A 72,089-nucleotide genomic window follows, 5' to 3' on the forward strand; every position below is an offset into this window, starting at 1 on the left:
GTTGTTGTTGTTGAGTTGCTAAGTTGTGTCCAACTCTTTGTGACCCCATGGACTGCAGCATGCCAGGCTTCCCTGTCATTCACCATCTCCCTGAGTTTGTTCAAGCTCTTGTCCATTGAATCAGTGATGCCATCCAAACATCCCATCCTCTGTTGTAGCCTTCTCCTCCAGCCCTCAATCTTTGCCAGCATCAAGGTCTTTTTCAATGAGTCAGCTCTTTGAATCAGGTGATCAAAAATTGGAGCTTCAGCATCAGTCCTTCCAATGAATATTCAGGGTTGATTTCCTTTAGGATAAACTGGTTGGATCTCCCTGTAGTCCAAGGGACTCTCAGGAGTCTTCTCCAGCACCACAATTTGAAAGTGTCAATTCATCACTGCTCAACTTTTTTTATGATCCAACTCTCACATCTGTACATGACTACTGGAAAAATCATCATTTTGACTATATGCATCTTTGTCAGCAAAGTGATGTCTCTGCTTTTTAGTACACTGTCTAGATTTGTCATAGCTTTCCTTCCAAGGAGCAAGCATCTTTTAATTTCATGGCTGTAGTCACAATTCACAGTGATTTTGGAGCTTAAGAAATTAAAATCTGTCACTGTTTCCACTTTTTCCCCATCTGTTTATTTAAAGTCAAGGAGAAAAGGTCAGAGTCAAATCATTGTTAAGTTACTGGCATACTATCTTTTTGTTGAACACATTTGCTGGTATTTGGTTTTCCTATATTGTTAAGAGTAGGGCCACTGGGAAACACATCTACAGTGGGCAATTTTCTCATTGAACACTTTGCTGCTCCCTGGAGTGGTGCTATGTGGTGGCAACCCTGGGTGAGAGAACTGTATAGATTTCAACTCAGGAGCCTAAGTTTCTCCCTCAAGAGACTAGAAACAGGAGAAGAAAATAAACTCATTACCAACAGAGGGAAGGAAATAATAAACATAAGAGTATAAATCAATGGAAATTAAAATAGGAAAACAGTGGAGACATATTTTTTAAAGCAGATTATTCAATTTAAAAAATTGATACATTTGGCAAAGTTCTAGCAATACTGACCAACAAACAAACAAATAAAAAAAGAAAACCTTCTGCAAATCATCAGTATTAAGACTAAACAGAAGACTTAACTATAGACCTTGCAGACACTAAAAGGATAAGTGAATGCTGCAAACAACTCTACACACATAAATTTGATAGCATAAAAGAAATGGATGAATCATGTGAAAAATAAAAACTATCATAATTCATTAAATATGAAATATATAATATGGACAGCCCTATAACTGTTAAAAAAATTGATTTAGTAAATTGAAAACTGCCAAAATGATATCTCTAGTCCAAGATGGTTTGACTGGAGAATTCTATCAAATATTTAAAGAGGAGTTAACACCAATAGTGTATAATCTCTTCCAAAAAATAGAAAATGAAAGACCAGTTTCCAACTCATATTATGAGGCCTATATTAGCATGATAGCAACCTGGAAAAAAGTGGAAAAAAGGAAACTACAAACCAAAATCTTTCATGAATATAGACACAAAATTCCTTAATGTATTATTCATAAATGAGCAACACATACAGAAAATTTTATAGCATAACCAAGTATTGCTTATCCCAGGGAAGAAAAGCTATATCATTGTTTAAAAATTATTTAATGGGCACTCCCTGATTGTCCAGTAGATAAGAATCCACTTATCAATGCAGTGGACACAGGTTCCATCCCTGTGGTCTAGGAAGATCCTACATGCCACGGAGCAACTAAGCCCGTAAACCACAACTACTGAGCACACATGCCTAGAGCCCATGTTCGGCAACAAGAGAAACCATTGCAATGGGAAGCTCATGCACTGCAACTAAAGAGCAGCTACTGTTCACTGCCTGCACACAGGCAGAGAAAGCCTGCACACAGCAGTGAAGACCCAGTGCAGCCCCTCAAAAGATTTATTCAATGTAATAAATTATATTAATAAGTCACATAATCATATCAATCAGGAAAAAGCATTGAAAAAAATCCAAAATCTTTTCATGATAAAAATGTTCAGAAAAATTGGAATACACGGGAACTTCCTAAACTTTGAAAAAGAGCATGTAAAAAACCTATAACTAACTTTGCACTTAATTGTGAAAAACAGATGCTTTCCCTTGATGGGACACAAGGCAAGGTTGTTCGTTCTCACAGGCCTTATTCAGAATACTGTTGGAAGACTAGTACACTATTGGTGGGAATGTAAATTGGTACAGACATTATAAAAAACAGTATGGAGGTACCTCAAAAAACTAAAAATATAAATACCATATGATCTAGTCATTCTACTCTGGGTACACATCTGAAAAAGATGAAACATTAATTCAACAAGATTCCTACATCCCAATGTTCATAGAAGCACTATTTACAATAGCCAAGACGTGGAAGCAACCCAATCATCTTACAATACCCAAATGGATAAAGAATGGTATATGTATGCAATGGAATATTACTCTGCCATAAAAAATGATGACATTCTGCTATTTGCAACAATGTGAATTGTCTTCCTTGGCAGCTTAGCAGTAAAGAACTCCCCTTCCAATGCAGGAGACGTGGGTTCAATCCCTGGGTTAGGAAGATCCCCTGGAGAAGAAAATGACAACCCACTCCAGTTTTCTTGCCTGGGAAATCCCATGGACAGAGGAGCCTGGTGGGCTACAGTCCATGGTGTCATGAAGAGCTTGGCATGACTTAGCTACTCAGTAAACACACATGCATGAATGGATCTTAAGAGTATTTCATACATCGGTGTGTTCAGTAATCTCCAACTCTTTGTGACTCCATGGACTGTAGCCCGCCAGGCTCCTCTGTCCACGGGATTCTGCAGGCAAGAATGCTGGAATGGGTTGTCATTCCCTTCTCCAGGGAATCTTCCCAAACCAGGGATCAAACCCAGGTCTCCCACACTGCAGGCAAATTCTTTATTATCTGAGGCTTTTATAGAATGTCATATAAATGTATCATAATTACACAATGTGTAGCCTTTTCAGATTGGCTTCTTTCATTTAACAATATGCATTTAAGATTCACCAATATTTTTTTTGCATTACTTGATATACAGATCTCACATGTCCTTTACATAGTTTCTTTCAATGATAACATATTGTAAAATTATAGTACAATATCACAACCACAATCTGACATTGATACATTCAAGATACAAAATATTTCCATCACCAGAAGGATTCCTCATTTTGCCATTTATAACCACAGCCACTTCTCTCTCTTGCCCCGTCCTAAACCTCTGGAAACTTCTAATCTTTTGTCTTCTAGAATTTATTATTTCAAGAATATTGCCTAAATAAAATCATAAAATATATAACCTTTGGGGATCAGCTTTTTTCACTCAGCATGTCTCTGAAGATTAATCCAGTCTCTTGCATGGATCAACAGTTTTTTTTCTTTTTAGTGTTAGGTGGTAGTATTCCAGGATATGGATGTACCACAGATTTTTCTTTCTTTTGTTTGTATTTAATTAAAACTATTGGTTTATTTATGGTTTGTAAATTTAATATTGAGGTTATGATTACACAATTAAAACATAAACAAATTGATTAGAAAACAAACACTTTTTATTTGAATTCTTATTCTGGGAAAAACTACATAACCAGTTTTTTTTAACCATTCACCTGTTAAAGGACATGTGGGTTACTTTAGTTGTTGTTTTTTTTAATTGAAAAATAGTAGATTTGCAATATTATATTACCTTTAGGTATACAGCATAGTGATTCAGTATTTTTATAGATTATACTCCATGTAAAGTTATTGCAAAATAATGGTTATAATTCCCTGTGTTATCTACTTTATACATAGTAGTTTGTACCTCTTAATTCTGTACATCTATCATGCCCCATTCTGCTTTCCTCTCCCCACTGATATCTACTAATTCACTTTCTATACCTTAATTTGTTTTCTATATTTTTGAGTCTGTTTCTATTTTGCTATACACATTTATTTGTTTTATTTTTTAGATTATACATATAAGTGATAACATACAGTTGTCTCTTATTTTACTAAACATAATACCCGGTGTAGGGAAGATCCCTTGGAGTAGGAAATGGCAACCCACTCCAGTATTTTTGCCTGGAGAATCCCATGGACAGAGTGATTAACACTTGCCTGGAAAAGCAAAACTATCAGTAACTCAGTCGTGTCCGACTCTTTGCAACCCCATGAATCGCAGCACGCCAGGCCTCCCTGTCCATCACCATCTCCCGGAGTTCACTCAGACTCACGTCCATCGAGTCCGTGATGCCATCCAGCCATCTCATCCTCTGTTGTCCCCTGATCCTCCTGCCCCGAATCCCTCCCTGCATCAGAGTCTTTTCCAATGAGTCAACTCTTCGCATGAGGTGGCCAAAGTGCTGGAGTTTCAGCTTTAGCATCATTCCTTCCAAAAAAATCCCAGGGCTGATCTCCTTCAGAATGGACTGGTTGGATCTCCTTGCAGTCCAAGGGACTCTCAAGAGTCTTCTCCAACACCACAGTTCAAAAGCATCTTCTTCGGCGCTCAGCCTTCTTCACAGTCCAACTCTCATATCCATACATGACCACTGGGAAAACCATAGCCTTGACTATGTCGGCAAAGTAATGCCTCTGCTTTTGAATATGCTATCTAGGTTGGTCATAACTTTTCTTCCAAGGAGTAAACGTCTTTTAATTTCATGGTTGCAGTCACCATCTGCAGTGATTTTGGAGCCCAGAAAAATAAAGTCTGACACTGTTTCCACTGTTTCTCCATCTATTTCCCATGTGGTGATGTTGAGTTTTAAGCCAACTTTTTCACTCTCCTCTTTCACTTTCATCAAGACGCTTTTTAGCTCCTCTTCACTTTCTGCCTTAAGGGTGGCGTCATCTGCATATCTGAGGTTATTGATATTTCTCCCAGCAATCTTGATTCCAGCTTGTGTTTCTTCCAGTCCAGCATTTCTCATGATGTACACTGCATAGAAGTTAAATAAGCAGGGTGACAATATACAGCCTTGACGTACTCCTTTTCCTATTTGAAACCAGTCTGTTGTTCCATGTCCAGTTCTAACTGTTGCTTCCTGACCTGCATACAGATTTCTCAAGAGGCAGGTCAGGTGGTCTGTTATTCCTATCTCTTTCAGAATTTTCCACAGTTTATTGTGATCCACACAGTCAAAGGCTTTGGCATAGTCAATAAAGCACAAATAGATGTTTTTCTGAAACTCTCTTGCTTTTTCCGTGATCCAGCGGATGTTGGCAATTTGATATCTGGTGCCTCTGCCTTTTCTAAAACCAGCTTGAACATCAGGGAGTTCACAGTTCACGTATTGCTGAAGCCTGGCTTGGAGAATTTTAAGCATTACTTTACTAGCATGTGAGATGAGTGCAATTGTGTGGTAGTTTGAGCATTCTTTGGCATTGCCTTCTTTGGAATTGGAATGAAAACTGACCTTTTCCAGTCCTGTGGCCACTCACTGCTGAGTTTTCCAAATTTGCTGGCATTTTGAGTGCAGCACTTTCACAGCGTCACCTGTCAGGATTTGAAACAGCTCAACTGGAATTCCATCACCTCCACTAGCTTTGTTTGTACTGATGCTTTCCAAGGCCCACTTGACTTCACATTCCAGGATGTCTGGCTCTAGATGAGTGATCACACCATTGTGATTATCTGGGTCATGAAGATCTTTTTTGTACAGTTCTTCTGTGTATTCTTGCCACCTCTTCTTAATATGTTCTGCTTCTCTTAGGTCCAGACCATTTCTGTCCTTTATTGAGCCCATCTTTGCATGAAATGTTCCCTTGGTATCTCTAATTTTCTTGAAGAGATCTCTAGTCTTTCCCATTCTGTTCTTTTCCTCTATTTCTTTGCATTGATCGCTGGAGAAGGCTTTCTTATCTCTTCTTGCTATTGGAACTCTGCATTCAGATACTTATATCTTTCCTTTTCTCCTTTGCTTTTTCCTTCTCTTCTTTTCACAGCTATTTCTAATGCCTCCCCAGGCAACCATTTTGCTTTTTTGCATTTCTTTTCCATGGGGATGGTCTTGATCCCTGTCACCTGTACAATTTCACAAACCTCATCCATAGTTCACCAGGCCCTCTATCTATCAGATCTAGGCCCTTAAATTTATTTCTCACTTCCACTCTATAATCATAAGGGATTTGATTTAGGTCATACCTGAATGGTCTAGCAGTTTTCCCTACTTTCTTCAATTGGAGTCTGAATTTGGTAATAAGAACTTCATGATCTGAGCCACAGTCAGCTCCTGGTCTTGTTTTTGTTGACTGTATAGAGCTTCTCCATCTTTGGCTGCAAAGAATATAATCAATCTGATTTCGGTGTTGACCATCTGGTGAGGTCCATGTGTAGAGTCTTCTCTTGTGTTGTTGGAAGAGGGTGTTTGCTATGACCAGTGCATTTTCTTGGCAAAACTCTATTAGTCTTTGCCCTGCTTCATTCCGCATTCCAAAGAAAATACTCCAGGTGTTTCTTGACTGCCTACTTTTGCATTCCAGTCCCCTATAATAAAAAGGACATCTGTTTTGGGTGTTAGTTCTAAAAGGTCTTGTAGGTCTTCATAGTACCGTTCAACTTCAGCTTCTTCAGCATTACTGGTTGGGACATAGACTGGATTACCGTGATATTGAATGGTTTCCCTTGGAAATGAACAGAGATCATTCTGTTGTTTTTGAGATTGCATCCAAGTACTGCATTTTGGACTCTTTTGTTGACCATGATGGCTACTCCATTTCTTCTGAGGGATTCCTGCCCACAGTAATAGATATAATGGTCATCTGAGTTAAATTCACCCATTCCAGTCCATTTTAGTTCACTGATTCCTAGAATGTCAACGTTCACTCTTGCCATCTCCTGTTTGATCACTTCCAATTTGCCTTGATTCATGGACCTGACATTCCAGGTTCCTATGCAATATTGTTGTTTACAGCATCGGACCTTGCTTCTACCACCAGTCACATCCTCAGCTGGGTATTGTTTTTGCTTTGGCTCCATCCCTTCATTCTTTCTGGAGTTATTTCTCCACTGATCTCCAGTAGCATATTTGGCACCTACTGACCTGGGGAGTTCCTCTTTCAGTGTCCTATCATTTTTCCTTTTCATACTGTTCATGGGGTTCTCAAGGCAAGAATACTGAAGTGGTTTGCCATTCCCTTAATGGATAAGTGGTTGCCAGGAGTTTTGGAAGTAGAAGAGGAGATTGAATAATTAAAACATAGGTGGTATTTTAGGGCAATGTAACTACTTTGTATGGTATTATAATTGTGGATACATGACACTATGCATATGTCATAACTCACAGAACTTCACAGCACAAAGAGTAACCATTAATGTGTGCAAATTTTTAAAAAATCACTTAGAAGTTTCTGTTCCCAGGATGGAAGATAGATTGTGATGAAACAATCTTACTTTATTCCAGATGTATGAATAATCTCAGTTGTGGGTGTGAGTGAAAAATAAGTGCTAACCTAAGTAATTTCATAAATGAGTAGAAACTGTAAAACTAAAAGCAAAAGAACTGTACATACGAACTGTGCTCTAGTTGATAGTGCTGTTGCATTAGGTGTTTGTTGCTGCTCAAGGGATTTTCTCTAGTTGTGGTGAATGGGCTACTGTTTGTCATGGTGCATGGACTTCTCAGTGGGGTGACTTCTCTTGTTGCAAAGCATAGGCTCTAGAGAGTGTGGGCTTGAGTACTTGTGGCACATGAGCTCAGTAGTTATGGTACATGTGGTTAGTTGCCCTGTGGCATGTGGAATCTTCCAGACCCAGGATTGAATCTGTGTCCCCTGCATTGGTAGGTGGATTCTTATCCACTGTGCCACCAGGGAAGTTCTGTATTAACCATTTTGAAACCATTTTATGAATATAAAAGGATTGGACAGTTATGTAAATGAATGGCATACAGCAGGAACTAGGTTTCTCATGGTTGGAGTAAGAATTACAGATAATCGACCAAAAGGAGAAAGCCAGAATGATTCATCTTGTATGAAATTAAAGCCCCCACTTACACAACTAAGTTATTTAAGTAATAAATAAATTGAGGAAAAGAGACAAATCCCCATAAAGAATTCCAACTAATTTTTGTAGATATTCTGCTTACAAGAATGTAGAGTAATTTTCCACTTCTTAAGTGTGCCTACGCATAGTGACTTCCTACCAGTATGGAAAGGGAGAGAAAACAGAGTAACTTAATAGTGGAGAAACCTAACATTACCTAAAGCTGAGTGATTCAAGTTGTTATGAACTGTGATAAATTATGTTGATACTATGCACCCTTGACATGGTATGATGAAAATGGTACATTACTTTAGTGGTCTTCCTCCTCAAAACCCATAGTCCCTGAGAAAAATATCATGCAAATCACAATGAAGGGACATTCTACCCAATATCTGACCATTTATTTTCAAAACTGTCAAGGTCTTTAAAAAGAGAATCTGAGAAAGCCTAATAGCTAAGGAGATATGATGACCAAAGAGAGTATTCTGAATGAGATTCTGGAACAGAAAAAAAAAAATTAAGTAAAAATGAAGGAAATCTGAAGTATAGGCTTTAGTTTGTAATAAGGTATTGGTATTGGTTCATTAATTATGGCAAACGTACCAAACTTATGTAAGAGGTTAATACTAGGGGAAACTGAATAGGAAATACATTAGAATTCTCTGTACGATCTTCACAACTTTCTTGTAAATGCATAACTTTTCTAAAATTTAAACTTATTTTAAAAATGTGAAAGGATAAGTTGAGAGTTAAATTCTAAGCTTTGTTACTATGTTTAGGGCCTAATTACATGGTTTGTGGAAAAAGAAGTTTCTAAATAAGAGCTTTTTTGTTTAGAAATGTACTCACTAATGTTTCAATTAAAGAATGGCAGTTTCTTCCCAACATATGACTGTTCAAAGCCACAGAGACTAAAATAGACAAAAAGAGTTGTGGATATTATGATAGCAGGGAAGCTTAAAGACTCCTTTGATGTAGTTTAGACACTTAAAATGCCCAAGAAGCAGTGTAGAATGTTCTTTTCTCTGTTTATCTTAGAAAATTGTAGAGTGGAGCTGTTTCCTCGAAAGGCACTACAGATATTATATCAAAAATATAATTCTGGGTATTGTTTCAGTACATGTAGTCAACAACTCTTGGGGCTCTAAATGATGAGATAGGAGGAGAAAAATTGCCTCAGATGGAGGTATATTGGGAGAAAGTACCCTGGGACTCATGAGATAGCAGTAATTGGAAATCATTTTGGCTTCTGAAGGTGTATGGTGACTATTTGAAAAGGTTCAAATTCCATTTGGAAAGATAGCTCTCTCAAATTTCAGGCATGGGTGCTTCAGGCATGATGTATTGTTTTCTGTCAAAAGAGATGATTTCTCAAGGGAAGTGATACAAACATTCTGTGTCATTTGATCAGAGTAGACATTTAACTTCAACCTCATTCAATTTAGATGGCTTAGGTAGTCTGTGGTAGCACAGAGAGCAGAGAAGATGGGTGGATTTCCCTCCCTGGCTGCTTAAAAGTGCCTCAACAAGGATTTCTTTGACAAGGGCCTAATTGAAATTTAGAGTAACAATGATTTAGAGCAGTTTCAGCATTGGAAGAGAGATACTAAACAGATTGAAGAAAAGAAAGCTAAGGGTCCAGAGATCTCCTGAACCTGCTCAGTGTTCAGATAGTCCGGGAATAATCACAATTTTAGCACAAGATCCTATTTATCATGTAGATTTGCTTCCATGTGTCTGGCTTGAGGCTGGGGTACTTACTAGATATTTAATAGGGATTCCGTCAGCTACATAGTGATCAAAACGCAGTATCTGTTGGCTGCTTTTTTCATATAATAGTGGTGATGAGAATATGTTAGAAGAGAAGAGAAACTGCAAAGTTAAATTTTCTGGAGTGATCATTTTAACACCTCCTGGTTTTCCTGGAGCAATCAGGTCTGCTACTAAGAAGTGGTAGTTGCTCAGTCATGTCCAACTCTTGTGACCCCATGGACTGTAGTCCACCAGGCTCCTCTGTCCATGGGATTCCCCAGGCAAGAATATTGGAGTACATAGCCATTCCCTTCTCCAGGGTATCGTCCCAACCCAGGGATCAAACCTAGGTCTCCTGCTTGGCAGGTGGATTCTTTACCATCTGAGTCTAGTGTTCATATCCAAGAATGTTTTTTAAAAGATTGCTATAATACTCCATGCAAATTATAGGGATAGTTCATACTGGATATTAAAGAGTTCTGGTGAAATTTACAGATCTGTAAAAACTATGAGTTGTTTTGGATTTTTAAAAAAATTTCTGTAAATTCTGTAGATGTGTTGGTAAATTCCTGTTTGTTTCTTTCTAGATATGGATGGGAGTGGGCAAAGAGAAAATATCTTATCTCCAACTGTTCCCAAGTCCCTAACAAGTAGTTTAATTTTTTCCACTGTTCTGCTTGCAATGTTTTCATCCTCCACCCATTCTACATAATTAAAATTACTTCTTACAAATATATCTAATGAGTAATGACTTTACCATCAAATCCCCAGTCTCCCACAGAGTTAAATTATAGAGAAACAGTTAAATTTGCTTGAAAAGCAATGGATATAACTTTTGTATCAGAGAAGTGAGATCTAGTCCAGCACTGTCTCTTAGGCTCCTAGAATTTACATGCGCGTGTCCACAAGCACACACATAAGATGTAAGACAGGGCCCTTGGCTGTCTGTACTAACTAAGAGATATGTTAGATTGTGTTATTATTCATTAGATAATGGTTCTCTTTACCCTGAAAGTCCTAATTCTCCTAACCAGATGATATATAAGTATCTCAAACATTTCTAAAAGCATTTGTAAACACTTTTTAAAAATGATAATACCGCCATTACATATCACACCACCAATTGGTGGTATGTCATACCACCAAATTCCTTTCTGAAAAAAATTAGCAGAGAGACTTTTTTTTTTAATTGAGATATAATTTACATATAACTGTATAAGTTTAAAGTGCACATGTTGATTTGATACATTTATATATTGTAATATGATGACACTGCAACTTTAGGTAACACCTCTGTCATGTTGCATAACTATAATTTATTTTTATGGTTAGAACATTTCAAATCTAGTCTCTCAGCAATTTTGATATATATTTTAAATAGTATTGATACTATACTCTGCATTATATCTCCAGAACTTTTGTTGTTATTCAGTCACTCAGTCATGTCCAACTCTTTGGAACCCCATGGACTAGAGCACATGAGGCTTCCCTGTCCTTCACTACCTCCCAGAGTTTGCTGAAACTCACATCCACTGAGTCAGTGATGCCATCCAACCACCTCATCCTCTGCCGCCTTCTTCTCTTTTGGCCCTCAGTCTTCCCTAGCATCAAGGTCTTTTCCAATGAGTCAGCTCTTCACATCAGGTAGCCAAAGTTTTGAAACTTATTACTTTCTAATTGTAAGTTTTCCTCCTGTACCACATCTCTTAATTCCCACACCCATTAGCCACTAGGAACCACCATTCACTTCCTGTTTCTATGAGTTTGGTATTTTAGATTCCACGTACAAGTGGTATCATACAGTATTTGTCTTTCTCTGTCTGCTTCATCTCACTAGGCATAATACCCTCAAGATTCATTCAGTTCAGGTCAGATCAGTCACTCAGTTGTGTCCGACTCTTTGTGACCCCCATGGACTGCAGCACGCCAGGCTTCCCTGTCCATCACCAATTCCTGGTGTTTACTCAAACTCTTACTGTTCATACTGTGGAAAATTCTGAAAGAGATGGGAATACCAGACCACCTAACCTGCCTCTTGAGAAATCTGTATGCAGGTCAGGAAGCAACAGTTAGAACTGGACATGGAACAACAGACTGGTTCCAAATAGGAAAAGGAGTACGTCAAGGCTGTATATTGTCACCCTGCTTATTTACCTTATATGCAGAGTACATCATGAGAAACGCTGGGCTGGAAGAAACACAAGCTGGAATCAAAATTGCCAGGAGAAATATCAATAACCTCAGATATGCAAATGACACCCCTCTTATGGCAGAAAGTGAAGAGGAACTAAAAAGCCTCTTGATGAAAGTGAAAGAGGAGAGCAAAAAAGTTGGCCTAAAGCTCAACGTTCAGAAAACAAAGATCATGGCATCTGGTCCAATCACTTTATGGGAAATAGATGGGGAAACAGTGGAAACAGTGTCAGACTTTATTTTGGGGGGCTCCAAAATCACTGCAGATGGTGACTGCAGCCATGAAATTAAAAGACGCTTACTCCTTGGAAGAAAAGTTATGACCAACCTAGATAGTATATTCAAAAGCAGAGACATTACTTTGCCAACTAAGGTCCGTCTAGTCAAGGCTATGGTTTTTCCAGTGGTCATGTATGGATGTGAGAGTTGGACTGTGAAGAAAGCTGAGCGCCGAAGAATTGATGCTTTTGAACTGTGGTGTTGGAGAAGACTCTTGAGAGTCCCTTGGACTGAAAGGAGATCCAACCAGTCCATTCTGAAGGAGATCAACCCTGGGATTTCTTTGGAAGGAATGATGCTAAAGCTGAAACTCCAGTACATTGGCCACCTCATGCGAAGAGTTGACTCATTGGAAAAGACTCTGATGCTGGGAGGGATTGGGGGCAGGAGGAGAAGGGGGCGACAGAGGATGAGATGGCTGGATGGCATCACGGACTCGATGGACGTGAGTCTGAGTGAACTCCAGGAGATGGTGATGGACAGGGATGCCTGGCGTGCTGCGATTCATGGGGTCGCAAAGAGTTGGATACGACTGAGCGACTGAACTGAATTGAACTGAACTCAAACTCATGTCCATTGAGTCCGTGATGCCATCCAACCATCTCATCCTCTGTCGTCCCCTTCTCCTCCTGCCTTCAGTCTTTCCCAGCATCAGGGTGTTTTCAAATGAGTCAGCTCTTCTCATCAGGTAGCCAAAGTATTGGAGCTACAGCTTCAGCATCAGTCCTTCCAATGATTATTCAAGATTGATTTTCTTTAGGATAGACTGGTTGGATCTTCTTGCAGTCCAAGGGACTCTCAAGAGTCTTCTCCAACACCACAGTTCAAAAGCATCAATTCTTCAGCACTCAGCTTTCTTTATAGTCCAACTCTCACATCCATACATGTCTAACGTCTCTGGTTTTTAATATGCTGTCTAGGTTGGTCATAATTTTTCTCCCAAAGAGTAAGCATCTTTTAATTTCATGGCTGCAGGAACCGTCTGCAGTGATTTTGGAGCCCCCCAAAATAAAGTCTGCCACTGTTTCCACTGTTTCCCCATCTATTTTCCATGAAGTGATGGGACCAGATGCCATGTTCTTTGTTTTCTGAATGTTGAGCTTTAAGCCAGCCTTTTCACTCTCCTTTTTCACTTTTATTAAGAGGCTTTTTAGTTCTTTGTCGCTTTCTGCCATAAGGGTGGTGTCACCTGCATATCTGAGGTTATTGATATTTCTCCCTGCAATCTTGATCCCAGCTTGTGCTTCATCCAGCCCAGCATTTCTCATGATGTACTTTGCATAGAAGTTAAATAATCACAGTGACGATATACAGATATATAATGCCAAAGATTCATTCATGTTGTCACAAATGGCAGAATTTCCTTCTTGGCTGAATAATATTCATATATGTGTGTATCATATTTCTTTATCCTTTCATCCATTGATAAACACTAAGGTTGTTCCCACATCTTGGTTATTGTGAATAATGCTGCAGTGAACAAGGGCATGCAGATATCTTTTTGATACCCTGTTTTCCTTTCATCTCACTTCAATATATACCCAGAAGTGAGATTCCTGGATCATATAGTAATATTTACATTCCCACCAACAATGTACAAGAGCTTCCTTTTTCCACAGCCTCACCAGCGCATGTTACCTTTGTTATTCTGGATGATAGTCATTCTAACATGTGGAGGTAATATCTCATTGTGGTTTTGAGTTGCACTTCCCTGATGATTAGTGATATTGACCATCTTTTTTATGCCTGTTAGTCATTTGAACGTCTTCTTAGGAAAAAAGTCTGTTCAGTTCTTCTGCCCATTTTCTAATAGGATTGTTTGGGGATTTGCTATTGTTGTTATTGAGTTCTATGACTTCTTTATATATGTTGGATATTAACACTGTATCTTAATATACGGTTTTAAAAAATTTCTTCTTCTGTTCTATAGGTTACCTTTTCATTTTGTTGATTGTTTCTTTTCCTGTGCAGAAACTTTTAGTTTAATTGAATCTCATTTGTTTTTGTTTTTGTTGCTTCTCGTTTTAGTGTCATATCCAAAAAGTCATTACCAATACCAATGTCAAGAAGATTCTCCCCTATGTTTTCTTTTAGGAGTTTTACTTATGTTTCAGATTTTATGTTTAAGTCTTTAATCTATTTTGAATTAATTTTTGTGAGTGATATAAGACAGATTCAATTTCATTTTTTCTGCAGGTTTTTATTCAGTTTTTCAATCACCATTTGCTGAAGAGACTATCCTTTCCTCATTAAGCATTCTTAGCTTACTTGTCAAATGTTAGGAATCTGATTGCTAGTCTGTAGGGTAGTTGCATTTTTAGTTTGGCACTGAACCAAGTTCATTTGCCCAACACACAGCGAGCCAAGCACTGAGATGCCAAGGTTTGCAGCAGAGAAAAGTTTTATTTACAAAGCAGCCAAGTTATGAAATTGGAGAAAAAATCTCAAGTACACCTCCACAAAGATAGAGTTAAGGATATGTATGGAATAAAGAGGCAGGGTAGTGTGAGGCATGGAGAAAGATGATTGGAGGTAACAAAAGTTAGGTAATTGGTGGTCTGCACAAGCATGGTCAAACTTTATCGCATTTCATAGGACATGTTAAGAAAATGGCAGCATTAGCATGTTCTGAGAGCAGAGTTTTTGGCCCTCTCACCAAAAGTTGTCTATTGGGCACTCATGCAAGCCAGTTGAATGGAGAGTGGTCTTGACTGACTTGAGCTGAGCAAGAACAAACTTAAGTTCCTGAAAAACAACTTAGGCAACTGTTCGTATAGTGACATGCACACAGACAAGTGTGTGTGTGTGTGTGTGTGTGTGTGTATGTGTGTATGACCCATAATGCTATCAGAGTTATTATCTATAGGGAAGGTTGAAGGAATCTTGTGATATATTGTTTAATCTATGTGAAGCTGCTGCTGCTGCTGCTGTTGCTAAGTCGATTCAGTCGTGTCTGGCTCTTTGTGACCCCATGGACTGCAGCGCACCAGGCTCCTCCATCCATGGGATTTTCCAGGCAAGAGTACTGGAGTGGGGTGCCATTGCCTTCTCCTATGTGAAGCTTAGAGGGTATGAAATTTGCAAGAATAATTAAAATGATCTTGATGAGTGAAGAATGATTACAATTGACTATTAGACAAGCAAGTTACAGTTTAATGAATCTAATCCTCAGTTTCAGTTTTTAAAGAAAAAGACAAGATTATTTTCACAATAGCCATTTTTTTCCTGCCAGCATTGTATGATTAACAGTTTTATTACATCCTCACCAGTATTTGGTATTTTTATTATTTTTTTTATTTTTGCCATTCTAATGTGTGTGGTGATATTTCATTGTGGTTTTAATTTGCATTTCTCTGATAGTATTGATGTTGAATATCTTTTTCTGTGCTTTTATGCCATCTATATATGCTCTTTGGTGAAATATATGTTCATGTGCTTTCTCCATTTTCTAAGTATATTTTTCTTACTGTTAAGTATTGAGTTCCTTATGTATTCTTAATACTTAGCTAGTTATATATTTTGCAGATATTTTCTGCCAGTTGATAGCTTGTCTTTTCATCCTCTTTACAAAGATTTTTGCCAAGCACAAGTTTTCAATTTTGATGAAATTCAATTATCAACTTTTCTTTTATGAATTGTACTTTTGGTGTCAAGTCTGAGAACTTGCTGCCTCTAGCCCTATATGCTAAGTGTTTTGTCTTATTTCTTTTTCTACAGTGTTGTAATTTTGTATTTGACGTTTAAGTCATAGATCCATTTTGAGTTAAATTTTTTTTTATAACATGCAAGATTTAGGTCAAGGTCAAGTAGTGACACTTAGGTAAAGTTTGGTTTATTTTCATTGGTTATACTTTTCTGTTTAGGTTCCATATCTTTTCATTTATTATAGGTGTCTGTTTCATTAACTCACTGAACATATTTTGAAGAGTGTTAATGTTTTTGTTTTAGCAAGAAATTGCCTTCTTTTGGTTCAAACTGCACTATTTATCTTGCTTGTGGTGGACATAAATTTGAATCCCAGATCAGTTATTTTAGTGTTAGTTGCATCCTGCTTTTAGACTGTCTCACACATGCTTGGTTCACCCATCAGATAGAAACCTAGGCAGAGAAGATACATAGAATTTAAGATTTTACTTTTATTTTTCCTTTTATTTTTCTCCTATGATTCCTTCCTCACTTCCCAGTGCTTGTTGTTCAGTGACCATGATCTCTGGTTTCCTCAGGAGAGAAAATAGGTACTTTTTTAAAAACCACAAGTTTCATGACCTCATATTGCACCCCTACTGTAACCTATACCTTGGCGCTTCCCTGGTGTCTCAGACGGTAAAGAATCTGCCTGCAGTGCAGAAAACCTGGGTTTGATCCTTGGGTCGGGAAGATCTCCTGGAGAAGGAAATGGCAACCCACTCCAGTATTCTTGCCTGTAAAATCCCATGGATGGAGGAGCCTGGCAGGCTATAGTCCATGTGGTTGCAAAGAGTTGCCACGACTGAGCAACTTGACGCTTGACAAAAACAGTAAACTCACCCACACTGGCCTTTCAAATATCAATTCTTGTCCAAAATATGCTTGTTTTTTTTTTAATTTTCCAAAGCCTTCAAGTCATTGAATTTTGTATGTTATCTAGAGTTTGTATAATAGCTGTAATGCTATATCAATTTGGCAAGTCTACAGTACCCTGAAAGTGGAAGTTAGTCACACATTCATGTCTATGGTACCCTATTATTCAATAAAAGCCTCACCTAGGTGTTGAAGTGAGGGTATCTTGAAAAAATTAAAGTCATACAGATTAAATTTTAAATTTATGTCATGGAGATTATCTAGGACGATTATGGAGGACCTTATGAACTCTTTTGGAAGGGCTTAAAAGCGGGGCTGGGCTTCCCAGGTGGCTCAGTGGTAAACAATCTGCCCACCAATGCAGAAAACACAGGTTCAGTCTCTGGGTTGAGAAGATCCTCTGGAGAAGGAAATGGCAACCCACTCCAGTATTCTTGCCTAGGAAATCCCATGGACAGAGGAGCCTGGTGGGCTACAGACTATGGGGTCTAAAAGAGTCAGACACAGCTTAGCAACTAAACAACAACAACAAAAGCAGGACTAAAGTTTCCCTTAACATAAAGAGAAGAAATGCTATCTGGGAATTACAGCTTCAACCCATGACTGTGGAGTTTGAATTAGCCAATGAACTTCACTCCCTGATTCCTAACCTGTGGATTTTGGACTTGCAACCATGGGGGCTAAGAAAGTCTAAAATCTATAGAGCAGTCACTCAGGAAGGACAGGGGAGGGCGGTGTAGAGAGTGAGAGCAAATAACCAGAGCAACAGCAAGAGCGAGAGATAGAATATACATATCCTACTGGTTGTGCTTCTCTGGTTCAACACTGACTCAAACACTCCTTCATTCTAACAATCCATTGGTGTTTTATATTTTGAACATAATAAGTCCAGGATGTAAATTCTTTAAAAGAGGGATGTCTAAAGTTGATATTTGTTCTCTCACCTGACACATTTCTTTTATCTATTGGTTATTTTTTGTGTGTGTGCACTAATTTAATTGGTACTAATCTATGAAAATACTAAGATTCTTAACCTGAAGGTTCTCTCTTTTATAGGGAATTTCAATTATTTTCTACAAGGAGTCTCAGGAGCACTACTGACTTGGGACCAAGAATTTCTGTCCTCTTCCATTCAGGTTAATCTCCTAGTCACTCAGCCTAACAACTACTTTATATATAGGCCAAACTCTGAATTCCATATCATCGTGCTGAAATGTATTTTCTCTCAGGGCAATCTACCCTTCTTACATACTTACTCCTATAACTACCATTTTAGCACTCATTACAAGGAAATTTTCCTTCAAAATTTACTTCTTTTTCTTTGAAATAACTTTGCACATTTCCTGTAATCTGAGGAACATAGCAGAACTTTTTTTTTTTTTTAAGAAATATTTTATATTGTAATAGTGGACTTGTAGTATACCATACAACCAGAAGTAGAATAACTAAATATTATAGCATGATGCTAAGTTTTGTGTTCTGTAGCACAAATCCTCCTTGCGCATCTGCTAAGTCACTTTAGTTGTGTCCGCTTCTTTGTGACCCCATGGACTATAGCTCACCAGGCTCCTCTGTCCCTGGGATCCTCCAGGCAAGAATACTGGAGTGGGTTGCCATTTTCTTCTCCAGGGATTCTTCCTGACCTAGAGATTGAACCTGTGCCTCTTATGTCTCCTGCATTGGCAGGTGTGTTCTTTACCACTAGTGCCACCTGGGAAGCCCCAAATCCTCCTTACTTGTTTTTTTATCCCAAAGAATTGTCTCTGAAACATGTATAACATCATATAAGAAACAAATCGCCAGTCCAGGTTTGATACAGGATACAGGCTGCTTGGGGCTGGTGCCCTGGGATGAACCAGAGGGATGGTATGGGGAAGGAGGTGGGAGGGGGGTTCAGGATGGGGAACACATGTACACCTGTGGCAGATTCATGTTGATGTATGGCAAAACCAATACAATATTGTAAAATAATTAGCCTCCAATTAAAATAAATAAATTTAAATTAAAAAACAACAAAGAATTGTCTTTGCTCTTCTTTGTTCTGCCATGTGGGTTTTCTCATCACATTGTACTAAAATCCCATTGGGAATGAAAGTACATTGGATTGCTTAATTTGTGGTTTCGTCACATTTTACTGAATTGAATAATCCTGTTCCTGACTACTGGGTTTCTTTATTAAGTCTTCTGTCTTCTTCTGTGCTGTTTCATAATGTTCTTCTTGAAGACTGTCTATAGCTTTTGCTTTTTTTAGCCCAAGGTAGCAACATGAATTAACATATCTATTAGAATAGATATTCTGAATAAGACTGTTTCTTCATTTATACTTTATCATTTGTTTTAACTGTTATTTATTCTCATATATATTGTACTTAAAAAAACTAGCTAAATTTATCAAGAATTTGTTTTTTAATCTTCATGTCCTATATATTTGGTTTTATTTCATCATATTGCTTAAGCCTTCTAGCACAGTGCTGAATAATTTTAGTGGTAGCAAGAATACATGTCCTGTATTTTCCTTTTTTACTGTAATCAACATGCTTCCTTAGCTTCATTCTTAAGTATGAATCTTAACTAATCAAAATTAGGAAGTTCTGTTCTTAGTTTGTTAATAATAACATGTACACACATTTTTAAATTAAATTGATCCAAATTTTTTTCTTCATACTTTGAGATATCTTTTCTTGTTTAACTTAACATTTTAGTCACTATCCCCAATAGAATTTATTTCTTTTTTTTTATAATGCCATTCTGCTTTTATTTCCTTTATTTTTTTGTAATAATTTTTTTCCTTTATTTTAATTTACAATACTGTATTGGTTTTGCCATACATTGACATGAATCAACCACGGGTGTACATGCGTTCCCAAACATGAACCCCCCACCCACCTCCCTCCCCAAAGAAAAACACCAATACAGTATACTAACACATATATATGGAATTTAGAAAGATGGCAATGACGACCCTGCATGCAAGACAGCAAAAAAGACACAGATGTGTATAACGGACTTTTGGACTCAGAGGGAGAGGGAGAGGGTGGGATGATTTGGGAGAATGGCATTGTAACATGTATACTATCATGTAAGAATTGAATCGCCAGTCTATGTCCGACGCAGGATGCAGCATGCTTAGAGCTGGTGCACGGTGATGACCTAGAATTTATTTCTGATGCTGGACAATTCTTGAATATTTGAGACAAATTCTAGTTGGCCATGATATATTGTATTACTAGTTTTAAAGTGTTGCTAGATTCAGTTTATCAAACATTTATTAAGCTATTTTGAAGCTATATGACATATATATTCATTAGTAAGATTAATCTATAATTGTATTTTCTCTTTTTTTCTTGTACATTTTAATATCATTGTTATAAAAAGTAGCTTTTAAAATCATGCTAGCATAAATAAACAATTCATGAATGGATGAAAGACAAAGCTAAGGAGCATGTACATAAGACTAAACTGGATAAAAGTGATAGAAAGATAGAAAATATAAGAAAGTTAGAGGATCATCCTAGGAAGTGAAGTGTTTGAATAATAGAAATTCCATGAGAAGAGAAAAAATGAGTTGAGAAGAATTAATTCAAAGAAGTGATTCAAATAATGTTCATTTCTCAAAATTAAAAGACATGAGTTTCTGGACTGAATGGACCCACTGAGAACAATATTTGGAAAATGACCCAAAAAAAGTCACATCACAGTGAACTTTCAGAAAAACAGAGACAAAGATACAGTTGTAAATGCTTCTGGGTAGGAAAAAGTAGGTTACCTTTGCTCAGTTCAGTTCAGTTCAGTCACTCAATCATCTCCGACTCTTTGTGACCCCATGGACTGCAGCATAACAGGCTTCCTGTCCATCATCAACTCCCGGAGCTTACTCAAACTCATGTCCATCAAGTCGGTGATGCCATCCAACCATCTCATCCTCTGTCATCCCCTTCTCTTCCTGCCTTCAATCTTTCCCAGCATAAGGGTCTTCTCCAACAAGTCAGTTCTTCACATCAGGTGGCCAAAGTATTGGAGCTTCAGCTTCAGCATCAGTCCTTCCAATGAATATTCAGGACTGATTTCCTTTAGGATGGACTGGTTTGATCTCCTTGCAGTCCAAGGGACTCTCAAGAATCTTCTCCAACATCACAGTTCAAAAACATCAATTCTTTGGTGCTCAGCTTTCTTTATAGTCCAAATCTCACATCCATACATGACTACTGGCAAAACCACAGCTTTGACTAGATGGACCTTTGTTGGCAAAGTAATGTCTCTGCTTTGTAATATGCTGTCTAGGTGGTCAGACCTTTTCTTCCAAGGAGTAAGCGTTTTTTTAATTTTATGGCTGCAGTCACCATCTGCAGTGATTTTGAAGCCCCCCAAAATGAAGTCTGACACTGTTTCTATTGTTTCCCCATCTATTTCCCATGAAGTGATGGGACTGGATGCCACGATCTTAGTTTTCTGAATGTTGAGTTTTAAGCCAACTTTTTCACTCTCCTCTTTCACTTTCATCAAGAGGCTCTTTAGTTCTTCACTTTCTGCCAAAGGGTGGTGTCATCTACATATCTGAGGTTATTGATATTTCTCCTGGCAATATTTATTCCAGCTTGTGCTTCATCCGGCCCAGCATTTTACATGATGCACCCTGCATATAAGTTAAATAAGCAGGGTGACAATATACAAACTTGACAAACTCCTTTCCTGATTTGGAACCAGTCTGTTGTTTCATGTCTAGGTGTAACTGTTTCTTCTTGACCTGCATGCAGATTTCTCAGGAGGCAGCTCAGGTTACCTTTGTAGGGAAACAAAATTTGCCACCCTAAAGTATCTCCTTGGCATACAGACTATTTTGAGCTGAAAATAATCAAGGTCCAAAAGACTCAGGAAAAAATTTTGACCTTCCCCCTAACTGCCTAAAAGAGCTGAATCTTTTAGAATTTTGAATTTAGAATTCTTAGAAATGAGAGTCCACTTCATGTCCTATTGTCTCTGTGTGGCCTAGCAAACATTTGTTTACCAATATTTTTTTTCCATCTCTTTGTGAATTACCTTCCTCCCCTTTGAAAGCCCAAACCACGATCCCCAACATCCTGTTTTGTCTTTGGCTAAAGATGGCATTTCCTGTTGGCTCAGTGGTAAAGAATCCACCTGCAATGCAGGAGATGCAGGAGACACAGGTTCAATACATGGGTCAGGAAGGTCTTGCCTGAGGAAGAATAGAGAATAGAGGAGGGCAGACAGAGGAGCCTGGCAGGCTACAGTCCATAGGGTCGCAAAGAGTCAGACAGGACTGAAGTGACTAAGCACGCACCCAAAGATGACATTTAAGGTGACAGCTTCAGTCATTTTGGTGAGTTTCCCAGTTTTTCTGGTTCTCTCCCATGTATATGTGTTGTTAAGCTTCTGTGTGATTTTCTCCTGTTAATCTGTCTCATGTCAATTTAATTCTTAGAGCAGCCTGAAGAACCTAAAATGGTAGAAGAAAATTTCTTCCTCTTTCTTTCTTCCTTACAAAGGATCAGGAGTCAAAATGACATCTACCTTCTCAACAGCAACACTGACAGCTACAAAACTATGTAGCAATTTCCTTGAAATTCTGAGAGAAAATCACTTTCCACCGAGAATTCTATACCCAGTCAAAAAATATTGATCAAGCAAGAGAGTAGAATAAACATGTGTTTAGATATGTCAAGTCAAAATTTTAACTTCTCTATAACTTTTTGTCAGAGCCTATTGAAAAACATATCCTACCAAAACAAGCAATACCAGTAAAAAGAAGGCAAAATCTGATTTTAAAAATGGGGTGCGGGTATGATGTCTAATGGAGTTTGACATCAGCAAGATGGCAGTGTATGAATTCCTAGACTCTCCTTCCCCCAACCAACACACTGATTCAGCAACAATTCATAGGCACATTCCATTTGTGAGGAATCAGAAATCAATTGAAAACCTCTTGCACCCAAGCTAAGCCTAAAACTAGACTCACTAAAGCTGGTAGGAGATTCAGGACACTTTATACTCAAGACCCTGTCCATACGTGCAGCATCATAAGATCAGGAAGAGGCTCCCTAGCTCCTAACCTCACCTAATGGCCCAACTATTCCAATGGGGTTTCCTGAGGACTAGCTTCTGTCTTGCTAGCCTTGGAGCTCTAACAGGTACAGCGCAGACTAGCTGCACAGGGAAAATGGAGGTGGTAGCTTAGACTGGTTCATGCCATAGATTCGTGTTTATCACACAGAGTGAGCAAATGAAAAATCTAATCTCTCAGCTTCCCCTTATGGAGGGAAAAAGTTGAACTATGTGCAGAGTGTCCCAGTTTATCTGGGGCTGCCCAAAGAACTAAGATTTATCTTGCCAATCTTGAAGCTGTGATGAGTCCAGCACAATTTAGCCACCAAGAGAGAACAGAGGCAGTGACTTGAGCTAGTAGATGCCATAGCCACCCCCCACCCATGTTCCCTTCCTAGAATCTTAAGTTTCTTAGACATTATTATTATTTACTATTTAATACTGTCCCGGCTAAAGTTTATTGCCTTTCATGGACAACATATCATGGGTTACACTGAGAAAATTATCAGTGTTCATGCGGTTTATTGAAAGTCTATCTTCTCCAGTGTTAGAGGACCCTCATTATATTTAAGAATCTTTATATTCTTATAGAGGACTTCTCTGGTGGCTCAGACGGTAAAGCATCTGTCTACAATGCGGGAGACATGGGTTCGATCCCTGGGTCGGGAAGATCCCCTGGAGAAGGAAATGGCAATCCACTCCAGTACTATTGCCCAGAAAATTACATGGACAGAGGAGCCTGGTAGGCTACAGTCCATGGGGTCGCAGAGTCAGACATGCTAGACTCTGTATTCCAAGACCCAATTTCCACTGCAAACTTTTTAAATTGTGGCTTTTTACTTGATTTATGTATTTTATGCTCCCTCTAGAGGCATACCTGCATGCTAAGTAGCTTCAGGGTGTCTGACTCTTTGTGACCCTATGGACTGTAGACTGCCAAGCTCCTCTGTCCATGGGATTTTCCAGGCAAGAATACTGGAGTGGGTTGCCATACTCTCCTCCAGGGGATCTTCCCAGCCCAGGGATCAAAGCTGCATCTCTTATGTCTCCTGCATTGGCAGGCAGATTCTTTACCACTAGTGTCATCTAGGATGCCCTGTTCCCTCAAGATACAGATCTCCATTTCAAAATCACTCTCTCTCCTTTTTTTGCTTGGCTTCTCTCCTTCTTCTAGATGAGAGAAAGAAGTTTCCATTTCATTTCCTAGACAAATATCTCATGTCTTTGCCTTACTCTTCTTATGGGACTATATTCTATAAACTATAACCTTCTTCAAATATTTTAAGCCCTTTTTTCCTGTTTTTTTTTTCTTCTGCTTATGTTTATAAGAACAGACTCTAGACTTGAACCCCAGTTCTACTACTTAAGTGCTGTGTGAGTTTGAATAATTTGCCTAGCCTTTCTGAGCTTAATTTTCCTTTCTGTGAACAAACAGGTTTGTGTCAAAGTATTAATATTAAGTGAGATATCTAAAGTATTAATATTAAGTGAGATATCTATATAGAGTGTTTAGCAGTATGTTGGTGTATGGTAAGAACTGAATTGTTGGGGATTATGCTAAAAATAATGATGTTGACCCCAATAATGAAGCTCAGTTTTCTGCTATCTTAGACCAACTTTCCCTCATCCCTGAAACCTCCACAAGTTACTTTAATCAAAACCCTTGTTGAAAGATGGCTACCTGTTCCCCACCAACTCATCCTTGCTTAAAACCACAGACTTCTGTCTTCACTGCTTGACTAAAACTGCTCTCAGGATGAGGCTGAATCTTTCTTGTCCTAATCCAGAGCTCAATCACCTAAACCATAATGCCTCCTGTCAGATTTGTTGGCTGAGCCCACTGGCATGTTTCTTCAATTATACATGATCTATCTGGATCTCAAAAATGGGTCTGAACAGTTGTCATTATATAAGTTATCAGAAAAGAAAAGGTAGGCCTTCAATAGAAAAAGTGACATTTAATTTCTCAAGTGTCGTTCCTTGAAGTACTACAGTCAAATGCTTCTGACCTGATTTCAGATCATTTTCATTCACTCCTCCACTCTTGTCAATCTTATTGCCCTCCATCTACATTGTGTTCTCCTAAGAAATTTTTAAATAAAAATGTTTCATAATCACTACTGAAAAAAATCTAGGATTCTTGAATTAATAATCATTATAATATGGCTTTTTTTGTGCACTAGGTCTGCATTTGAAACCACTGAATTGTATTAAACTTGGGTATATGGTCCCTTTCTTTGAAAATTGAGCTGTGGTTCTATATTAGCTTTCTGGAGAAAATGCTGAAGCCATTCATTCCACCATGGCAGCAAAGGAGAGGGCCTTGCTTCAGGCAGCAGAGAAATCTAATTCTAAAGTCTAATAAGGAAATCTGGGCAGATGAATACCAAGGAGAAGGTGATGTTGATCTAGTTGAGTGCACTGCAGAATTAAAACTTGATGGGAAATCATTGCGCTTGAGGGAATAGGACCAGCAAAGGCTTAGAGCACGATATGAGGATCAATATTGGAAGAATAAAATAATTGAATTAGCAAATCCCCAGGACAAATAGTCTGAAGGGAACTTCGGCAGCGCATCTCTGACTGACTTATGAAAATTAACAGGAATTAGGAAAAGGAATGGGTCCCAATGTTTTGGAGTCTGGCCTCCCAACTCTCTGCTGGACCCAGGATGTACCTCACTCTACAAATGAAACCACCACTGCTGTAATCCACCACCCAGTAATCTGAAGCTGGTTATCTCACATCTAAGAGGGACTGGCAATCCGATTCAGGCTTTTGTATGAAAAGACCAAAGTGTTTGTTTCCATTTATCTCAGCCACTTACTAGCTGTGTGACTTGGGCAAAGTATAAGCTCAGTTTTCCATCTATAAACTGAGGTTAAGAAGAATTCTGAATTCTCTGCTTTGAGGGCTATTGTACTGCTAAAATGGGATGATATATGTAAATGCCTAACAGGGCCTGGCACATAGCTGGAGCTCAATAAATGTTAATTTCCTTTCTTTTTCCCTATTGCCTCCCAATATTTTTATTTAGTTTCACCACCCTCTGATTGTGGGGGGTGGGGGGGTAAAAATGTTAGATACCGATAACAATTTCTTTTGTTTGTTTCCTTGTTGCAAGAATCTAGACACTTGTTGAAGAAGTTGAAAGCACTGGCTAAAACAAATTTAAGAATTATCAGTGATTCTGCTATGTATAGTTATATCATTTTATTAGAAACATTAGGTGATTATACATTGCACTGTTATAAACTATGGTGGTTAAATGTTGGCTGGTTACCTTCAGTTTGTAGGAACAGTTCTCATTAAAGGGACACCAAAAAGTGTGTTAAGAATAAAACTACCTATCGACTCAGTTAACTTAGAGACCAAAAGGTAAATACAGTTTATAATAGTAAGGACTTTATTCATGGAGCATCTACTATTGGCCCTAAATAGTGCATCAGATATTGCTAAAATTCACCAAAATTCCTGAATGGCAGCTTTTATTATTCATATTTTACAGATGATAAATCTGAGAATTAGAGACATTGTGCAAGCCAGAAGCCAAGAGTTCAACTGAGATCTCTGTGGCCCCAGATCATATACCTTTTTCACAGAGCTAGCTTGCTAGGCTAACCAAACAGCAGTTAATTGACTGTTAACCACTCTCCAGTTATTGAGTTCAGCTGAGGCAATCTCAGTTACTCTGTTTTAATTGATACCACACTTCTGAAGAGAGAGTGCCAGATTCCATATTTCAGGCAGAGATACATGTTCCTTATTAGCAAATCCTTGGAGAATTTGGCAACCCACTCCAGTATTCTTGCCTGAAGAATTCCATGGACAGAAGAGCATGGTGGGCTACAGTCCATGGGGTCACAAAGAGTCAGAGATGACTGAGTGACTAACATTTTCACTTTATAAGCAAATTCAAACTTTTCCAGGACATTTCAATACAAAAACATACAGAAATACACTATTTACTAAGATTCAAGTGAGGTCTTTATTGCATTGTAGTGTGAATCTTGCCTTTTCTGGCAGGGAGTTGTGGCAAAACAAATGTATGTATATTGATTGAATTTACCAGCCCAGCTCACAGTCTGTGTTTACCTGAGAATTACTGACTCCCATTGGTTCTCAAAGAGAAATAATAATCACTGCTGTTTATTAGGCTCCTAGAGGTGCTCAGTATTGTTTTGGATGCATAAAGTATGTTCTTTCTAATAACATCCAGTGAAGTTTATGGAGAAGCACAAAGAGGTTATTTAACTTGCTCAAAGCCAAACAGCTTATAAGTGGAAGAGTTAGTCTTCAAACTTGATCTTACTTCAAAGCCTAAAATCTTAATCATCATACTCTGCACAAACCACAAAAGTACTAGTGATTTTGTCAAGACCACTTGAATAGTAGTGTCAAGACCTATGTTTTCTTTTTTTATTAACCACTTTTTAAATTGAAGTATAGTTAATTTAAAATGTTATGTTAGTTTCAGATGTACAGCAAAATGATCCATATATATTACTATATGTTATATTCTTAGAATATATATATATATATATATATTCTTTTCCAGATCCTTTTCCATTATAAGTTAATACAAGATATTGAGTATAGTTCCCTATGCTATGTGGTGGTGGTAGTTTAGTCGCTAAGTCTTGTCCGACTCTTCTGACCCCATGGGCTCCTGCCAGGCTCCTCTGTCCATGGGATTCTCCAGGCAAGAATACTGGAGTAGGTTGCCCTTTCCTTCTCCACTATGCTATGCAATAGGTCCTTATTTATCTGTTTTCTATATACTAGTATGTATATGTTAATCCCAAGCTCATAATTTATCCCTCCTCCATACCCCTTTTCCCATCGGTAACTGTAAGTTTGTTTTCTATGTCTGCAATTCTCTGTTTTAGAAATGAGTTCATTTGTATCTTTTTCTTTTTTTGATTTCACATATAAATGATATTCAATGACATTTGTCTTTCTCTGACTGACTTACTTCACTTAGTATGATTATCTCTATGTCCATTCATGACATTATTTCATTCTTTTTTATGGCTGAGTTTTCATTGTGCATATATACCACATCTTTTTTGTCCATTCATCTGTAGATGCACATTTAGCCTGTTTCTATGTCTTGGCTATTGTAAAGAGTGCTACTGTGCACATTGGGGTGCATGTATCTTTTCAAATTATGGCTTTCTCCAGATATATGCCCAGGAATGGGATTGCAGGATCATACGGTAGTTCTATTTTTGTTTTTTTAAGGAACCTCCATACTGTTCTCCATAATAGTTGTAGCAATTTACATTCCTACCAACAGTGTAGGAGGGTTCACTTTTCTCTACACCCTCTCCAGCATTTATTGTTTGTAGACTTTTTGATGGTGGCCATTCTGACCGGCATGAGATGATACCTCATTGTGGTTTTAATTTGCATTTCTGTAATAATGAGTGATGTTGAACATCTTTTCATGTGTTTATTATCCATCTGTATGTCTTTTTTGGAGAAATATAATCTATATTTTCTACATAAGTGTGTCAAGTTCCAAATCTCATATTCTTTCCACTATAAAGTGAACAGTTTATACAAAACTTAATAGAACAGCTAAAAATGAAAAATCTGTGGGCTTTTTACTCTGAAATAGAGTAATTATGGCCTTGTCAATATCACTTAGCTAGAAATTTTTAAACAAGCTTAATTATGTTGACTTTATCCTCCCTATCCCCAATTCATATTCATCCACAACCTAACGAACCTGTCCATTCATAACTTTGGTTTTCTTAGTTCCATATTTGACTAATTGTCATCACCCACTCCTGGATTTACTCCCCCTTCATATCTCTGAAATTGCTCTTCAACATCTCAACTCCACTGTCAGACTTACTCCAAACCCTTCGTGCCAGTGTCCCTGACTTGCTCTATCCCTCTGATCACTCCGTAAGACAAAATATTCCCCAAAGATTATGTACATTGAGACCTTGATTATCCATAATGCTCTGTTTTGTATAACATGTATGAGTGTTCTGACTTTAAAACTTCAAATTAACCAGAAAATTTTATTTAAAATTTTAAAATAATTCAATTTGCTTCAATTCTTATTTAAAATTCTTTTAGAGTGTCTAGGATGACTTTTTCATCTTAGTAAAAATAATACAATGGGTAAAATGGACTTTTTTTTTATGACTAGGGTCTTTTTTACTGATTTGGTATTGATTGCCAGAGTCTCCATTTTCTCATCTATCATATTTGAGTCATAAAAATTCCTATTTCAGGGGACTTCCCTGGCGGTCCAGTGGTTAAGATTCTGCACTTCCAAAGCAGGGGGCACAGGTTCAATCCCTGATAAGGGAATTAAGATACCACATGCTGCATGGCTTGGCAAAAAAAAAAAAAAAAACAAAACCTATTTTGATGGCAGATGTAAGGATTAAATGAGATAATATATATGAATAATAGTTTGCCAATGGGCTTCTGTGGTGGCTCAGATGGCAAAGAATCTGCCTACAGTGCAGGAGACCTAGGTTTGATCCCTGGATTGGGAAGATCCTCTGGAGAAGCGAATGGTTACCCACTCCAGTATCCTTGCCTGGAGAATCCCATGGACAGAGGAGCCTGGTGGGCTTCATTCCATGGGGTCGCGATGAGTCAGACATGACTAAGTGACTAACACTTTCACTTTTCACTGTATAGTGATCTGCAAAAATACTTTATTGTTCTCAATAACTTATGAAGGACTGTTAATGAAATGAGAGAAGTAAGTCTTTTGATGATTGGACATACCTAATAGATATTAATGAAATTTTATGTGTTGGCTTCTTTGGTCATTGCCTTTTGCTTAAATTTATTTTCATAAATTTTTATTGGAGTATAATTGATTTATAATGTTGCATTAGTTTCTGCTATACAGCAAAGTGAATCAGTTTTACATATACATATACCTACTCTTTTTAGATTCTTTTCCTATATAGACCATTGCTTATCACTGAGAAGAGTTCCCTGTGCTATACAGTAGGTCTTTATTAGCCATCTATTTTATATATAGTAGTGTGTATATGTCAATCTCAACCTCCCAATTCATCTGTCCCCCCTCCCCTGCTTTCTCCTCTGGTAACCAAAAGTTTGTTTTCTCTATCTGTGACTCTTTCTATTTTGTAAATAAATTCAGTTATATCATTGTTTTTAGATTCCACATGTAAGCCATATCATATAATATTTGTCTTTGACTTACTTCAGCCTTTTGCTTAAATTTAGAATATGGAACAAGATCTGAATAGTAAGAAATTTGATTAGTTAATTGAGATTTTATTGTATATAGCTATGTCCAGCTGCTGCTGATTATAAATGTATCCAATTTTTGTGAGTTGTGATTTAAGTAGTTTTCTAAGTATTTTTTCCTATCTTTGAATCTCTGTTGTATGTAACAACCTTGAGGAGAGGGGCTTCCTCTCTGATTTCTTGTTATCTTCCCTTACCTTCAGTTACAATCTCTGCAAAGAGCAGGGGCCCAACCAGCTCCCCATCCCCTGAATCCCCTAGTCTCCCAGTCACATAAACTCTGCATTCATACATACACAATTAATCAGCATGAAGGCAATGTCCTGACACTGATAAAACTGATCTTTATAGTCCAATTTGACACACTGTGATATTGTGATTTATAATAAGAAATATGTACTTGGTCTTTACCTGCTTTCTAGAACAGAACTTCTAAAACCCTCAGAGTCTTCTAAGTATTGAAAAAGATCAAGGTTTCTTTTGTTATGTTAATGAGGTAGCTTTTAGAAAGCACCCAAGGACAGGGATTGGTTGTCAGGGGAACCAACCTTGTAACTCAGTTCAGTTAAGTTCAGTTCAGGCACTCAGTCTTGTCCGACTTTTTGTGATCCCATGAATCACAGCACGCCAGGCCTCCCTGTCCATCACCAACTCCGGGAGGTCACTCAGACTCACGTCCATCAAGTTGGTGATGCCATCCAGCCATCTCATCCTCTGTCATCCCCTTCTCCTCCTGCCCCCAATCCCGCCCAATCAGAGTCTTTTCCAACTCTTCCCATGAGGTGGCCAAAGTACTGGAGCTTCAGCTTTAGCATCAGTCCTTCCAAAGAAATCCCAGGGCTGATCTCCTTCAGAATGGACTGGTTGGATCTCCTTGCAGTCCAAGAGACTCTCAAGAGTCTTCTCCAACACCACAGTTCAAAAGCATCAATTCTTCAGTGCTCAGCTTTCTTCACAGCCCAACTCTCACATCCATACATGACCACAGGAAAAACCATAGCCTTGACTAGACAGACCTTTGTTGGCAAAGTAATGTCTCTGCTTTTGAATATACTATCTAGTTTAGTCATAACTTTTCTTCCAAGGAGTAAGTATCTTTTAATTTCATGGCTGCAGTCACCATCTGCAGTGACTTTGGAGCCCCCCAAAATAAAGTCTGACACTGTTTCCACTGTTTCCCCATCTATTTTCCATGAAGTGATGAGACCGGATGCCATGACCTTAGTTTTCTGAATGTTGAGTTTTAGGCCAACTTTTTCACTCTCCTCTTTCACTTTCATCAAAAGGCTTTTTAGTTCCTCTTCACTTTCTGCCATAAAGGTGGTATCATCTGCATATCTGAGGTTATTGATATTTCTCCCGGCAATGTTGATTCCAGCTTGTGCTTCTTCCAGCCCAGCGTTTCTCATGATGTACTCTGCATAGAAGTTAAATAAGCAGGGTGACAATATACAGCCTTGACGTACTCCTTTTCCTATTTGGAACCAGTCTGTTGTTCCATGTCCAGTTCTAACTGTTGCCTCCTGACTTGCATATAGGTTTCTCAAGAGGCAGGTCAGGTGGTCTGGTATTCCCATCTCTTTCAGAGTTTTCCACAGTTTATTATGATCCACACAGTGAAAGGCTTTGGCCTAGTCAATAAAGCAGAAAAAGATATTTTTCTGGAACTCTCTTGCTTTTTTGATGATCCAGTGGATGTCAGCAATTTGATCTCTGGTTTCTCTGGCTTTTCTAAAACCAGCTTGAACATCTGGAAGTTCATGGTTCATGTACTGCTGAAGCCTGGCTTGGAGAATTTTGAGCATTACTTTACTAGCATGTGAGATGAGTGCAATTGTGTGATATTTTGAACATTCTTTGGCATTGCCTTTCTTTGGGATTGGAATGAAAACTGACCTTTTCCAGTCCTGTGGCCACTGCTGAGTTTTCCAAATTTGCTGGCATATTGAGTGTAGCACTTTCACAGAGTCGTCTTTCAGGATTTGAAATAGCTCAACTGAGATTCCATCACCTCCACTAGCTTTGTTCGTCATGATTAGAGGGTTGTAATTTTTAGTTCCACCCCCAGACCTCTGGAACAACAGAAGGGACTGGAGGGCAACAGATCACCAATGGCCAATGATTTAATCAATTATGGTGCTGGTGCTTAGTCACTCAGTCGTGTCCAACTCTTTGTAACCCCATGGACTGTGGCCCACCTGCTCCGCTGTCCATGGGGATTCTAGAAGCAAGAAGACTGGAGTGGGTTGCCATTTCCTTCTCCAGAATGCAATGGTAGTGTAGACCATATAGATTATTACAGATGTCTAAAATATAGCATATTTGGGGGCCAGGTATTTACTCATTTTTAGTCTAGATAAGGTGGGGGGAATCTATGCTGAAGTCATAATCTTCCAAAATCACATGGAAGACAAGTTGTGCTTAACACTGTCCCCAAGAAATTGCTTCACAGACCCAAATCCAGTGACTCCTGGGCCATCCCCAAGAATCCTGTGAGGAAAAGATTCCACTACACATACACAAAGGTTCTAAAACACCCCAGAATGAGTCTTTCAGTGAATGGTTTTAGTTCGTTGTGACAGGGGACAGTCCCCGCTAACGTTGTCTAAACACCTGATATCCCTTACCTCCTCTCGTAGCACCTACTACTCAATGAGCTTCTTCAGCTTCTTGCCCAGCTCAGTGTTCTCCTGGCAGAGCTTGGTGCTGTGTATGTCATGTTGCTCCAGCTGTGCCTGGATTTCATTCAAAGTAATTTGGAAGTGCACAGTGGCTTCTTTCCATCTTTCTTCCTCCTCTCGGGCCTGCTGCATATTTTCTTCCTTTAATGTCTTATTGTGACGCTGAAGTTCCTTGCAAAGAAACTCGAGCTTGCTTCTTACCAAGATAGCCTTGCTGTGTTCACTCTGCAAATGAACTTTCTATTTCATGATCTGGGCTTGCTTCTTCTGCAGAATCTTTATTTGCTTCTGAATGTTTCTGCTCTCCTCCAGAAGATTGGCATATTTCTTACAGAGAGCTGCCATCTTCTCTTCTGGAGTTGAAAGAGTGTTTAGGGCTTTATCAATAATACCTATGTAATTAAGTCCCTATAAAAATCCCAAAAAGATGAGGCATAGAGAGCTTTTGGGTTGGTGAACACATGGGGATTTGGGGAGAGTAGTATAGGAGGCTCTATGTCCTCTCCCACATAATTTGCTCTGTGCCTGTCTTCCATCTGGGATATCATTTATCATATCCTTTAATAAACTGGTAAACATAATTAAAAGATGCTTGTGCCTTAGAAAGAAAGCTATGATAAACCTAGACAGCATATTGAAAAGCAGTAGCCTCACTTTGCCAACGAAGGTCCGTCTAGTCAAAGCTATGGTTTTTCAAGTAGTCATGTACAGATATGAGAGTTGGACCATAGAAAGAAGACTGAGCACCAAAGAACTGATGCTTTCAAATTGTGGTACTGGCAAAGACTCTTGAGAGTCCCTTGGACTGCAAGGAGATCAAATCAGTCAATCCTAAAGGAAATCAATCCTGAATATTCATTGGAAGGACTGATGCTGAAGCTGAAACTCCAATACTTTGGGCCACCTAATGCAAAGAGCTGACATTAGAAAAGACCCTGATGCTGTAAAAGATTGAATGCAGGAGGAAAAGGGGATGACAGGGGATGAGATGGTTGGATGGCATCACTGTCTCAATGGACATGAGTTTGAGCAAGCTCCAGGAGATGGTGAAGGACATGGACTGGCGTGCTCCAGTCCATGGGGTCATAAAGAGTCTGACATGACTTAGTGACTAAACAATGACAACAAAACCATAAGTAAGCAATTCACTGAGTTCTGGGAGCCAAGAATCCAAGGAAGGGGTCACTGGATTCTCTGATCTATAGCCAGTTGATCAGAAACACAGGTGACAACTTGGACTTGAGATTGGCGTCTGAAGTGTGTGTGTGTTGGGGGGGTGGCTCCTTGTAAGATGAACACTTAACCTGTGGAATCTGATGGTATTTCCTAATAGATTGTGTCAGAATTGAATTGAATTGTATTGTAGCACACCCAGTTGGTGTCTGCAACATTGCTTGTTGGTTTGGGAGAACCCCTACCCCCCCAACCCCCCACACATACCACCAAATCAGAATTGGGTGTAGGATTTAAAGACATATCTTCATGTGCTTTAGTTTTCTTTTTCACACCTGGACCCTAAGCTACTTGGGAACTAGAGTAATGCCATTCTTTTTTCTGTAGAATTTTGTACAGTTCCAGGAATACATCAGTTGCTTAATGAATATTGGTCAAGTATTAAATTGGCTTTAAGTTCTATTGTAGTGTAGTGGTTGTCTTTCTCTACTACAACCTCATTTTCTCCACCTTCCTGTTTGAAATATCTCAGAGGGAGAGTTTAAACTGCGTGTGCTTTAGGGGCTTCCCTGGCAGTCCAGTGGTTAAGACTCTACACTCCCAATGCAGGGGGCATGGGTTTGATCCCTGGTTGGGGAACTAAGATCTCCCATGCTGTATGGTGCAGCCAAAAAAGAAAAAAAAATTACAATAAAACTCATGTGCTTTAAATATAGGCCCATATATTCATTCATATTTCAGGGACAATAGTCAGAAACTGGCCCAATTTCATATCTTTGGGGCCAAATGTCTGCAAATCATTCCTGAAAGACACATAGTTCCTCTTTGGTTTATGGACTAATTGTAGCACATGAGCAATCTTGGAGACCTGCCATGTTCCAAGTGAGGAAGGGGCAGACTGGTGCAGATGAAGAGAGGGGAGTAGAAGATAGGTTGTTTAAGGACAGATTTGACCAGTAACTAATATTCATGAAGAGCTGTTGGTGTGTTCATTCCCCTGACACACAGAAGCCACTAAGCAGCTACTTAAGCTTCATTCAGAGCACTGCACTGGAGTCTGAGCTAAGAAAACAAAAAAGACCACAGGTGGCTGGGCTTGTATCTATACCTGCCGCTCATAGGTAAAATGACTCAAAGGTCTGTGTGGTAGTAAGTAACCCTACTGAGGGGCCAAAGCTAGGGCCCAGGAATCTGCCTGAAGTGTGATGCCAAAGATGGACCAGGCTGTTAGGTTTCTTGCATCTGGCCTTCCATTGTTTCTTGCATTCAGAAAACTCCAGCCCAGGGTTTCTTCTTCATGTCTTGCATCAAATTCATCTGGGTGAGAGGATGAAGTTTTTTATTAAAATGCAGATTCTCTGCCCTAGCCCAGATTTACTGAATCAGAATTATTGCAGTGGGGACCAGGAATCTGGGTTTTGGCAGAGGCTCCAGATTGCTCAAGTTTGAGAACAATTGTTAGCCATCTAGAAGACTCTCCAGTGGCTACATTCATTATTATTATTTGTTACTTTCATGCATTTGTGTATTTTCTTGTCTCTGTTTAGAATTTCCTTCCCCTTTTCTGTCGTTTTTGAAAGACTGGTGGAAATGTCACTGGGCTTTTAGGAGGCAGCCCTTTTGGATAACTATGAACAAGAGTGAGATGAAAAATATGCACTGAAATTAGATTTTGTTGTAAAGAATTGAAAGTATGTAACGATAATTCATCCCCCTCTAGCAACCAAGAAAAAATGCTAGAGCTGCTTTACTGCATTGCTGATATTTTTTTGTATATGTGCTCTCTCATTAGAATAGGGGCTCCTTTAGGACAATCCCTAGAACAGTACTAGTTCCATAAAGTGCTTAATGGGCTTGTGAAATGAGTGATTTGTTGATAAGCAGCATTGGATAAGAAATGGGCATTTGGACCCAGCATCAGGGTCTTTTCCAATGAGTCAGCTCTTTGCATCAGGTGGCCAAAGTATTGGAGCTTGTTGCAGCGTCAGTCCTTCCAATGAATATTCAGGATTGATTTCCTTTAGGATTGACTGGTTGGATCTCCTTGCAGTCCAAGGGACTCTCAAAAGTCTTCTCTAACACCACAGTTCAAAAGCATCAATTCTTCGGTGTTCAGCCTTCTTTATGGTCCAACTCTCACATTCGTACATGACTAGTAGAAAAACTATAGCTTTGATTAGACAGACCTTTGTTGGCAAAGTAATGTCTCTGCTTTTTAATATGCTGTCTAGGTTTGTCACAGCTTTTATTCCAAGGAGCAAGTGTCTTTTAATTTCATGGCTTCAGTCACCATCAACAGTGATTTTGGAGCCCAAGAAAATAAAGTCTGTCTTGTTCCTGTTGTTTCCCTATCTATTTGCCATGGAGTGATGGGACCGGATGCCATGATCTTAGTTTTTTCAATATGGAGTTTTAAGTGTATATATGTGTGCTTAAATAATTTTGCTACCTGCTATTTCTTTTTTATAACAACTATCAGTCTCTGAAAACTTTTTCAATCTGTCCCCTTTTAATTTGCTTCTTATAATCTGTTGTGAAACGGAATACTAGATAACCAGTCTTTGAGTTTATGCTTTCACTCATTCAGTAAAGATAATTGTTCAAATATTCTGGATGGCACAGAACTGAACAGCAGATAAATCCTTAATTTTTTCCTATCCCACATTTTATTTATTTACTGTTTTTTAATTGAATGTACCTCCCATTTAAAATATTGATTTATAAATTTTCTGCAAGGTTGTACCAGAGGTTTATTGTTTGTGACATTTCCTCCTTTCATATTATTGTATCTTTTTTTTTAATATTTTTTTTTCCTCAGGTTTAAACACAACATTCATAGATTTGTTTTTCTCTTGTGAGAGCAATTCTTTTCATCAAAGTACTTATAATCTTCCATAGGACTTGAAAGGTCAACATAATCTGAAATCTTTTCCGAGATGTTCTATATTTCTAAGAGAAAAGAATAGTTGAATTGTGTCTTATGTAATTGCAAGTGACAAAAACATCTAATAAATTTCATCTTTCCTAGCAACGCAGAAATATGGACTTGATTGGGAGCACCTATATAAATCAAGTAGAAAAATGATTCTTCATAAAATTTTGATGACTGAACTGCACTTTTGCTATGTTGAAAGGGTACTGTGACCCACTTTTTCTATCAACAAATCCACCGAGGTATCTACTACAGTCTACTTTTCTTTGGCATGGTAAATAGAAGCATATCCTTATAAGGAGGCAGCCCGATTCAAAGACTGTACCTCATTTTTAATCACAGTAGACATTTTATGACCAGTTGTCTGTCCACAGTGAAGACAAAGTATCCCCCTTTGTTATTTTATCATTTTACAAATGAGGACTTTGACACTTTAAGGGTCTAAGTATGTTCTTGCCCAAGATCATACATTTATTTTGGTTGAAACTTTTAATGTTTATTTACTATTTATATTTTCCTTTTAATGACTGTCTCTTCATGTGCCTTGCCCTGTTTCTATTGAATATTTATATTTATATGTCTCTAAATCATTATTTTAGTATTTTTATTTCCAAAACAATAATATTTTTCAATTATAAAAATCAAGTTGTGAGATATAATCACCTATGTTTTTTTCTGGCTTTATTACATATTTGTTGTTTTACAGTTTAGTTTTTAGTCTACCGATTATATAGTTTAGTGCTATGAAATCAGGTTGGGTTTGAACATATTATGTTCCAAATCAGTTGTATCAGGAAAATTAAAGAATCCATCATTTTACTCTTATTTGAAATAACATATTTGCTTTATTCTATATTATTTTATATGAAAAAATTTTCAGGCTTTCTAGTATGTTCTATTGATTAGATATTTTACTTTTGCAATAATGTTAGAATTTTCATTTTCTTAGATTCATGATGTGTATTTGTCTCGTAGGAGAAATCTTTCCTTACTACTCTTTTTCTGAATTTTCCACAGATATTCTCATCCTGTTAGTCATCTTGGTATCCATTTATCAATCCAAAACAATTGAACTTACTGAATGTACATACAAAACAGAAATACAAAACAGACTCACAGATATAGAAAACAAACTTGTGGTTACCAAAGAGGAAAGGGAATCTGGGGAGGGAAATATTAGTGGTATGGAGTAAATAGATGCAAACTACTACATATAAAATAGATAAAAATAAGGGCCTACTTAACGGACAGAGAATTATACCCATTATCTTGTAATACCCTATAATGGAGTATAATCTGCAAAAATACTGAATCACAATACTGTACACCTATAATTAACACTGTATTGTAAATGAACTATACATAATAAAAAATAAATCACTTTGGTATTTGATTGGAATTGCTGTACATATATTAATTAGTTTGGCAAAAATTAATAAATTTACACTTTTGAGTACATAAAAATGTATGTCTCAGTGTATTTGTCTGCTATTCCTTTCTGCTCTACAAGTGTGTCTTTTTAAAAATTATCTGGCCAACTTAACTCTCTGTTCCACTTGAAATATGCTTTCTTGGATTTTTAAACGTATAATCCTATCGTTCACAAATAATGACAGTGTTGAATTTTTTCCCCTAATATCATATCTATTCATAATCTCAATTTCTTCATCTGTAAAATGGAGATAAAATATTACTTATTTTATTGTGAGGATTATTGTGAAAATTAAAGGGAATAAGTAATATAAAATAAGATCATTGTCTTACATATGGTAAATCTTTTATAAATGTTTCTATAGCTTTATTGACTATGCCAAAGCCTTTGGCTGTGTAGATCACAATCAACTGTGGAAAATTCTGAAAGAGATGGGAATACCAGACCACCTGACCTGCCTCTTGAGAAACCTATATGCAGGTTCAAAATGCAACAGTTAGAACTGGACATGGAACAACAGACTGGTTCCAAATAGGAAAAGGAGTACATCAAGGCTGTATATTGTCACCCTGCTTCTTTAACTTCTATGCAGTGTACATCATGAGAAACGCTGGGCTCGAAGAAGCACCAGCTGGAATCAAGATTGCCAGGAGAAATATCAACAACCTCAGATATGCAGATGACACCACCCTTAAGGCAGAAAGTGAAGAGGAACTAAAAAGCCTTTTGATGAAAGTGAAAGAAGAGAGTGAAAAAGTTGGCTTAAAGCTCAACATTCAGAAAACTAAGATCATGGCATCTGGTCCCATCACTTCGTGGCAGTTGGATGGGGAAACAGTTGAAACAGTGTCAGACTTTATTTTGGGGGGCTCCAAAATCATTGCAGGTGGTGATTACAGCCATGAAATTAAAAGACGCTTACTCCTTGGAAGGAAAGTTATGACCAACCTAGATAGCATATTGAAAAGCAGAGACATCATTTTGTCAACAAAGGTCCATCTAGTCAAGGCTATGGTTTTTCCAGTGGTCACGTATGGATGGGAGAGTTGGACTGTGAAGAAAGCTGAGTGCTGAAGAATTGATGCTTTTGAACTGTGGTGTTGGGGAAGACTCTTGAGAGTCCCTTGGACTGCAAGGAGATCCAACCAGTCCATCCTAAAGGAAATCAGTCCTGGGTTTTCATTGGAAGGACTGATGCTAAAGCTGAAACTCCAATACTTTGGCCACCTGATGGGAAGAGCTGACTCATTGGAAAAGACCCTGATGCTGGGAGGGATTGGGGGCAGGAGGAGAAGGGGACGACAGAGGATGAGATGGCAGGATGGCATCACCGACTCAATGGACATGAGTTTGAGTAAAGTCTGGGAGTTGGCAATGGACAGAGAGGCCTGGCGTGCTGCAATTCATGGAGTCACAAAGAGTCGGACACGACTGAACGACTGAACTGAACTGAACTAAATGGCTCTCCTTGCTATTATTGATGTTACATTTTTTAGCAATTTGAAGAAAAATGTTGAAAACAAAGAGTCAAACATGACTGAGCAAACTTAAAAACAACTCTTTTAGGATGTATTTACAATAGATAAATTGCAACATCTTAAGGAAAGGTGCCTCTATACCTAGTTTATTTGGAAATTTCAAAGTCAGTAATAGGCCTTTAATTTTATCAAATACTTTATTTTTCCATCTTTGATGATATTTATCTTGCTTTTCTTGTTCAGCTTTTCGACTCAATGGATTATATTAATAGATGTCCTAATGTTGAAAATCCTGGGGATCTATATTTCTCTGGGATTGTCATGGTTATATTTTGCTTTTAATATAACAATAAATTTGTTTTATCATTATTTTAATTAGAACTCATATACATATTATCAGTGACATTTATCTCTAGCTTTCTTCCTCTGAGCTCTCTTTGTCAGATTTTATGGGTTATATTTTGTTCAAAGATCATGTGGGAAGCTGTTCATATTTTTCTGTGCTTTGAAATAGTTTGTGTACATGGCAAAATATTTGTCTCTGTGTCATGTAAAAGAATTTCAATATATTTCCACAGAGCAGTTATACTTTTCTTTTGAAAAGTACATCAGATTCTATCCTTTCTCAGTTTAATATTTACTACTCTCAGAATAGAACCGCAAACCATTGCTACAGGCTATAAGAGCTGGGATGATGTGGCCACTCCTGCCAGTCTCATTAGCATCAAGTCTCAACCATGCTTTCCCATCTCACTCTGAAAGAAGCTAGTGAGGCTGTAGCTTGATGCTCTTTCCCACCACAGGGCTTGTGCAATGGTTATGACTTTAACCCATAGTATGCTCTGCCCCTCTTACTCCCTACTCATCCTTCAGGTGTTTCAGCTTCAGTGAAACATCCTAGGAAAGTTATTCTGTGAAAGTAGGTCACCAAGTTATTCTCCATCACAGCATCCTATTTCTTTCCTTCATAATATTAATAGCATTTACAATGACTTATTTTGTTTATTTATGTATTTGTTTATTTATGTGCTCAATCTTTTCCTTATTAATTGTCCATCTGCCTCCATTAGGGTTTAAGATCTAGTATTTTGGCAGGGGCTTCCCTGGTGGCTCAGAGGTTAAAGCGTCTGCCCACAATGTGGGAGACCTGGGTTCGATCCCTGGGTCGGGAAGATCCCCTGGAGAAGGAAATGGCAACCCACTCCAGTACTCTTGCCTGGAGAATCCCATGGACAGAGGAGCTTGGTGGGCTACAGTCCACGGGGTCGCAAAGAGTCGGACATGACTGAGTGACTTCACTTCACTTCACATTATATTTTACTCATCATAGATCTCTTCTAACACAACTTTTTACCATTTGCATTCAAGTATTAGAATCATATTTATATTCTTGGGGGGGCTCCATGTTTATTTAATGTAGTGGGCCATGACCGTTCTCTTAAGGGAGGAATAGCCTTTGCTTGACTTATCCTTTGAGCTTCATTGCTAGGTGGGCTGGAGTACCATGTGGCCAAGAATTTTGTTTGTTTATTTACTTGTTTTAAGAAACACTTTTGGTTGAGGCATTTTTCAGGCTCTTTCATATCTACTATGAATAAATGACGTTTAAGTATACAGTTCTTAATGCAGAATGCTTATTTGTCAGAACTCTATATATATTGCACAATTTTAAAAATATAGTTAACTTTTTAAAAATTTTTATTTATTTTTATTTTTTGGCTGCACCACGCAGCATGTGGGACCTTAGTTCCCCAAACAGGGATCAAATCTGCATTCCTGACATTGAAAGCACAAAGTCTTAACCTCTGTCCTGCCAGAGAAGTCCCTATTACACAATTATTCACATATCTTTTTTAGTATATCAAGGAAGATTTGTGAAATCTGAAATAGCTGATTTTTATTTCTATGTAACGAACCATGCCCCTACACGTGTATGCCTCAAAATTCGTAGGATATTTTTAATTATTGTTAATAAATTCAAGTCAAAGAAAAGGCCTTTGACAAAATTCAACATCCATTTATGATTAAAAAAACTCTTCAGAAAGCAGGAATAGAAGGAACATACCTCAACATAATAAAAGCTATTTATGACAAACCCACAGCAAACATTATCCTCAATGGTGAAAAATTGAAAGCATTTCCCCTAAAGTCAGGAATAAGACAAGGGTGCCCACTTTCACCGCTACTATTCAACATAGATCTGGAAGTTTTGACCACAGCAATCAGAGCAGAAAAAGAAATAAACGGAATCCAAATTGGAAAAGAAGTAAAACTCACTGTTTGCAAATGACATGATCCTCTACATAGAAAATCCTAAAGACTCCACCAGAAAATTACTAGAGCTAATCAATGAATACAGTAAAGTTGCAGGATATAAAATCAGCACTCAGAAATCCCTTGCATTCCTGTACACTAATAATGAGAAAGTAGAAAAAGAAATTAAGGAAACAATTACATTTACCATTGCAACAAAAAGAATAAAATACCTAGGAATATACCTACCTAAAGAAACTAAAGACCTATATATCAAAAACTATAAAACACTGATGAAAGAAATCAAAGAGGACACTAATAGATGGAGAAATATACCATGTTCATGGATCGGAAGAATCAATATAGTGAAAATGAGTATACTACCCAAAGCAATCTACAGATTCAATGCAATCCCTATCAAGCTACCAGCGGTATTTTTCACAGAACTAGAACAAATAATTTCAAGATTTGTATGGAAATACAAAAAAACCTCGAATAGCCACAGCAATCTTGAGAAAGAAGAATGGAATTGGAGGAATCAACTTGCCTGACTTCAGGCTCTACTACAAAGCCATAGTCATTAAGACAGTATGGTACTGGCACAAAGACAGAAATATAGATCAATGGAACAAAATAGAAAGCCCAGAGATAAATCCACACACCTATGGACACCTTATCTTCAACAAAGGAGGCAAGAATATACAATGGAGTAAAGACAATCTCCTTAACAAGTGGTGCTGGGAAAACTGGTCAACCACTTGTAAAAGAATGAAACTAGATCACTTTCTAACACCATACACAAAAATAAACTCAAAATGGATTAAAGATCTAAATGTAAGACCAGAAACTATAAAACTCCTAGAGGAGAACATAGGCAAAACACTCTCCGACATATATCACAGCAGGATCCTCTATGATCCACCTCCCAGAATACTGGAAATAAAAGCAAAAATGAACAAATGGGATCTAATTAAAATTAAAAGCTTCTGCACAACAAAGGAAAGTATAAGTAAGGTGAAAAGACAGCCTTCTGAATGAGAGAAAGCAATAGCAAATGAAGCAACTGACAAAACAACTAATCTCAAAAATATACAAGCAACTTATGCAGCTCAACTCCAGAAAAATAAACGACCCAATCAAAAAATGGGCCAAAGAACTAAATAGGCATTTCTCCAAAGAAGACATACAGATGGCTAACAAACACATGAAAAGATGCTCAACATCACTCATTATCAGAGAAATGCAAATCAAAACCACAATGAGGTACCATTTCACACCAGTCAGAATGGCTGCGATCCAAAAGTCTACAAGCAATAAATCCTGGAGAGGATGTGGAGAAAAGGAAACCCTCTTACACTGTTGGTGGGAATGCAAACTAGTATAGCCACTGTGGAGAACAGTGTGGAGATGCCTTAAAAAATTGCAAATAGAGCTGCCTTATGACCCAGCAATCCCACTGCTGGGCATACACACCAAGGAAACCAGAATTGAAAGAGACACGTGTGCCCTAATGTTCATCTCAGCACTGTTTATAATAGCCAGGACATGAAAGCAACCTAGATGTCCATCAGCAGACGAATGGATAAGAAAGCTGTGGTACATATACACAATGGAGTATTACGCAGCCATTAAAAAGAATACTTTTGAATCAGTTCTAATGAGATGGATGAAACTGGAGCCGATTATACAGAGTGAAATAAGCCAGAAAGAAAAACACCAATACAGTATACTGACACATATATACGGAATTTAGAAAGATGGTAATGATGACCCTGTATGCGAGACAGCAAAAGAGACACAGATGTATAGAACGGACTTTTGGACTCTGAGGGAGAGGGAGAGGGTGGGATGATTTGGGAGAATGGCATTGAAACATGTATACTATCATGTAAGAACCGAAGTGCCAGTCTATGTTCGATGCAGGATACAGAATGCTTGGGGCTGGTGCATGGGGATGATCCAGAGAGATGATATGGGGTGGGAGGTGGGAGAGGGATTCAGGATTGGGAGCTTGTATACACCCGTGGTGGATTCATGTCAATGTATGGCAAAATCAATACAGTATTGAAGAGTAAAATAAAGTAAAAATAAAAAAATAAAAAAAATAAATTCAAGTCAAATATTTGTGAGAATATGTGTAGCAGTAAGTCTTTTTATTTATAAAAAAATTTTGGTTTTTTTTGCTGGTATTCCGGAAACCCTGAGAATTTTGGACTCTAGTATATATTCACTTCAGAAAAGTTTTCAATGATTGTACTTTTTGTTATTATAGCTGTTCCATTTATTCTACTTTTGCTTTGGAATGCCAATTATCTGTGATTGGATCTCTTTTTTTTTTTTTAATTTTAAAATCTTTAATTCTTACATGTGTTCCCAAACATGAACCCCCCCTCTCCTCCCTCCCCATAACATCTCAGTGGGTCATCCCCATGCACCAACCCCAAGCAAGCTGTATCCTGTGTCAGACATGTACTGGCGATTCAATTCTTACATGATAGTATACATGATAGAATGCCATTTTCCCAAATCATCCCACCCTCTCCCTCTCCCTCTGAGTCCAAAAGTCCTTTATACACAGCAATGTCTTTTTTCCTGTCTTAATTTTTACCATTGTTTTTGTTTGTCTTCTCCTTGCCACTACTGTTTCTCAACTTGCCGTCTATTTAGTGGTGTTTCCTTAGTGTCAGTCCTGTTGTTTTGTGCTTGTAGAGTTTTATTCATGGTTTGCTATTTTAGTCTCCACTGAATCATTTTCCCACACAGCTCCTATTCAGCTTATCTAGATGATTTTGCATAACATTGTCTTATCTTTTATTCATTTTTCTCTGTTCTTATTTCATAGAGACTATGTCTTGTCAAATTCTATTAAGAATGCTAAGAACTTTAATTTTTTTCTCTTTTTCCTGGGACAAATAATTGTCAAAATCTGCTTCTCTGCTGTCTTCAAAAACATCACCTTTCCTGTGTTTGGCAGTATCCTTTCATAGACCCCATACTCATCAGGTATTCTGCTTCTCCTGGAACAAGGAGACATTTAGTCTATTCCAATGTTGTTAGGTGTGAGAGACATGCCTTTCCCTTCATCTTCTCCAGTTATATATAGACAAAATCTTATTCTTAAGTTCAACTGATATTTCTATTTCCTCACCCAATTTGCAATACTAGCAAGCACTTATTGAATTCAGGGTTCCTCAGCATTGGCACTATTGACTCTTCGGGCCAGTTAATTCTTTTGTGTTCTTGTGGAGCGTGGGGTGGTGCTGTTTTGTATATTATAGGCTGTTTAGCAGCATCCCGGGCCTCTACACACTAGATACTAGTGTGATCACCAAGATGATGTCCTCCCCTAGTGTACCCATCAAAACAGTGACTAATATCCTTTGGGAACTGAAATTGCCCCCAGGTTGAGAACCATTTATCTAAGCAGACTTTGTTAGAATAATGAGAAAATGAAAAATTCTAGGTGCCAGCAGCATCCACCAGTACCAGTTATGCTTCCATCTCTTCCTCCAACTGCAGCTTTGACTTCCTTGGACTCCTCAGAGCTGCCAAGTATGGTTGTACAGGTTTGGCTCTACCCAGGGTCAGCTGGTTTAGTGGGAGGTGTAGTCCAACATGTATTTCATTCTGCAAAATGTGCGTGTATAAGCCTGGATCCACTAAGGGGGAGTATCTTTTCTTAATTCAAACAAGGCTTGTGAACTTGGGTTGATTCCTTGCACAATGCAATGTAACTACTAGTTCCTAGTTCATGTTTTCTGCCACATTGTTTTCTTGAGATATAGGCACTGAATGAATTAGAAAGTTAAGAGCTAATGGGAGAGTTTAATAGTAACTTGGTGACCTAAAAAAAAAAAAAAAAAAAACCTGCCTTGTATTGGTTGGGCTGCCTGTTTTTTCTGAATGGTACCTACCCTGGGGCCAGGCCGTGTGTTGCGGTTGGTGATGCCCCATCCCAGTGCTATCAGGATAACAGGTGTTTTTCATTTCTACTTACAAAGCATATTCCAGCTTCCACTTGTGATGGTCACCTTCATTCTGGATGTCCTATAATTCGGTGAAAACTGTTCCAGGTTCTGGCAATTACCTACATGGCAATCATTTTTTTAAATCTCTTTTCTTCTCTTAATAGGTATTGTTATTGTTGAAAAGTGGGTGCATGTGAAATAGACACTGCTAGCCCACCTCACTTCAAACCTGAAGTTATGAATCAGCTTTTCAACTTGGAAGACAAACTTTCAATCAAACACATAACTTTTATAGTATCTGCTCTGTGGTGAGAGAGATAAAAAGATGAGGACATGATCCTTGCCCTTGAAGGGTTTATCATCTCATAAGGGCAAGCTGACTATATAAGAAAAGGGAAAAAAGCAAGGAAGGAAAAATATCATAAAAGACTTACAGCCAGAATACTCTGGGGAATTAAAGGACGAGCAATCTTTTCCATATCGATGAGGAAATGTCTCCTAGAAATAATGATATTTGACCCAGTTTTTAAAAGATGAGGTGTGGCATCTCAGCAGGAAATTGTGCATTGCAGGCGGGGCTAACAGGGTGGAAATAAGCAGAACGTGTCAGCCGCTGCTTCTCCCATCCCTGTTTAGCTGTAGGCACTGAATGCTTTCAGCCTCCAAGCTTAGAACCATACATTTAAAACAAAAAACCAAACATGACAAGTCAGTCAGGTGTTTATGATCATATTCATTATCTTAGTGTCTAGTATTGGCTATGAACCACTAGGACATCCAAAGGTGCCAAAGCTGCAGCCTTCTCCCAATACTATCTTGTTTGTCAAGTCTGTAACACTTGATGTCTGTCTTGATTTCCTAATTTGTACAGCAAGCTCCTTCTGGAACTCCTAGACTAGTTAAGAGGGTCCTAGAGTCCCTGATGGGCTTCCCTGGGGGCAGGGAGGAGCTCAATGGTAAAGAATCTACCTGCCAATGCAGGAGACCTAGGTTCGATCCCTGGGTCAAGAAGAGTCCCCAGAGAAGGAAATGGCAACCAACTCCAGTATTCTTGCCTAAAGAATCCCATAGACAGAGGAGCCTGGTGGGCTACAGTCTATGGGATCATGAAGAGTCCCACACGACTGAAGTAACTGAGCATGCACACAGGTGCATGTGTGTTAGTTGCTCAGTCGTGTCTGACTCTTTGCAATCCAATGGACTGTAGCCCACCAGGCTCCTCTCTCCATGGGATTCTCCAGGCAAGAATACAGGAGTAGGTATCAGGCCCTCTTCCAGGGGATCTTCCTGACCCAGGGATCGAACCCATGTCTCTTACATCTCCTGCATTGGCAGGTGGGTTCCATACCACTAGCACCACCTGGGAAACCCAACACATTCTCCTTTAAATGAAATTTGGGTATTTTCTATTCTTATTTTACTTATTTCTATTAGTATCAAGACTACCATAAAGATTCGTCCAAGTATCATTTGCTATGTATACACATACATGTTAAAAATTTCATACAGTTTCATACCTAGGAGTGACATTACTGGGTTATAGGATATGTAAAATTTCTACATTATAACTTTATTTATAAAAATTTTTCTAATGAATTGTTATAAATTTATATATTAGAGCTTTATTTCAGTTCTACTATCTCTAATTCTTGCTTACATTTGGTGCTGTCAGGTTTTAACATTTTCTAATAAATTTGTTGGTTTCTAATGGTTTGTTACTGGCATCTTTCTTTAATGTTCAATTCCCAGTTTAAAAGTAAGATCGAACAGACTATCCCTTATGTGTATTACCATATTATTTTATATTTCATCATCTTGAAATGTCTATTCAAGGATTTTGTTCATTGATCTAATAAGATGCTCAGTTCAGTCAGTTCAGTTCAGTTGCGCAGTTGTGTCTGAATCTTTGCAACCCCATGAATTGCAGCACTCCAGGCCTCCCTGTCCATCACCAACACCCAGATTTCACTCAGACTCACGTCCATTGAGTCAGTGATGCCATCCAGCCATCTCATCCTCTGTCGTCCCCTTCCCCTCCTGCCCCCATCCCTCCCAGCATCAGAGTCTTTTCCAATGATTCAACTCTTCACATGAGGTGGTCAAAGTATTGGAGTTTCAGCTTTAGCATCGTTCCTTTCAAAGAACACCCAGGGCTTATCTCCTTTATAATGGACTGGTTGGATCACCTTGCAATCCAAGGGACTCTCAAGAGTCTTCTCCAACACCACAGTTCAAAAGCATCCATTCTTCAGTGCTCAGCCTTCTTCACAGTCCAACTCTCACATCCATACATGACCACTGGAAAAACCATAGCCTTGACTAGAAGGACCTTTGTTGGCAAAGTAATGTCTCTGCTTTTCAATATGCTATCTAGGTTGGTCATAACTATTCTTCCAAGGAGTAAGCGTCTTTTAATTTCATGGCTGCAATCACCATCTGCAGTGATTTTGGAGCCACCCCCCAAAAAAAATGTCTGACACTGTGTCCACTGTTTCTCCATCTATTTCCCATAAAGTGATGGGACTGGATGCCATGATCTTCATTTTCTGAATGTTGAGCTTTAAGCCAACCTTTCCCTCTCCTCTTTCATTTTCATCAAGAGGCTTTTTAGTTCCTCTTCACTTTCTACCATAAGGGTGGTATCATTTGCATATCTGAGGTGATTGATATTTCTCCCAGCAATCTTGATTCCAGCTTGTGCTTCTTCCAGCCCGGTGTTTCTCATGATGTACTCTGCATATAAGTTAAAGAAGCAGGGTGACAATATACAGCCTTGACGTACTCCTCTTCCTATTTGGAATCAGTTTGTTGTTCCATGTCCAGTTCTAACTGTTGCCTCTTAGCCTGCATATAGGTTTCTCAAGAGGCAGGTCAGGTGGCCTGATATTCCCATCTCTTTCAGAATTTTCCACTGTTTACTGTGATCCACAGAGTCAAAGGCTTTGGCCTAGTAAATAAAGCAGAAGTAAATGTTTCTCTGGAACTCTCTTACTTTTTCCATGATCCAGCGGATGTTGCCAATGTGATCTCTAGTTCCTCTGCCTTTTCTAAAACCAGCTTGAACATCTGGAAGTTCATGGTTCACTTATTGCTGAAGCCTGGTTTGGAGAATTTTAAGCATTACTTTACTAGCGTGTGAGATGAGTGCAATTGGGCGGTAGTTTGAGCATTCTTTGGCATTGCCTTTCTTTGGGATTGGAATGAAAACTGAACTTTTCCAGTCCTGTGGCCACTGCTGAGTTTTCCATATTTGCTGGCATATTGAGTGCAGCACTTTCACAGCATCCTCTTTCAGGATTTGAAATAGCTCAACTGGAATTCCATGACCTCCACTAGCTTTGTTTGTAGCGATGCCTTCTAAGGCCCACTTGACTTTACATTCCAGGATGTCTGGCTCTAGGTGAGTGATCATACCATCATGATTATCTTGGTCGTGAAGATCTTTTTTGTACAGTTCTTTCGTGTATTCTTGCCACCTCTTCTTAATATCTTCTGCTTCTCTTAGGTCCAGACCATTTCTGTCCTTTATGGAGCCCATCTTTGCATGAAATGTTCCCTTGGTATCTCTAATTTTCTTGACGAGTCCTCTAGTCTTTCCCATTCTGTTCTTTTCCTCTTTTTCTTTGCATTGATCACTGAGGAAGGCTTTCTTATCTCTTCTTTCTATTCTTTGGAACTCTGCATTCAGATGCTTATATCTTTCCTTTTCTCCTTTGCTTTTCACTTCTGTTCTCTTCACAGCTATTTGTAAGGCCTCCCCAGACAGCCGTTTTGCTTTTTTGCATTTCTTTTCCATGAGGATGGTCTTGATCCCTGTTTCCTGTACAATATCATGAACTTCAGCCCATAGTTCACCAGACACTCTGTCTATCAGATCTAATCCCTTATATCTATTTCTCACTTCCACTGTATAATCATAAGGAATTTGATTTAGGTCATACCTGAATGGTTTAGTGGTTTTCCCTGCTTTCTTCAATTTAAGTCTGAATTTGGCAATAAGGAGTTCATGATCTGAGCCACAGTCAGCTCCTGGTCTTGTTTTTGTTGACCGTATAGAGCTTCTCCATCTTTGGCTGCAAAGAATATAATCAATCTGATTTCGGTGTTGACCATCTGGTGATGTCCATGTGTAGAGTCTTCTCTTGTGTTGTTGGAAGAGGGTGTTTGCTATGACCAGTGCGTTCTCTTGGCAAAACTATTAGCCTTTGTCCTGCTTTATTCCGTATTCCAAGGCCAAATATGCCTGTTACTCCAGGTGTTTCTTGACTTCCTACTTTTGCATTCCAGTCCCCTATAATGAAAAGGGCATCTTTTTTGGGTGTTAGTTCTTAAAGGTCTTATAGGTCTTCATAGAACCGTTGAACTTCAGCTTCTTCAGCATTACTGGTTGGGGCATAGACTTGGATTACTGTGATATTGAGTGGTTTGCCTTGAAATGAACAGAGATCATTCTGTTGTTTTTGAGATTGCATCCAAGTACTGCATTTCGGTCTCTTTTGTTGACCATGATGGCTACTCCATTTCTTCCAAGGGATTCTTGCCCACAGTAGTAGATATAATGGTCATCTGAATTAAATTCACCTATTCCCGTCCATTTTTGTTCTCTGATTCCTGGAATGTCAATGTTCACTCTTGCCATCTCCTGTTTGACCACTTCCAATTTGCCTTGATTCATGGACCTGACATTCCAGGTTCCTATGCAATATTGCTCTTTACAGCATCGGACCTTCCTTCTATCACCAGTCACATCCACAGCTGGGTATTGTTTTTGCTTTGGCTCCATCCCTTCATTCTTTCTGGAGTTATTTCTCCACTGACCTCCAGATGCATATTGGGCACCTACTGACCTGGGGAGTTCCTCTTTCAGTATCCTATCATTTTGCCTTTTCATACTGTTCATGGGGTTCTCAAGGCAAGAATACCGAAGTGATTTGCCTTTCCCTTCTCCAGTGGACCACATTCTGTCAGACCTCTCCACCATGACCCGCCCGTCTTGGGTTGCTCCGTGGGCATGGCTTAGTTTCATTGAGTTAGACAAAGCTGTGGTCCTAATGTGATCAGACTGACTAGTTTTCTGTGATTATGGTTTCAGTGTTTCTCCCTCTGATGCCCTCTTGTAACACCTACTGTCTTACTTGGGTTTCTCTTACCTTGGACGAGGGGTATCTCTTCACGGCCACTCCAGCAAAGCACAGCTGCTGCTCCTTACCTTGGATGAGGGGTATCTCCTCACCATCGCCCCTTCTGACCTTGAACGTGGAGTAGCTCCTCTAGGCCCTCCTGCACCGGTGCAGCCACCGCTTCTTGGACATGGGGTAGCTCCTCTTGGTCGCAACCCCTGACCTTGGGCATGGGGTAGCTCTTCCCGGCTGCTGCCCCTGGCCTCAGACACGGGGTAGTTCCTCTTGGCTACTTCTGTGCTGTTGTAGCCTGGCACTCTCGGCCGCTGCCCCTGACTTCGGACGTGGGGTAGCTCCTCTCGGCCGCCACCTCTGATCTTGGACGGGGGGTAGCTCCTCTCAGCCCGTTCCTGCACTGTCGCAGCCTGGCACTCTCGGCCACTGCCCCTGACTTTGGAGGTGGGGTAGCTCCTCTTGGCCACTGCCCCTCGGGCATGGAGTCCTCCCAGCTTCTGCCCCTAACCTCGGACATGGGGTAGCTCTTCTCGGCCGTTATTTACATGTGTTCTTGAGTCCTTTTGATGTGACTCCAGAAGTTGTTGATGGTTTTCTTGCTTTATGGTATTAACACATTCCAGGCTTATTTTGTACATTCCCTGCACCATTGTTGAAGTCAGCAATTTACCCAAAGAGCTGTGGTTCCTACTTGAAAGGAAAAATTCATTCTAGTACTATCCACTCTTATTCAACTTAACCTTATTGATTTCACCCCTGTATTGCCTTTAAAATTTATGGCCAGACAACATGCAGGATTGAACCTGACCAGGGATTGAACCTGAACCCCCTGCAATGGAAGTGTGGAGTCCTAACCACTGGGCACCAGGAACATCCCCCCATGTATCTCCTTTTAACCATGCTTCTCAGTGACCTCTCTATGAATGCTCGTTTGATTTAGCCTCAAAATAACAATGCCAATATTACTAATATGATATGACCACTGAAAATAATTGTAAGATACTTCTCTTCAGTCATTTTATCCATAGGGCACATCCCAGTAAATCAATACTACCAAATTACTCTGATTTAAAAGTTGCTTAGAATTGTTCCTCTGTGATTATGTTGTCAATTGGAAACTTGGTTAGATTCATTTGTTCACCTTTTTTTATTGTTTTATTTTAGAATTGCTTTTCTATACCCTCTTAACCACCAGGGAAGCCTGGGATTGCTTTGCTAAATGAAATTTTGTTTCATAATTATATAAAATATTTGCCTAGGTTTTAAGGAAGCAAAAGCTACAAATTAAGGTATATTCAAACACAAGGTATATTCTACTAAGCAAACCAAGAAACCTAGCTTCTACCACTGTTCATTTCTTTCTACTCCTTCTCTTCTCATATTAGTAAATATTATTTTGTGATTTATCCTTTCACTTTTCAGTTTAATACAGCAAATACGTTGTAGATAAATAGTAGATAAACACTAGAATATTATGCAGCCTTTTTTCCACCTTGATATTTTTCATTTAAAATATATATCCTGAAAATTATTTGGCAATGGGATGTACAGATACTTAACATCTCCATTTGAAACTGGATGCTTCATTTTGTAGATGTACTGTAATCTATTTATCAAGGTATCTCTTGATGAAGATTAGGTGATTTTCCAGTCTTTTACTGTTACAAATAGTGCTGCAGTAAATAGTACTGGCTCACATCTTTCCATATTTTTGCCAACATATCACTGAGATCAATTGCTACAAGTGAGATTCCTAGGTCAAAAGCTAAATACATATGTAGTTTTTTCCGATATTGCCAAATTCCCCTCCACTGAAATTATATTTTCCTTCATCGTCAGTAGTAATGATTTAGATGGTTCCCCATGGCATCATCAACAAAAGATATATTGTCAGATTTAGAGATTGTTTTCAATTGAGTGGATATCTGAGTGCAGTTTTAATTTGAGTGTTGAGGCTAATATTTTAAATCCAACTTTATTTTATCTAAAGTGAAATCTTGATGTCTGCCTATTTTGTGCCAGGTGTACATTAAAGATTCAGAGATGAACAAGACCCAGCTCTTGCTCTCAAGAAGTCCACAATCCAAAGGCAAAACATGAGAAATCAATTATTTGTACAGCATGATGAATGCCACAATAAAAGTATGCACAGAATATTGCTGCTGCTGCTAAGTCACTTCAGTCGTGTCCGACTCTGTGCAACCCCATAGATGGCAGCCCACCTGGCTCCCCCATCCCTGGGATTCTCCAGGCAAGAACACTGGAGTGGATTCCCATTGCCTTCTCCATTGCACAGAGTATTATGGGTATCTAAAAACAGAAAACAAAGAGAGAGGGGAAGGCAAGCAAGATGAGTGAGAAGTGTTTAGGAGACTATAAGGTTGAAGAGATGCCCAAACTTATATAGATCTATGAAACAGCAAAAGTTGGAAGCCTAGACAGAAATATTTTAGGAACTCTGAAATATTCTAGGAACTCATGTCCAAATCTTATGACCCCTTGGACTGTAGCCTGCCAGGCTCTTCTGTCCATGGGATTCTCCAGGCAAGAATACTGGTGTGGGTTGCCATTTCCTTCTCCAAATCTGAGTTCTAGTGACCACATTTCTCATGATTATTAATGTGACCTTTAATAAGTAATCTCTTTCGTGTGATATTTAGTTTTCATATATTTAAAATAAGGTAGTGAGTGGTGGTTTAGTCTCTAAATTATGTCTGATTCTGTAACCCCATGGTCTGGAGCCCCTCAGGCTCCTCTGTCATTGGAATTTTCTAGGCAAGAATACTGGAGTGGGTTGCCATTTCCTTGGGAAATGGGATTTCCCATTTCCATTGGGAAGGGGATCTTTCCAACCCAGGGATAGAACTCATGTCTCCTGCTTGGCAGGTGGATTTTTTTTTTTTTTTTTTTTACCACTGAGCCATTCTTTTTTTTTAATTGAAATATATTTTGTTTACAATGTTCTGATGACAAGGTGATTTAGGCATGTGTGTACTTTTTCAGATTATTTTCCATTATAGATTATTGCAAGATACTGAATATAATTCCCTGTCCTATATAGTAGGCCCTTGTCTATTTTATATGTAATAATGTCTGTTAATTCCAAACTCCTACTATTTTATATGTGATAGTATGTACCTGTTAATTCCAAACTTCTAATTTATCCCTCCTTCCCTTTTCCCTTTGATAACCATAGTTTGTTTTCTATGTCTATGAGTCTATTTCTGTTTTATAAATTAGTTCATTTGTGTCATACTTTAATATTTTATATTCTACATATAAGTGATTTCATATGGTATTTGTCTTTCTCTTTCTGACTTACTTCACTTAGTATGATAATCTCTAGGTCCATCCATGTTACTGCAAATGGCATTATTTCATTCTTTTAAGTGGCTATGTAATATTCCATTGTGTGTGTGTGTGTGTGTGTGTGTGTGTGTGTGTGCTAAGTTGCTTTAGTCATGTCCCACTCTTTGTGACTCTATGGACTGTAGCCTTCCAGGCTCCTCTGTCTATGGGATTCTCCAGGCAAAAATAATGGAGTTGGTTGCCATGCCCTTCTCCAGGGATCTTTCCAACCCAGGGGTTGAACCCATGTCTCTTACATCTCCTGCATCGGAGAGGCAGGTTCTTCACCACTAGCACCACCTGAGATGCCTATTTATGCACGTGTGTGTGTGTGTGTGTGTGTGTGTGTGTGTGTGTGTGTGTAGCACATCTTCTTTATCCATCCATCTCTTGATGAACATTTAGGTTGCTTCCATGTCTAATAGTGCTGCAATAAACACAGGGCACTAATTCTAATTTTTTGAATTGGAGTTTTCTCTGAATACATGCCAAGGAATGGGGTTGTAGAATTACGTGGTAACTCCACTTTTAGTTTTTTAAGGGACCTCCATACTGTTCTCCATTACATTCCCACCAACAAAGTAGGATGCTTCTCTTTTCTCCACACCCTCTCTAGCAATTATTATTTGTAGACATTTTTTAAGAACATTTTTTACATTTCTTTTCTTTTAAATTTTATCATTTTTTGGCTGTGCTAGGTCTTCGTTGCTGCATACAGGCTTTCTCTAGTTGCTGCTAGTGGGGGCTACTATCTAGTTGTGGTGCATGGGCTTCTCATTGCAGTGGCTTCTCTTGTTGCCTGAGCATGGGCTCTATGGCATGCAGGCTCAGTAGTTGTGGCACATGGGCTTAGTTGCCCCACGGCATGTGGAATCTTCCTGGACCAGGCATTGAGACTGTGTCCTCTGCATTGGCAGGAGGATTCTTAATCACTAGACCACCAGTGAAATCCTATTTGCAGATGTTTTATTACCTCTATTCTGACTATAAACCAGGTATTTCTAAAGCCCCTTTCATCCTTTCTGATTTATGAGTGCCTCTGCTTCCTTCTCTCTCTGTATTGGCTTCACCCTCCACACTCACCAAGTTGAGGGACAAATTAAATTAAGCCATTAACACAGTGCAGTTAATCTACATGTAATGATTTCAGTTGTCAGGAAATGAGTTTGGAGGTGAAACTTGGGTCAAGTGAAAAAATGTTAGAGATGTAGAGGAAAGGTCACCAATGTAAATGTGGCCAAAATGGGTTGTCATATGACAGAGAGTCATAAGGATGTGGTTGGATAAAAAGTCAGTAAAAATTTGAGTCAAAATTGAAAATCTTTTTACTTGGGAAGTTGAAGAGTTAGCACACATTCCTATGGGTCAGTTATCTACATTGCAAAATAAGAGCTTGTTACAGGCAGATTGGTTGCAATTAAACCTTTCAGAAATGGTAAAATTCTGGAACACAAATGGCACTTGCAAAAGGTTTCCCATAGTAAAGGGGTCATCACATCTTTTTTAAGGAGACATACTTCTAAGGACAAATTTGGAAAACTCAGCAGTGGCCACAGGACTGGAAAAGGTCAGTTTTCATTCCAATTCCAAAGAAAGGCAATGCCAAAGAATGCTCAAACTACCAAAACAATTGCACTCATCTCACACACTAGTAAAGTAATGCTCAAAATTCTGCAAGCCAAGCTTCAGCAATACGTGAACCATGAACTTCCAGATGTTCAAGCTGGTTTTAGAAAAGCCAGAGGAACCAAAGATCAAATTGGCAACACCCACTGAATCATCAAAAAAGCAAGAGAGTTCCAGAAAAACATCTATTTCTGCCTTATTGACTATACCAAAGCCTTTGACTGTGTGGACCACAATAAACTGTGGAAAATTTTGAAAGAGATGGGAATACCAGACCACCTGACCTTCCTCTTGAGAAACCTATATGCAGGTCAGGAGGCAACAGTTAGAAGTGGACATGGAACAGACTGGTTCCAAATAGGAAAAGGAGTACGTCAAGGCTGTATATTGTCACCCTGCTTCTTTAACTTATATGCAGAGTACATCATGAGAAACACTGGGCTGGAAGAAGCACAAGCTGGAATTAAAATTGCCGGGAGAAATATCAATAACCTCAGATATGCAGATGACATCACCCTTATGGCAGAAAGTGAAGAGGAACTAAAAACCCTCTTGATGAAAATGAAAGAGGAGAGGGAAAAAGTTGGCTTAAAGCTCAGCATTCAGAAAACGAAGATCATGGCATCTGGTCCCATCAGTTCATGACAGATAGATGGGGAAACAGTGGAAACAGTGTCAGACTTTATTTTTTTGGGCTCCAAAATCATTGCAGATGGTGATTGCAGCCATGAAATTAAAAGACTCTTACTCCTTGGAAGGAAAGTTATGACTAACCTAGATAGCATATTGAAAAGCAGAGACATTACTTTGCCAACAAAGGTCCGTCTAGTCAAGGCTATGGTTTTTCCAGTAGTCATGTATGGATGTAAGAGTTGGACTGCGAAGAAAGCTGAGCACTGAAGAATTGATGCTTTTGAACTGTGGTGTTGGAGAAGACTCTTGAGAGTCCCTTGGACTGCAAGGAGATCCAACCAGTCCATCCTAAAGGAGATCAGTCCTGGGTTTTCATTGGAGGACTGATGCTGAATCTGAAACTCTAATATTTTGGCCACTTCATGGGAATAGTTGACTCATTGGAAAAGACCCTGATGCTGGGAGAGATTGAGGGCAGGAGGAGAAGGGGACAACAGAGGATGAGATGGCTGGACGGCATCACCGACTCAATGGACATGAGTTTGAGTGTACTCCAAGAGTTGGTGATGGACAGGGAGGCCTGGCGTGCTGCGATTCATGGGGTCATAAATAGTCGGACACGACTGAGTGACTGAACTGAACTGAAATGAACTGAACTTCTAAGAACAATGAAATCTACTAAATGCCCTTCATCTTCAGAGAAAGACATTTGAACTTTTCCTTTAGTGAAACAGCCTTGGTTCATCAAACTGAACTTTATTCCTATAATGAAAGAATGTAATTAGTGAGATGGTATTTTCATTTTCCAGCTGGGATAGCTTTCTATAGTCTGGGTAAATGTAAAGCTTCTTTGAAATGTGTTCTTTGCATATGAAATTACCCCAAAGACTTTTAGGGACCCTCATTTGTAGAGATACCAAACAATCTATTTAAAATAGATGACCTGTCTTTTTTCCCAGGCAATGTTCATAAGCAAACACACAATACTTGACTAAAGTTGAGTGGGCAAGGTTTTGTTTGATTCTTCACAGGAGACTAGGGTAGACATTAGTTTAAATATTCACAAAGAAATGTCAGCTCGTAGATCAGGTGCACCCTGGGAATTATGTGGAAGTAAAATGAGTATACATCATTTATGGAGATGGGGAGAGATGCACAATTATGCCTAGAAAATTCTCACTAATATTTGTGTCATAATAAGATGTATATTCTTTCTCTAATGGAAAAATAAATGAAGAATGACGGCTATTTTGAGATCTGGTTTTTGTTGTCATGTAACTTGGGAGATGATTGCTGCTCTTTTTTCCCCTAGTTAAAAGTTGGAATGGAAATTGTCATGGAGCATACTCAACAGATAAAGCTTCTTTGTGTTTCATGGGTATCTGATTTGTACATGAAAGTCAATCAACTTGGAATAATCGCTTTTGTTTTGGACATTTATTCAAGACAAACAGAACGAATGTCACACAGTCCATTGGGAAAGCACGTGGGCAATTCTGCTTCATTGCCACGCTTCTGTTTGACCTGCTTTTCGGAGCTGCATCTATTGACAGCCTTCACCTTCTAGGTTCAGGCAGCAAGAAATTTAAAAGCTTCTGCAATGGGGTGGGGTGAGGAGAACTCAGTTTTGAGCAGAGCTTGAAATTATCATGTCTCGTGATCTGACATTTAGTGGTTTGAAATAATCACTGTTCTGTTTCTTCCACTTCCCTGAGTCGCTGCCATTGCCAGCAAGATCCAGCACTGAAAGTTGCCATCTATGAGACCTTGGGCCAGTCACTTAATGTTTTTTTTTAAAATGTGTAGGTACATAGGCAAAACACTCTCCGACATAAATCACAGCAGGATCTTCTATGACCCACTTCCCAGAATATTGGAAATAAAAGCAAAAATAAACAAATGGGACCTAATTAAACTTAAAAGCTTCTGCACAACAAATGAAACTATAAGCAAGGTGAAAAGACAGCCTTCAGAATGGGAGAAAATAATAGCAAATGAAGCAACTGACAAACAACTAATCTCAAAAATATACAAGCAACTCCTACAGCTCAATTCCAGAAAAATAAATGACCCAATCAAAAAATGGGCCAAAGAACTAAAAGACATTTCTCCAAAGAAGACATACAGATGGCTAACAAACACATGAAAAGATGCTCAACATCACTCATTATCAGAGAAATGCAAATCAAAACCACAATGAGGTACCATTTCATGCCAGTCAGAATGGCTGCGATCCAAAAGTCTACAAGCAATAAATCCTGGAGAAGGTGTGGAGAAAAGGGAACCCTCTTACACTGTTGGTGGGAATGCAGACTAGTACAGCCACTATGGAGAACAGTGTGGAGATTCCTTAAAAAAATGGAAATAGAACTGCCTTATGACCCAGCAATCCCACTGTTAGGCATACACACCGAGGAAACCAGAATTGAAAGAGATACGTGTACCCCAATGTTCGTCACAGCACTGTTTATAATAGCCAGGTCATGGAAACAACCTAGATGTCTATCAGCAGATGAATAGATAAGAAAGCTGTGGTACATATACACAATGGAGTATTACTCAGCCATTAAAAAGAATACATTTGAATCAGTTCTAATGAGGTGGATGAACCTGGAGCCTATTATACAGAGTGAAGTAAGCCAGAAAGGAAAACACCAATACAGTATACTAACGCATATATATGGAATTTAGAAAGATGGTAATGATAATCCTGTATGTGAGACAGCAAAAGAGACACAGATGTAGAGAACAGGCTTTTGGACTCTGCGGGAGAGGGAGAGGGTGGGATGAATTGGGAGAATGGCATTGAAACATGTATAATATCATGTAAGAAATGAATCACCAGTCCAGGTTTGATGCAGGATACAGGATGCTTGGGGCTGGTGCACTGGGATGACCCAGAGGGATGGTACGGGGAGGGAGGCAGGAAGGGGGTTCAGGATTGGGAACACGTGTACACCCGTGGCAGATTCATGTTGATATATGGCAAAACCAATACAATATTGTAAAGTAATTAGCCTACAATTAAAAAATAAATTAAAAAATTAAAAATAAAAATGTGTAGGTCATAATGACTTTTTTAATGTAACAGCTTATTAAGATGGAATCCATATGCCACACATGTTCACCTATTTCAAGCATACAATTCAATGGCTTTTAGTATATATGCTGAGTTGAAATTACCTAATTTCAACCTCCATGCCCTCCTCTGCCCATGGGGTTAATACAACCTTAACCTCCTATGTCATAGGTTTCTAGGGAGAAAAGAATGAAATGAGGCAAGTAAAGGAGACCTGGAAGGTTACAACCGCTCTGGAAATATGAGTTGTCATTGTCATTGTCATTATTAATGAGATGCTAGATGTGAATAAAGCCTTGAAGAGGACCTCAAATCGATTGAAGGGAGCTTGGCAGAAATAATAGTCCCTTTCATTTATAGAGGAATTTAGAGTTTCAAGGTGCTTTCATAACCAAGCTCTCATTTGACACATTATTGGTGATCATGTTGAAGTGTCACACAGCCAGCCCCATTCCCCAGGATGGGAGGAAGGGCTCATTTACCTTAAAGCTCTGCGAGAATCTTTTGTAAGTGAGGAAAAATATCTGACTTACAAGGCTTTTGTAGTCCCCAAATTTGTCTCACATTAAATACTTTAAAAAAAATGGACTCACCTCTGTGCAATTCCTGTTATATCCCCTATTCTCTGGGACCTTGTAGAGGGCTTTGTAAGTGCCTGTGTTAAAGGACCATGTGAAGGCAATGTTCTCCCAGCCAGCTGGATAATGTTGCCCAGTGCTCAGAATTTTTAATGTTAACCACCATACTTTATGAAATGGATACTGTTAAAGGTAAATAAGATGCTTATAAAGTATTCTATTGAACATTGCTGACATTAAAACATATTCTACTTTGGCTTATGAAGGCTTAATTATCAGTTTTATCTAACAGTTAACAAATGTTTAGTAAAGAAAACAATCAAATCTAGCAATATGAGTATTGCCAGAAACTTCTTAATATGACAGTTGGCTTTGTTCTCGTATTAGTTTCTTATTGCTGCTGTAAAGAAAAAAAATCACCACCAACTTACTGGCTTAAAAACAACACAAATTTATTCATCTTACAATTCTGTAAATTAGAAATCTCACCTCAGTCTCACTGGGCTATATATCAAAGTGTTACCATTTGGCTGTGCTCCTTCTGAGGGTTCTAGAAGGCTTTTACAAGTCATCTACATCTCTTGCCTCATGGCCCTCTTCTTCCATCTTCAAAAACCAAAAATGTTGCATCTCTCTGATCCTGCTTCCATCATATCGCTCTCTCTCAACACAGTTGGGAAACGTTCTCTGCTAGTGTTTTTGTGCTGTCTAGATTTTCATTTTGGAGAAGGCAGTGGCACCCCACTCCAGTACTCTTGCCTGGAAAACCCCATGGATGGAGGAGCCTGGTAGGCTGCAGTCCATGCTAAGGGTCGACACGACTGAGCGACTTCCCTTTCACTTTTCACTTTCATGCATTGGAGAAGGAAATGGCAAACCACTCCAGTGTTCTTGCCTGTAGAATCCCAGGGACGGGGGAGCCTGGTGGGCTGCCATCTATGGGGTCGCACAGAGTCAGACACAACTGAAGTGATTTAGCAGCAGCAGATTTGCATTTTACTTACATATATTTTACAAAAATTTAATGTGTTTGTGGTGATTTTTTAGATTTATTTTTAATTGGAAGATAATTGCTTTACAATGTTATGTTGGTTTCTGCTGTACAACAATATGAATCATCCAGAAGTATACATATATCCCCTCCTTCTTGAACCCTCCTCCCATTCCCTGGTTCTCTGCTTTTAAGATTTATGTAAATAGAATTGGCCACCCTCCAGTAATCTAGGATAATCTCCTCATCTGAATGTCTATAACATTAATCACATCTGCACAATCACTTTTACCATGTAAAGTGATAATTTATAGTCACAGGTTTTGGGGATTAAGGCATGGATATCTTTGGGGGCCATTATTCAGCCTATGGGGCTTCCCTGGTGACACAGTGGTAAAGAATCCTCCTGCCAATGCAGGAGACACGGGTTCAATTTCTGGGTTGGGAAGATCCCCTGGAGGAGGGCATGGCAACCACTCCAGTATTCTTGCCTGGAGAATCCCATGGACAGAGGAACCTGGTGGGCTGTAGTCCATGGGGTTGCAAAAGAGTCAAACATGACTTAGTGACAAAACAACAACAACATTCAGCCTACCAGAGCTCTACATAGTATTTATTTTACACTGATGTTTTATTGAAAAGTAAAATGCATGCAAAGTTTTGATTGGCGATTTGTGGGTTACATATAACAATACTTTCTGGCATGGTTTTTATGCTTCATTGTCATGAATACCAGCTACTTCTGATTTAACTTACTGGCAGGAGGGATGGAAAATATTGGTGCAAGATGAATGTGTTCATTCATTTTGGTGAGCATCTACTATGTGCCAAGCATTGTGCTTGGCATTGTGCAGATTGAAATGAATGAGTGTCCTCAGTACTCAGAGTCTAGTAGAGAAGATGAACAAAAGGACTATAATACAGTTATATAGTGGATGCAATTACACATAGGAATATAGTCAACTCATAACAAATTTATGATTACCAAAAGGGAAGGGGAGAGTGATAAATTAGGAGTTTGAGATTAACATAAACTTGCTACTAAATATAAAACAGAGAAGCAATAAGGTCCTAGTGTATAGCACAGGGAACTATATTCACTATTTTGTAATAACTTATAAAAGAAAAAAATATGCATCGCTGAATCACTTTGTTGTACACCTGAAACTAACACAATGTTGTAACTCAGCTATGTGTGTGTATTAGTCACTGAGTTGTGTCCGATTTTTTGTGACCCTATGGACTGTAGCCCGCCAGGCTCCTCTGTCCATGGTATTCTCCAGGCAAGAATACTGGAGTGGGTTGCCATTCCCACCCGTGGTGGATTCATGTCAATGTATGGCAAAACCAATACAGTATTGTAAAGTAAAAGAAAGTAAAAATAAAAATTAAAAAAAAAGAAAAAAAGAAAAATAATTTAAAAATAAAAATAAAATAAATAAAATAAAATTAATGCATAAAATGAAAAAAATAGTCAACCAATTCATTTTAATTTCAATTGTTGATAGTGGGAAACAGGCTTCAGGAAGCAATGTCTTTCAAACAGGACTTAACCTGAAAGATGTTCTTTTCCCTCCCCAGAGTCGGAGAAATTTATCTCACTGCTGCTCCAGAAGCTATTTTGCAGAAACCATTAGCAGAGTTCACTGTTATTTTGAGGTCATAGCACTTTCTGCATTTCCACACTGACCATGTTGAACAGTAGTAAATAGGAAAGGAAATAGCTAGAACAACAGACACATAGCAGATTTTCTTTATAGTACAAGGTTTTAAATTTTAAAAGCTGAACGCTGAGCAAGAACAGATCCAAAGATTAGTATTAGCTATTACATCATATGTATTGACTGATAAGAGAAGTGGCAGGTGGGATGTGAACTCATAGGATATGAACATAAAAACACCAGTAAGGTTGGTGGAAGAAGATAATCTAGTTGAGAACCAGAGCAGACACCACCCTAGCCACATCAGATCGAATGTTTCTGCTAATATTCTGTAGAGGAGGTTTGGCAGCCAGAAAGGGATCTATATTGGCCAACAATGGCCCACATTTGACTTACAGATGTTGGGTGATTTAGAAGTTGGGAAAACTCTAATACAAATCCAGATTGCCAACTTCTTTTGGAAACTCAGAAGATCTGGCTCATTCATGTTAGTATTCCCATGTGACAACAACCTGTGTAGATGAGCATCAGTTGCCCTGTTTAGAGTAAGCATGTATTCCCTGGATGAAGCAAAAGTTGGAATCAAGATTGCCGGGAGAAATATCAATAACCTCAGACATGCAGATGACACCACCCCTACGGCAGAAGGAGAAGAAGAACTAAAATGCCTCTTGATGAAAGCAAAAGAGAATGAAAAAGCTGGCGTGAAACTCAAAAACAAACAAACAAAAAAAACTAAGATCATGGCATCCAGTCCCACTACTTCATGGCAGGATAGATGGGGAAACGGTGGAAACAGTGAAAGACTTTATTTTGGGGTGCTCCAAAATCACTGCAGATGGTGACTGCAGCCATGAAATTAAAAGATGCTTGCTCACTGGAAGAAAAGCTATGACCAAATTAAATAGCATATTAAAAAGCAAAGACATTACTTTGCCAACAAAGATCCATCTAGTCAAAGCTGTGGTTTTTCCAGTAGTCATATATGGATGTGAGATTTGAACTATGAAGAAAGTTGAGCACTGAAGAATTGATGCTTTTGAACTGTGGTGTTGGAGAAGACTCTTGAGAGTCCCTTGGACTGCAAGGAGATCCAACCAGTCCATCCTAAAGGAAATCAGTCCTGAATATTCATTCGAAGGACTGATGCTGAAGCTGAAGCTCCAATACTTTGGCCACCTGATGCAAAGAGCTTATTCATTAGAAAAGACCCTGATGCTGGGAAAGATTGAAGGCAGGAGGAGAAGGGAATGACAGAGGATGAAATGGTTGGATGGCATCACTGATTCAATTGATATGAGTTTGAGTAAACTCTGGGAGTTGGTGATGGACAGGGCGGCATGGCATGCTGCAGTCCATGGCGTTGCAAAGAGTCAGACACAACTGAGCGACTGAACTGAACTGAACTGAAATGAACTGAGACATTCTGTTGGCTTATAGCTGGCCCACTTACTTGTGTTAAGCTTTTCAGTCCATCTATGCTTTTAAAAGTTCTATCAATATAATATTTAGAATTCACTCTTGTGAGACAACACAGGCATATGCTTATGAAACTGTTTCAGTTTAGTTCAGTTCAGTTCAGTCACTCAGTCGTGTCTGACTCTTTGCGACCCCATGAATCGCAGCACGCCAGGCCTCCCTGTCCATCACCAACTCCCAGAGTTCACTCAGACTCACGTCCATTGAGTCAGTGATGCCATCCAGCCATCTCATCCTCTGTTGTCCCCTTCTCCTCCTGCCCCCAATCCCTCCCAGCATCAAAGTCTTCTCCAATGAGTCAACTCTTCGCATGAGGTGGCCAAAGTACTGGAGTTTCATCTTTTAGCATCATTCCTTCCAAAGAAATCCCAGGGCTGATCTCCTTCAGAATGGACTGGTTGGATCTCCTTGCAGTCCAAGGGACTCTCAAGAGTCTTCTCCAACACTGCAGTTCAAAAGCATCAATTCTTTGGCACTCAGCCTTCTTCACAGTCCAACTCTCACATCCATACATGACTACTGGAAAAACCATAGCCTTGACTAGATGGACCTTAGCCAGCAAAGTAATGTCTCTGGTTTTGAATATGCTATCTAGGTTGGACATAACTTTTCTTCCAAGGAGTAAGCGTCTTTTAATTTCATGGCTGCAGTCATCATCTGCAGTGATTTTGGAGCCCCAAAAAATAAAGTCTGACACTGTTTCCACTGTTTCCCCATCTATTTCCCATGAAGTGATGGGACTGGATGCCATGATCTTCGTTTTCTGAATGTTGAGCTTTAAGCCAACTTTTTCCCTCTCCTCTTTCACTTTCATCAAGACGCTTTTTAGTTCCTCTTCACTTTCTGCCATAATATACTTTACTCCACAAGGTGGGTTGTTTTATCTTTATGATGTCTTGAGTTTCAGCCCCCAATATAATATCCTAGATAGGCAAGAAAAAGGATAAGCAGTGCTTTCCAAACATTATTTTTTATTACAAAATTCTTTTCTTGAGGAGAATTGTTTATAGTATATCTTAGTACTAAATCGGAGAAATGCCCATTCATGTCAAGTTACTTTATTTTTTGTGTCAATTTTCTGTTTGCCCTTTGTTAGCCTTTATTAGTAAATGATCCTGAGATTCTATTTCATTACAAAATCCAGTAAGGACAGCTTTGCCCTTATTTCAAGGATCAGTAGGATGAAAAGCCCCAATTATTATTCTTTCAAGGAAAACAGATATGATTCAAAATCAGAAGCATTGGATTAATTTAAATTGTCATATTTCTGAGGGCAAGACTTTTGCCATTAACTTCTAAATTGATTCTTGTCTCCATTTTAAAGTATATATTGTTATGTTCATAGATTAAGGATACAAAAGCTATAAAAAGCAGTAACAATTTGGTTTTAGACAACTGATATGAGATTTTACTAAATCATTTTTGCAATCCACTTTAAAAAAAAAAAACACTACATTATATATTCACAAAGTTTTGCAACCATCATCATTAATTTCAGAACTTTTGATCACTCCAAGAAGAAACTCTGTACCCATCAGCAGTCACTCCTTGTTCCCCTCTCCTCTGAACACTCTAGAATCACTAATCTACTTTCTGACTTTATGGACTTGTCTATTCTAGAAATTGCCAAAAAGATGGATTCATACAATATTTGATGTTTTAGTGTCTGGCTTTTTTTTTTTTTATTCTTTCCCACTTATTTTATTCCTCTCCCAATTTGATTTTTTAAAATAAAGTTAAAACTTTCATCCTTGACTCTATTTAATTTTTAATATAAATTTATTTATTTTAATTGGAGGTTAATTACTTTACAATATTGTATTGGTTTTGCCATACATCAGCATGTATCCACCACAAGTATATACATGTTCCCCATCCTGGCTTATTTTACTTAGTATATTTTTTAAGTTTCATCCATGATGTAACATATATTAGTACTTCATTCATTTATAGGAATGAAAAGATTCCATTTCATGACTGTATCATCATTTGTATATTAATTTATAGATGGATATTTGGGTTGTCTTCACATATTTATTATTATGAAAATTCAGACTTATAAATACTTCTGTACAAGTTTTATTGTGGACATAGGCTTTCAGTTCTCTTCTGTATATGCATACGAGTAGAACTTCTTCTAGAAGAGAGAGAAAAAGCTGTCTTGGGAAAGGAGTATGTCAAGGCTGTATACTGCCACCCTGCTTATTTAACTTCTATGCAGAGTGCATCATGCAGAATGCCAGTCTAGATGAAGCACAGCTGGAATCAAGATTGCCAGGAGAAATATTAATAACCTCAGATATGCAGATGACACCAGCCTATGGCAGAAAGTGAAGAGGAACTAAAGAGCTTCTTGATGAAGGTGAAAGAGAAGAATGAAAAAGCTGGCTTTAAACTCAACATTCAGAAAACTAGCATCATGGCATCTGGTCCCATCACTTCATGGCAAATAGATGGGGAAACAATGGAAACAATGACAGAGTACAGGTGGATTCTTTACCACTGTGCCATCTGGGAAGTCCTTAGTTACCAATACCATATTGTTAATTTGAAATTTGCTAAAAGGGTAGGTCTTAAGTGTTCTTGACAAAGAAAATAATCATAATTATGTGAACTAATATATATATTTACTTTTAGCTCTCAATTCTATTCTCTTGACCTGTATGTCTCTCTAGTACCAAACTATCTTGATTACAGTAGTTTGTAATAAGTTTTGAAATTGGGAAGTAATATTATGGTCTAAGTGTTTGTGTTGTAAACCTAATGCTCAAGGTGATGGTCTTAGGAGGTCAGGCATTTGGAAGGTGATAACATTATGAAGGCAGAGCCATCATGAATTAGATTAATACCTTTAAAAAAGAGGCCTCAGGGACACACTTAGCCCCTTTTTGCCATGTGAGGACACAGCAAGAAGTTGGCAGTCTCCAATTTGGAAAAGGGCATTTACCAGATACCAAATTCCATGCCATGATCTTGAACTTCCTAGCTTTAACAACTCAGAGAAATAAATGTTTGTTGTTTATAATCCACAAAATGTCTATGGCATTTGGTTATATCTTCCAGAACGGACTGATACAGGGAGTGTGAATCCTCCAACTTTGTTCTTTTTCAAAATTGTTTTGGCTTACATTTCCATATGACTTCTAGGATTAGTTTGTCAATATATGCAAAAAGACTGACTCAATTTCTTTACTTGTTACAGGTTATACTTACCATTGTTTTCTTGAGTCAGTTTAGATAGTTTATTCTTTCTAGGAACTTGTACATTTCCTCTAGGTTATCTAAATTTTTGGCATATAGTTGGTCATAATATTCCTTTATAATTTTTTTTTCTATAACATAAGGAATAGGGTCCACTTTTTCTTTCATGCTTTTAACAATTTGATTTTTTTTTTGCTTGAAAACTTAATTATAGCTTTGTCCTTCCTACTGATCTTTTTAAAGAATCTTTTGGTTTTGTTAATGTTCTCTATTGCCTAGTTCATTTATTTCCACTCTAATCTTTATTTCCTTCCTTATGCTTACATTGAAATTAATTTGTTCTTGTTTTTCCAGGGTCTGAAGGTGAAAAATTAGGTAATTTATTTAAGATCTTTGTTCCCTTTTTACAATAGGCATTTACAACTGTAAGTTTCCCTGTAATCATTGCTTTTAGCTGCATCCTGTAAAATTTGGTATGCTCAGTTTTCATTTTCATTCATTTCAAAAAATTTTATATTTTCACTTATTTCTTCTTTGACTCATTGCTTCCTTAGGAGTATGTTGTTGAATTTCCACATGTTTGTTACCCATTCTCTCTTTTGAAAAATGTTCAGAGTAACCAGTACTATAAAATTTGTAGTAGTAATGTTCAGTGATGCCTTATTACATTTTTAGACTTAATATTTTAAAAGCAGTTTTAGGTTTACAACAAAAATTGAGAGGGTGATAAAGAGATTTCCTGTATACTCACTGCCCCTACATATTCCTAGCTTCCTCTATTATCAACATCACTCACCAGAATGGTACTTTTACCAAGGATGAACTTATATTAAAATCATAATCACCCAAAGTCCATAGTTTATTTTAGGATTCACTCTTTGCATTGCACATCCTATGGGTTTGGATAAATGTATAAAGCCATATATTCATCTTTGTATCATAAAGAGTGTTTTCACTGTTGCCAAAGCACTCTGCTCTGCCTACCTATGTCTTTTCTTCCTTCTCTGACAACCACTGATCTTTACCATCACCAAAGTTTTGCCTTTTCCATGTCACAAAGTTGGAACCATATAGTATGTAGCCTTTTCAAATGGGCTTCTTTCACTTAGTAATATGCATTTAAGGTTACTCTATGCCTTCCCATGGCTTGATAACTCATTTCTTTTTAGTGTTGAATAATATTCTATTGGTTGCATGTACCACAGTCTATGTATTTGCCTCCTGAACAATATTCTGGTTGCTTCCAAGTTTTGGCAATTATAAACAAAGTTGCAATAAACATTCATTTGCAGGTTTGTGTGGACCTGTTTTCAACTCTTTTGGGTAAATAACAAGGATTGTAATTTCTTGATTCTATAATAAGAGTATGTTTAGTTTTGTAAGAAACTGTCCTCCAGTGTTGCTGTATCACTTTTCATTCCCACCAGCAATTAATGATAGAGTTCCTGTTGCTCCACATCCTCACCAGCATTTGGTGCTGTCAGTGGTCCAAATATTGGCCATTCTTATAGGTGTGTAGTGGCATCTCATTGTTGTTTTAATTGGCATTTCCCTGATGACACATGATGTGGAAAACCTTTTGTTACAAAGACAGCATAAAGTACAACTTACTGACCAAGATAAATAAATGTCTACAAATACTCCATTATTTTCAGCTCCATCTTGTAACTGGTGACTTAGAAAGGAAAAGAAAATATATAAAGCAATACAAATGGGATGGAGAAGCGAGGGGAAAAGTCTTTAACTTCAGCTATTAGTCTATAATGCAGTTTGGTCACCAAAACTGCATCTCTTCTGTTTGGTTCACTCATTTTAATTGATTTTCCCAAGAAGCCTAAAAGTTATAAAACATGTGCTCAGGTAAGGTATTAATTAAAAACAAACAGAATGTCATATTAATAGTGATAGTGTAGATATAATCTTGAGTCCATGGAACTCAGATGTATTAGGAGATGTCAAATTCTAAGCCACCATCACCAACACACACACACACACACACACACACACACACACACACACCACCTTAGAAATGAAATTGAATCAAGGAAAGAGAAAAGGAATTAATGCTGATGAAGAGTTGTTTTGTGATAGGCATCATATTTTAGGTTTCCCATTTAATTCTCACAGCAAGCATAATAGCAGAAGTAATGTTATTCTAATTTTATAGGTGCCAGTCCTGGAGCTCAATAACTTGCCTGAGAGTCTACAGTTAACTATTGCAAGAACTGAGCTTGTAAATAAGGATCTGGCCATAAACTCTATGTTTTGTCTGCCATAGAACTCTATCTTAATGCAGCATTGAAAGATATTACAGGAATATATTTTCACCACTTCCCATTGTTTATTTTTACCAAATCACTTGTTTCCAAGGGAAAGACTATGTATAAAGTACCTGCATTGTTCTTGACCCACATTAGGTGCCTAAGAGTTGGCATTTTCATTCCTCCCTCCAGTCAGTCTTTCTGAGGGCAACTTTTTGATCTACACATTTTGAGTGGCTTGCCACATAAACACTTGTACTTTTAGTATCCTTAGATTTAAAAAAATGTACAAAAATACAATGGCTTCAGCAAACCTTTGAATTGAATTCATGTTATACTAACACACACAATACACATACACATTCATATGGACAAATTATATGCCTCCTGCACTCATAGTATATGCATTATTCTAACACTTTATTTTTTAGAGATTCATTTATTTATGGCTGTATTGGGTACTTGTTGGAGCTTGAGCTCTTCGTTTCTGTGCGAAGGCTTTCTCTAGTTGCAGTGACCGGGGGCTACTAACTTGTTGTGCATGGGCTTCTCATTGCAATGGCTTCTCTTGTTAAAGAGCATGGGCTCTAGGGCATGAGGGCTTCAGTAATTGTGGCACGTGGGCTCAGTAGTTGAGGCTCACAGGTTCTAGAGTGAAGGCTCAGTAGCTGTGGTGCACAGACTTAGCTGCCCTGCAGGATGTGGAATTTTAGTTCTTAGACCAGGGATTGAACCCATGTTCCCTCCATTGGCAGGCAGATTCCTAACCACTGGACCACCAGCAAAGTCCTTCCAACACTTGCTTTAGAGAAACAGATTTATTGAGGTAAAATTCACATACCATGCAAATCACCTATTTTTATCGTTAGTGATGGTTTTTAGTATATTCATAGGTATGTGTCATGAGCACCATGGTAAATTTTAGAACATTTTTATCACCCCCAGAAGAAACTCAGAACTCTAGCTTTCATCTATCAATCCTCCCATCATTGCCCACCACATCCCAGTCTTAAGCAACTGCTAAAATACTTTCTATCTCCATAGATTTGTATCTTCTAAACATTTAATGTACATGTAATTATATAATATGCTGCCTTTTATATCTGGCTTCTTTCACTAAGCATAATGTTTTTTAGGCTGACCCATGTGGTAGCATCAGTCAGTACTTCATTCCTTTTAATGATTGAATAATATTCCATCACATGGATATGCTATATTTTGTATATCTAGTTATTGGGTGGTGAACACTTGAGTTGATTCTAATTTGGGGCTATAATAAATAATACTGCTACAAATATTCATGTACAAGTTTTTGTTTGAACATTTGTTTTCATTTTTCTTGAGTGACATTTCATTTCTTTGGGAATGGAATTGCTGTGTCATATGGTAACCGTATATTTAACAATTTATGAACTGTCAGACTGTTTGACAAAGCAGCTGCATCATTTTACATCCCTACCAGCAATGTATGAGGGTTCTAATTTCTCTGTATGCTCTCTAAATTTGTTGTTTGTCTTGTTGATTATAGACATCTTAGTGGGATTGCAGATATAACTTCCCTAATGACTAATAATCTTGAGCGTCTTTTGTGTGTAAATTTGACGACATTTAACTTTTTTTAAAACCTGTAATATACAAAGTGTAGTGGAACAGTGGGGGATGGAGATAGAGTAGGAACAGAAACAGACCACAAGAAAGTTAAAGTTAGAGGGATTTTTAAGATAACCCAACTTTAATTCTGAATTCAGCCATCTACAGACTGTGTGATCACAGACAGATTACTTAATCCATTTGTGCCTCATATTCCTCAGTTGTAAAATACATTTAATAATACATGTCTTCCATAGAATTTATAGGAATTGAATGTAATAATTCAATCAAATGTTTGTCACATCCCTCCTTTGTGCCTTGCACTCTGTGTGTATATACTTTTCTGTATAAGTGTTAGTCACTCAGCCTTGTCCAACTCTTTGCTACCCCATGGACTGTAGCCCACCAGGCTCCTCTGTCCCTGGGATTTTCCAGGCAAGAATACTGGAGTGAGTTGCCATTTCCTTCTCCAGGGGATCTTCC

Source organism: Capricornis sumatraensis, chromosome X (genome assembly GCF_032405125.1).
Source record: "Capricornis sumatraensis isolate serow.1 chromosome X, serow.2, whole genome shotgun sequence".
In the NCBI taxonomy this organism is placed as follows: domain Eukaryota; kingdom Metazoa; phylum Chordata; class Mammalia; order Artiodactyla; family Bovidae; genus Capricornis; species Capricornis sumatraensis.